The sequence below is a fragment of the Leptinotarsa decemlineata genome, unplaced genomic scaffold, assembly GCF_025532065.1.
Source record: "Leptinotarsa decemlineata unplaced genomic scaffold, Ldec_3_MD MMD2_tig00026330_RagTag_RagTag, whole genome shotgun sequence".
NCBI lineage: Eukaryota > Metazoa > Arthropoda > Insecta > Coleoptera > Chrysomelidae > Leptinotarsa > Leptinotarsa decemlineata.
Window position 1 is genome coordinate 10,816,901 of NW_027412690.1, and position 72,089 is coordinate 10,888,989.

A 72,089-nucleotide genomic window follows, 5' to 3' on the forward strand; every position below is an offset into this window, starting at 1 on the left:
TGGTATTTCTTTGTCCGACGCATGATTTCCACTCAAAAAAATAAAAATCGACAGAAAGCAAATTAAGAAATTAGATCAATTCTAAAATGAATGAGAATCTGAAAATAGCTTCATAACGCATTACCAATTCCCTAATATTATTTGAAAACATAATCTACAAAAAAATTAATTTTTCACAATAACGAGTTTTATTTTCTTTTGTGACAGTAAGTCTAAACGACTAGCACAAATTTGTTAATTAGTAATAATACCAAAACTGATTATAAAAATTGTTGGAAGTGGCCACCTGCACTTAGTATGCATGCTTCCGCCCTTCTACGCATGGAATTACGCACCCGTTCAAATATTCCCGTCGTATTTCGTATAGTTTCACACGAGGCAACTATTCGCTCTCTTAAATCTTCTAAAGTATTAACGAGAGTTTTATACACAAGAGTTTTAAGGTGACCCCGTAAAAAAAATCTAAACTGTTGAGATCGGGGGATCTTGCTGGCCATTGCTGAGGTCCTCCGCGACCTATCCAACGATTAGGATAAACTGTATTCAAATGGTTTCGGACAATTACACTGAAATGAGCAGGGGCGCCATCGTGCATGTACCATATACGATTCCTTAACGCAAGTGGCACATCTTACAATAACCCTGGTAAGTCTTCTTCGAGAAATGAATGAAATATGGTATGGGTAAAACAAAAAATCAACCAAAATACGCCAAACAATTTGATGACAAATATCCAGAGTTCCTCGTACTCGTCTCAGGATGTTCCTCAATTTCTTGCAGCACCGCTTCCTCAATTTCAGGAGTTCTTACTACACGAGGTCTACCTTTCGGAGTCCCTTTCTTGAAACTACCAGTTTCCCCAAGTCGACGATGAATATTTGAAAAGGTTCGGCTATCTTGTAAGGCACGATTAGGATATCTTTCCTGATAAATGCGCCTGGCTTCTGTTGCATTACCATCGGCAAGGCCATATACGTAATGCATTTGCGCCATTTCCGCATTCGTATAATTTACCATATTTACTGATATTCAGAAAAACAGCGGACTACCAAAATAACTTCAATAACACTTCAAAACCAATCAAAACGCGCTGTGACAGTTTTTAACACCAACACCTTACTTTAAACCAACATCAATATTAGGTACTGACGTTTGTACATACAGAGAATTCGTTTTTTATTGCTATGGTGGGTACGCTGTTTTTTCTGCTTTTAATCTTTAAAAGGAATCACATATCGACAAACTTCATATTTCCAAGAGGTGCAGTAAATAAATTCTGCTACACGTCATTTATTCCAGGATAACTGAATTTATGTTTTCAAAAATCATTAAGCGGTGCTGCGTTATGAAGTAATTTTAATTGAGAACAGTGCATCTTACAACAAGCAAATACCTTTTAGATCCTCAATTATTTTGCAACAAATCTGATCTCTTAGTTTGCTTTCAGTCGATGCTTTCGGTAAAGCGATTTTTAATTTTTTGAGCGAAAACCATGCGTCGGACAAAGAAAACCCAGCAAATCAAATGTGCTCAAAATGTATGGAGATTTTAAAAATAATTTTTAATTCAAGATAAAGCAGTGGCGTAGTATTTTTTTTGCCAAAAATATACATTTCAAAACTCGTACGTACGCCACTGGCAGAGAAAATTAAGAAAATTGTACATCAGAAAATGCACCTTGAGACATGGAATATATGCACCAAATATGCCAAAGAAGTCAACAAAATTATCTCAGTTATTATTAAAAAACTGATTATTTATGAAAACTTTGCCACCCTGTATCTCAAAAGTTAAGGCGTTCAGGACATACGTCCATAGGACGTTTTTTCCTTAAAATGGGTCTAAGAATTACCTCCTCAAATATTAGCATGTGTTTAAGGAACACCCTGTATAGCTCCTTTCCAGCCTGCATACGAAGTGGTAGAAGTGACAGTTTAACCATCCGTTGGCATGGGTGGAAAGGAAACTTGCTACATGCCACTGCCACCAATGGAGATAATTAGACCACGTGAGGTGCTCCGCAGAATTAGGCCCTGACTCCACAAGAACTGGCCTGTTTCGATGCAGTGTTCTAACAAAAAAAGCTGATATCTGGCAAATCAACACCGCTGTATACAGCGTCGTCTAATCGCATATTGCAAGAGCCTCCATGTGTTATGGACAATCCGCCGACCGCTGATCAGGTGAAATTGTTCTGGAAGGATATCTACAAACACCCGCAGCCACTCAACTCATACACTTCAGCCCTGGCGTAGTTAGAAGCTTTCATCAGAGAGCTTCGATAGCCTGAGCTCAATGAAATGCGCAACACGATAACCCCGGATGACGTTCGCAGAGCCCTTGTGGATTCTAAGAACTCTGTTGCTCCAGGCCCAGATGGGCTGAACACTGAACGTAAAGAGAACCTTTTCGTCGATAGATGTGTAACACAGGGTACCATACGGTATGAGTGTGATCTCTCTATGGCCTGGATAGATTACCGCAAGGCATTTGATGCAACATCCCATGAGCACAGATGCCTTGCGGTACCCAACGAAATAGTGGGATAGCTTGAACAATTGATTCAACTCTGCCGGACTCGCTTTACCATAACATCTAGTCAGGCTAGAATCCAAACAGGGTGGGCCACTTTGGGAAGAGTGTATTTCAAGGCGATTCCCTCAGTTACCGCATCTTCTGCATCTCACTATCACCATCACCCGATTTGCTCAGAAATACTCGAGGGTATAACTGTGGCACCCCAGGAAACCCATAGGTCACACATTTGTTTTATATGAATGATCTTAAACTGTATGCCTTCGTAAACAAAGGTCCTCATCAATCCTTGAAGGTAGTGAAAGAGTTCACGCGGTATGGAATTCGGGATGAACAAATGTGGAACGGCCCATCTCAGTTCGTATTTGGAAGCACCTGTACCATCTGAATACCGGAGAGACGTATACTCACTCACTAGAGGCAAGGACATGAATTTGCCTTTGCTCCTTGTCCTGGCCGACAGCCTTTCAATTGAGCATCTTCCCTCTATCTACCACTACCACTACCAAGGTGAAAGGAGGTGATAGGACAAGAGGTAAGGACAGTGAAGAACTCCCTTCACAGCAAGTAAATGAACAAACTCCGACAGATCTGGTCATCGGAACTGTTGAGAGAAAGAACAAACAGCATGCTCAGCCTATTGCCATCGACATTACGCGTCCCTAAGAGTACTTTATTAACACTTACGGCACCTACGTAACTCCGGTGTTACCCTACGCTCCGGAGAATATTGAATCCCATGTGGGGGAACGGGAAGTTCCAAATTTATTAGATTCATCCATTGTTCACCCTCGTGGTGTTTCCAGCGCCCGGCCAGCTGGATTGAATATCGAGATTTCTTCTTCAAACTCAGCATACTGTATCCAGATCGCTCTGTCAAGATATTTGTTTCAACTACACAACACAACAAAAAAATATTTTTTGAATGTTTCCTACACTAAATTAGTCAATTTCTACTAATTTTGGGGTGATAAAAACGAAAATAACAATGAAAAATTTTTATAAGCTCTGGTTTTTGAGATACACAGTACTTAATCTTAAAGAGTAGTTATACTATACGTGAAAACAATATTGTTATGTTTCTTTTAGAATATTTTAGGTACAAAATTAATAAAAAAAAACATTATTCTTAGTGTTTTGACAAATAAAAGAAGTTTGTACCACCAAATTTCAATTAAGTCCATCCGATTCATTGTAAGAACGCTGTCGTTTAGCTTGTCTTTTATAAAACACTTCTGGAGCATCCCTACACACAGACCAGCAGTAGTCTGCAAGCATTGCTTCATTCCAACGGCCCTGATATCTCTGTTCCATTAAGGCAATGTCTTGATGGAATCTCTCTCCATGTTCGTCACTCACAGCTCCACAGTTTTGTGGGAAGAAATTAAGATGAGAGTGAAGAAAATGAATTTTTAAGGACATGTTGCATCCAAGTTGGTGGTAAGCTTGAAGAAGCTCTTTAACCAATGCTGTGAAGTTATCATCTCTTTTGTTACCTAAAAACCCATGTAAAACCCCCTTAAAGGCTTCCTAGGCTCTTTTTTCATTTCCTGTTAAAATCATGTCAAAAGCAGGATCATTTACGATTTCACGGATTTGAGGCCCAATAAAGATGCCTTCCTTGACTTTAGCATCACTCAACCTGGGAAACTTTACTCTCAAGTACTTAAAAGCTTGTCCTTCCTGGTCCATGGCCTTCACAAAGTTTTCCATTAGTCCCAACTTAATATGTAATGGAGGAAGGAGAACATCCTTAGGATCTACAAGAGGCTCGTAAACCACATTTTTCTCATTAGGGTTTAGGTCTCGTGTAGGCCAGTTCATTTTTTTATAGTGAGATTTTCTATCCCGACTGTCCCACAGACACAAAAAACAACAGTACTTGGTGAACCCTAATTGCATTCCTAGGAGTATAGCAATGACTTTCAGATCACCACAGATGTGCCACTTGTGTTGTTCATATTTGATTGATTGGAGAAGTGTTTTCATATTTATATACGTTTCCTTCATGTGAACTGCATGACCTATAGGAATAGAGGGTAGCTGATTTCCATTATGCAGAAGTACAGCTTTTAAGCTTAGTTTTGAAGAGTCTATAAACAGTCTCCTATCAGATGGAGTGTGATCCAAATTCAAGCAGTCCATCAAACCATTAACATCAGAACAAACTACGAGGTTTTCTTTTTTCTCAAAAAAAGGAAGCAAATCTTTTTGACGCTGTCTGTACTGAGATATTTTCACATCATGTTTTAGAAGATTCCACTGTTGTAGTCTTGACCCTAACAGCTCAGCCTTTTCCTTAGACAAGCGAAGATCTCTTATAAGGTCACTCAAGTCTGCTTGACTAATTCTGTGCGGATACTATATCTTGAAAACAAGAGCTAATATATAATTTTTATGGTCACTTTCGGTTTTAACACGTGGAAATACATTAAAATCATCTAATTTCAACCCCGAAACAAAAACTTTGTTGTGTTGTGATTAGAGTCCCCGAGTGAAATGATGCCGGCTTGCCGCACTAAGGCGGAAATCTCAGCAAGACAAATGCAGAAGGCTGTCATTCTTGGCTCACTGCGCTTGCTCAAGGCACATGGTTTTTGGATCCATTAATCTCTTACCCCATGGTGTGGAAAATGGTCATTGGTTGATAATGCTAGCACGCCTACGCGACTATGTCGGAACTTTGGGCCTCACCAGCGAAATTTCAGGGATAAAATAGTGAAAATGATAATAATCAGCTTATCCGTCGAAATAATAATAATTATTATTTCAACTTCGTACTTCTTCGACCATCTGGTCTCACACAGACTTTTGATATTGAGAATGATTTTTCTTTTTACTGTCGATTGTAAACAAAATATCACATTTTCAAAATAAATGCTGAAAATGTCGTTCATTACATTCTAAACACTTCAAAATGTTTTTTGTACGCAACATGTGGTTCCTTTTTCAATTTCCTGGGGATCCGGATCTTAAATTCTCCGCACTATTCGCCGTCGCAATTCTTCTTTGGTAGGCACTGAACTACAATATACCCTTTCTTTTGAAACACCCCATAAAAAAGTCAAGTGGCGTGAGATCGGGTGATCTCGGTGGCCAATCCCACGGCCCTAAACGCCTAAACCAGCGATCGTCGAAGAGTTCGTCAAGTTTCCTGGAAAGTTCCTGGGTGGAATGAGCTGGCGCTCCGTCCAGTTGAAACCACGAATTCTTATATTCCTCTAAAGGCAAATTTTCAAGAAAATCGCTTACAGTCTTCCTTAATATTTGGAGATATCTCTCTGTATTCAGTGTGTCTTCATAAATAAAAAAGCTAATTTTATTGTTCTTCAGCATACAGAAAACATTCAGGTCAAATTTTTCTTGAAAACCCATTTCTTTCGTAACATGAGGATTATGATCCGCCCAAAAATGTTTATTCCTTCTATTGAAAATACCATCCCTCGTAAATTTTGATTCGTCGCTCCAAATTATTTTTGACAAAAATTCCCGATCTTCCTTGTGTGAATCAAACTTATTTTATGTACTATTCACAAATTTAATTGAACAACATTCATTTTAGATTATAATAAACTATGTAAATAATTTTTTTAAGATGATGCTCACTTTTAGTGTTGTGAAAATTCTTGTATTTTTCAGCCTGTGATATATAGAATACTATTTGTCAAATTTAATTATGTACTGACTTTAGATTATAGAGTCCCACATTTTTTAATCAATATGGAGAAGAAGAATGCCAAACCCTTTTTTTTCCCAAAAAATATTTAAATTTAATTTGAATCTCAGCAGACATGTTTAAAAAATTCGTTCGAAATATGTTTTTCCATTAACCAGCTTTCGCACCCCTACGAACGACAACCCTCAGAAGTCGAAACTTGTGCGAGCTAAGAACTAACGAAGTCTTACCTTTTAACGTGTGATTCCTAACACGGGACAATAATAGATAATACAACATGACGAACAGGAATCCTCGTGAAAAATCAAATCTACTTCGTTGATCTTCTACCTATCTTCAAGACAGTGTAGCAAACCGAGCCAGAACGAAATGTGTTCAATTGTCGTTTTTTCTTCCGGAAACAAAAATACCCGTTCTATCTATTTAAAACACCCTCATATTTACAGTCATCTGCCTCTGAAATTCTTTGATATTTATAGCCGCGCCCCAGACTCATTTGTTTCTGTTTTATCTATTTTAAAATAGATGCTTCGATGTGGAAATAATTGAATCGGTTGAAGTCTGGAAGCTGGAAATCAAAATACTATCATGATGTGAATGAAATTTTGTAATTGATGAATTTATAAGAAGGAAAATGAAGGATAATTCGCAGTTATGGGATTTATTTTAGGTTTTGTGTGCAACGGGATGAGGAAAAATTTTGGTAGAAAATACTTTATGAGAAATATGGTTCATATAAGGAGAATATCTGTTATTCGAAAATGTCAAAGCTTATATTCAAGATAATTCATATGGAACCCACATTATATTACACATAAATTACGATTAGAAATACTCCAGAACAGATTTGTAAGGTTTTTGCACTTCAAAATAAAGAAGACTTAAGGTATTAGCGAAATTTGATCTCACTACAAAATACAGCTTCTAGAACAACGAAGAATAATACCCAACTCAGCCAATCTAGTATCAATGATTTTTTATCACGTTCCTCAAAGAAAACTAGAAACAAAAAATCACTTGCCAGTCCGAATTTCAACACGAATTTGGGCAAAAACTCTCCAATTACTAGATGGGGGATTCTTTCAACAAATACTGTAGTACCGTAGATGTTTTCTCTAGTACGTAGGAAAACAACTACTTCTCCGGCTAATACCACGCTAGATATTGAATTATATCCGAAAGACATTTATTCAAGATTCCTCACAGAGGCTAGTTTCGCAGATGTTTCATCCAGCAGCTGGACCATGCTGAAATTATTCAAGTAGATCACCTGCTGACCACGGTTTCGAGTCATTACCTCTCTTCAGTACAGGAAAGATCCTACCCAGACAGCAAAGTGTCTGGAACTCCAACGTGGCATTAGCCGGGAAAGTAGTAGTAGTTGTTTTTCGACAGACGGTTACCACACGCCACGGTTTAGGTAGTTGGGAGAGATTAATATTTTGAAATGTATTTCAAAATATGTATTTACTTATATTAATTTTTATTTTTTCTTCTTATAACACTAACTCACTTAAAACTCAGTCATTCATATCTGTTTCTCCGTACTGGTGAGTCCTAGGAAGCCAAAATTTGGTATATAGGTGCTTCATAGGTCTTAGATGCGGACAAAGAAAGGATTTTCAAATATTCCAACTGGGGCGCTCTCATTGGGGAGCTGAAATTTTGTATGTAGGTCCTTAGTATGTAAGGTCCTTAGTATGTAGGTCGTTAGTCCTTAGTTCGCACAAGTTTCTCAACTTTTGAGAGTTGTCGTTCGTATGGGGGCGACACCTGATTAACGGAAAAACAGATTTTGAACGGATAAACAGGTTCGTTATATGTTGTAGATGTGCAATAAGAAAGGATTCTCAAATATTCCAACCGAAGAGCCAGCTGCGGGTGAATAAGGGACGTCCAGAAAAGAAAACTATCTTTTCAACACCGTTTCTCCATGCTCTTGGATTTTCGATGGGTGAATTTATATTTATTATCAGTATTGCACCCGTGCGGAGCCGGAGCGGGTTGCTAGTTCCCTATACAACAATTGGACAAGAAGAAGAAACAAGGACTGTATATTCAATTGGTTTAGCACTTTGGCGACTACGTGAATTGAAGTGGCAGTCATTAGCGTGGTCTTTTGGTTCTCGCTGAACTCTCGGTACTCTAAATTTTATGGACCTTCTCTCATCTCGATACCAGCCTAAAATAAATGGAAATATTATATTGTGCCATCAGTTGAAAATTGCTTACCTTCCAAACTTCTTTTAGATTCAACGAAAGTCATTTTTTGTGGAAGAAAATTAGTTTTTCATCGACCTTTTCTGGGTATTTGTTACCTCCCACAATCTGAAAAAATATAAAAATTATAATGGAGAACTTTATACAAGTGTACCTTGGGTGTACCTTGGGGAGGGCAAACTTTTTAGTTTACCCCGATAAGTTACTGCGTAAAATTCAAAGTATTTTTCACAAATAAAAATCTTCTATTTATCTGTGACTTGTCGTATTTAACAATTTTGCCTATCATGTACTACAAGCGACATGCGAAGTCCATGGTTCGTCTTAGTTCCGAACAAGAAAGTTGGATTATGCTTCGTAGGCTCTTTATACACATGAATTAACATCAACAAGTCTCCAATACAAATTTGACATTTCGCACATATATAACAAAATGCATCGGCATCATATTTATACCTTCTCGGCGATATTTTAACCTTCTCCAGACCTGTGCAAAACACCTGAATATTATTTCATCACTCGAATACCATCTGATGACACTGTGTGAATGTAAAAACCACACTATCATTTGGTGGTATTTTTGACTCAATTACATACAATATTGTCCTTATTCATACCATAGATACCTCTGCTAGGTACCTTAAATTAACTTTACAATATTGCTTTATCCAACAGTCAGGTAAATCTGATAATAACATATTATTTCAACAAGCTATGTAGTATACTATTGGGTATTGGTCCACTATCGTTATTCATATTATTATTATGTTTACTTATTTCTACACTCTCATAGGTATCTAGATGCATGTTGTTGTTGTTAACTTGTCTAAATAATTTTAATGAACAAAAGCGAACCCTATAGGGTGGAAATGCATTCAATTGTCGTTTCCGTGCACAATTATCCAAAAAATCCTATAATAAACTTCAGGACAAGAAACCAATTTTTTTTATACAGGTGTATGATCAGTATATCCTCAACAGGTATTTAATTGATGTTCTTCTCATTGGAAGATTATTTTATTATCCACTCAAAAGGATGAGGTTGCTTTAACAAAAAATAGTCACAACCATGGTTGCCTGGATTTTGGATTTTAGGTTATGAGTGCGAGCTTGAAGAATAACAAGAGAAGTTCGTGGGATAACATGATGAAATTAGATTTTATTATCCACTATAGTCGCCTTCGAAAACGATTATAGTGATATAGTGAACTCGTCTCTAGCCTCAGATGTTTTATATGATTCCTCTTCATCGGCGCTGAATTCCTTCCTAGCTATCCCCTTGGGGTCTGGAAAAATATCACTGCGGGTCAGGTCTGGAGGACATGTTGGATGGGGAAGCAATTCGAAGCCCAATTCATGCAATTCTGACATCGTTTTCATTGATTTGTGACACGATAGTCGATGAATATTATATTGTGCGCATCCTAAAACACTGATACCACAATAACTTCGGACACTGCTCAGAATCATAAATTCGTTATTGTTAGTGGTCCATTGTGAGCTTGCGTTGCACCCAGTTTGAACAGGCATTTCGCATACACAAATATTCATGCACGATATGTTCGAAACGTTCTTTACACATCCTCAAAGTCTCAGCTATCACGACCAATACCACTATGCGGTCACCCAAGTTTATTTGGTGGACTTTTTTTGTTGTTTTGCTTGGTGAAAGCCTCTTTGGGGCGTCCTCTACGTGCATCGTCTTCAGTGCTCATTTCACCTTGTTTAAACTCAGCAAACCACTTCTCAATGGTTGATTTTCCTTGTGATAAGTCCGAATAATGTTCATTAAGCCAAGCTTTACCTTCCACCGGTTTTTCAGCCGCACACAAAAATTATCACACGATATAATAATAATAATAATTATTATAATAATATCGTTTATAATGCATAAAAATACATTTATACATAAAAGGAAAAAGGTTAGCCAAAGGCTATCTTCCACCCCTCCTAAAAATTATACAGTGAGTGTAAGAAAATAATTATAAAAATACTTATTTAATATCATAACAATGATAGAGACGAGAAAAAAATAATAGATTATATAGTTGCTAATAACTCTTAATATTCTTAACATTATTTCGGTCAATTTACCAATTTTATTGCACTACCATACATTGAATTTTGAATATTTTAAATTAATACGGAGCAGTAAGCATCTGTGATTTTATTTCTTTCTTAAATTAATGAACCTTCTGATTTGAAAGGGGTAACATTTAATTCAGATAAGAAGGGGCTATATAAGAAAAACGTCCTTGAAATTCGGAAGTAAGGTACCTAGGTATGTTGAATGACTTAATTCTCAAATTGTCAGAATGCCTGCTTAATAAACTATATGAATAACTAGGTGTTTTAGTTTGAAGCAACGTAAATAAAACCATTCTTATCAAATATTGGACTCCGTACCTAACACTCAGCTCCTTCATTTTCAACAAAAATGGTGTGACATGTTCACCATATGGTATACAAGCATTTTGTATACTTTGTAACTTATGTTTGTTATATTGCGGCAGAAAATTGTAATACACCGAACAACAATACTCGATATGGGGGTAAATAAGAGTTTGAACTAACCTGAGTTTTATTTCTTCTGATAACTGATACTTGAATTTATATAGCGAGTTGAGTTTGAAGAATGATACTTTGAAAATGTTTGTCTCATGTTCGTGGAAAGACAAAGAGCTATCTATGGTTACGCCAAAATTTTTAGCACTGTCTACCCAGTCAATGTCTGCGTTATCGAGAGTGAGCCTAAAGTTGCACTGAGTTTCTACTATATGTCTTTGAGACCCTATGCATAAGGCCAAACTTGTATTTGGATTGATTTGCAGTCCATGATTTTCCGAGTATACAAATGTTTTGTGCAAATCTGTGTTTATATTGGTCACGCAACTTTCTGTATCGGTGTTATAAGAAGACAAATATAAGTGTATATCATCTACGTATAGATGTACTTGGCAATGTGATAAGAAAGTGGGGTAATCAAAAATAAACACTGAAAAAATCAAGGGTCCTGAAATACTTCCTTGCGGTACACCTGAGATTGTTTCTCATTATCATCCAGTTTGACCCTCTTTGATCGGCCTGTGAGATAGCTGGTCATCCATTTAAGAGAAATGTCATCGAATCATATGAACTTGAGCTTGCTGATGAGTAAATCGAAATTTACTAATTCGAAAGTTTCACTTCGATCAAGCAGTACTGAAATGGTGACTTTTGATTGATCTCTTAATCTCGCAAGATCGACGATTACTTTCAAGAGGGCAGTCTGTGTTCCGTGTTTTTTGCGAAACCCAGACTGGTCGTTCGGGAGTATTCGATTTTCTTCAAGAAGAGCTCTTATTTGACGGGAAACATTGTTCTCGAATATTTTAGAGAATGAGGGCAGAATGCTGATAGGGCGTAGATCACTGAACGTGGTAGGTGCATTCTTTTTCGGAATTGGAATTATATTAGCAACCTTCCAAACATCTGGAAAAATACCCTGTTTGAAGGACTCGTTGAAAATATGTTTAACTACATCAATAAAGTGTGGTATCACTAAAGAAATCATCTTCATATTTATATTGTCGAAACCTAAAGCCAGGGCTGCCAGAACTAGTGTTTTCGTACTAGATCTAGTGATTTTGGCCAATGTTCAGTACGTTAGTGTTACATTTAATATTTTACCAAATAATTTATATTTAGTACAATTTTTAGTACAAATCAAAATCGTCAATTGTCAGTGTCAATTGCCATATTTGAATTGTAAACAAATGTAAACCACGGTAAAAAGTGTTTGTCATTTTGATAATTTAAATTATAATAATGGACAAGTGAGTTGTGAATTGTAAATTATAATTAATAATCATAATAATCAATATGTCAATATGTTTTATTTTCAAAGGTTTGTTACGCGAGAAAAAAACAGGTTGCTTTAGAAGTAGAACCGGTCAATAAAAATGAAAGTAATGTTTTAGAAATTGACAGTGATATTAGCCAAGCAGTTTTGGATATTAGAGACCCTCTTATTTTAACCATAACGATAATATGGATCAGTTAGTTTCTATACAAGAGGTATAGTAGTTAGTTTAGTTTTGTTGACATGTGAATAAGTTATTTTTTTGTTACATTTTTATCTATTTGGGAATGTTTAGTTGCTGTACAAGTGATTATAGGCAATATATATTCAAATATGTTTTTTGTTATCATTGTTTTTAGTATTTATATCTGTATGTATTTCAGAAGGTGTTTTTATTTTAATAAATGTATATATTCATTTTTTTATTTATATAGGTATGCAGTAACAATGTGAAGTTTTGTCCCTTTGTTATTATGAATAAATCATTAATTTAAAATTCCCGCCATTTATTTAGTACTTTTTGTGTTTGGTGTTGGTGCTTTTTAGTCCGTTTTAGTACATATTGATATCTATTCTTTTTAGTAAATTTTCTCCGGATTTAGTACTTTTTTTTCATGATTCAGTACTTTTTCTTTCATGATTTAGTACATTATTGTATTTTGATTCTAGCAGGTCTGCCTAAAGCATTAGTTTTTATTTCATTGTTAGCAGTCAAAATATCGTCATCACATATATCGCTGAGAGAAAAGTTCATAGGAGCGTTCAATTTATTATTGTAGAATGAAACAGTGTCATTATTTACTATTGAATGTCCAGCCACGTTTGCAAAATAGTTATTGATTTCTTCAGGTCTACGTAGTTCAATTGGCACGCTATTGGTTTGCGAGGATGATTTTGTAGTAACACCCCAATCTGCAAGATTTCTCCATGTCATTTTTGAATTATTTTTATTTTTGTTCAAAACAAATTGTATATATGCTGTTTCTTCACGTTTTACTGCGTCATTGACGTAGTTGCGTGAAGTTACAGAGTACTGTCTAGCGGCTGCTGTCTTTTCTTTAAGATATTTGCCATGAGCTCTATCACGGGTTTTCATCATCAATTTGATATTATAAGTTATATACGGAGATGCTTTATGTTTTCTGTTTAAAGTGCAAATTGGAGCATGTTTGTCAAAATTCATAATGATGCATTTGTTGAGAAAATTTACTTTGGAATTAATATCTTGCATAGTCACAATATCACCCCATGGTAAGTTAGCAGCATCTTGAGAAAAAAAATCATGATTGAAATTCTTGAAATTTCTATAAAAAATCAAGTTATAAGTATCTTCGCCTTCTAAATCAAAATCGCAAAATACCATTTTCTCCAAACCAACAGAAGGTGTTCCACTCAAGATGATCTATCTCGCAAACTGATAGTCCAAAGCTGTGAAATTTTTACACGTGTCTATTGAAGGTTAGGGTTACCAACCCATATGGATTTGATACTACTATCGCCATCTGTGTTTCAGCCCACCTAATATCATCCTGAATGAAAACAATCATAAGTTGAACAACCGATATCTTCAAAAACCTTCCAGATAATTGCGCAGATTTTCATCTGGTTGACTTCTGTCTACGAGACGTTCAAAGTTGGCGAAACATTAGCAAATCAAGATAGCTACACCCAAAAACATTTCTGAGATGGTACTTAATACCCATCGCAGAATACAGTGCGAGAGGAATAATTAGACGCTATAATAAGTGAGTTTGTGGTTCGAGACGCGACATTTGTTTAGATTTTCTGGTCTACTCGCGACAGCGACGCCAAATTTAACGCCGCGGCGCGGCGTGCGTCGCGCGCCCTTCCCCATCTACTGAAATAGACGAGTGCAAGAACACCCGCCAGAAATAGTGTATTTCAGGGAAGTAAGCTACGAGAGGGGCTCGAAATTGATTCCGGTTGGAACGGGAATGATTGAAAGTTTGTATATCTCAGACAACATCGATTACGCTCACAATGGAGGGTGTACTGGATGGAAATAAAATCGCAACAATCGAAGAGAGGAGGATAATCCCCATTTTGGAATTTCAATTTTATTACTGATATTAACAGAACACAACATTGACAGTACATAGCAATTTGCCACGGAAGCTGCAAATCATGTATTTTATTGTGATAAATTGTTGAATGTAGCCGTTACTACGTAGTGGGAAATCATCATGAAAAAATGAGGAATAAAACTTTCTTTTTTTCACAGTCGAAGCAGAGATAGAGAAACAGAGTAATTACTTAGACCTGACCATCACACTTAATCTTGATAGTCTGGGATCCCGCTGCAGAATCACTACGTCCATAGCGTAGTTAACCAAGCTTAGACTTTTACATACATTTATGAATAGGAGAATACATTTACGACAGGGTGCCAGTCAAAATGTGGCAGCAAATATTTTTAATTAAAAAAAGCGAGTGTGCTTTGAACCACATGACTGAAGTAAACCTTCTTCAGCTCCATCTATATGTATGTATGTACTTACAATGGCTACATCGAGGAAACCAAATAGAGTATGAGAAATTTGAAAACAAATTTCATGATAATTGAGTAAATATAAAATAAAAAAATGGAACTAACGGAGTATTATCTTCAAAATCGGTTTTTCATTGTCAAACATAACTGAAAAAATTCAGATAAATTTCCAGCTAGGTCAGGTTTACCACAAGGATCGACTCTAGGTCCACTTCTGTTCATAATTTTAATCAATGATTCACCGCCAGTTCTGAAATATACAGGGAGTAACTAAATGAGTGCAAAACATTCAAGGAGGTGATTCCTCATCGAAAAAAACATAGGATCTTTCATATGAAGAAATTTCATTGGAGCATCCCTTGTTAAGATACAGCCCCTTGAAGGGGGTACATAAAATTTGTATAACAATTTTTTTCACAAGCACTAAAAAAGTTACAATATTGAAATTAACCTGACGTAGTTTTGTACTACCAAAAAGACACTTAGCCTTAGACTTTTTGTCTTATTATTTGTTTACAATTAAAAAATTTATTTCCCATAGCCTGTTTCATTCTTAACAAAAAATGTCTCGTGAGTTTTTTGCCCAAAATTAACCAGCTCGCAGCAAAAAATCATTTTAGGAACAATTACAAAGATACATCGTCATAAATGCGAAAATACGAAACTAATCTATCTAGTAGGTCGCTATTAACAATAGTGACAATCAAATTGGTATGACGCTGTCAGTTTGTGAATTTACGAAATTGAATTAATACTAATTGTGTGTTGTTGTTCTGTTCTTAGCTTGTTACTTTAATAAATCACTTGTTATTGAAATGGCATAGACAGATGAGGAAATGGCTGATATGCATTACGTTTACAGTCTGTCGCAGGGGAATGGGTTAGAAGCTTCTAAAAGATATGCTGAAATGTATCCGCAACGGCTGCATCCTTCACATAGAATATTTGCTCGACTTCATCAACGATTACGAGAATATGGTTCATTCGACAAAAGAACGCAGGATTGTGGTCGCCATCGAGAAGTACGAACACTACAGCTTGAGGAAGCAGTACTTAATTTGATTGAAGAAAAACCTACTACCAGTACTAGAAAGATTGCTTTCCGGCTAAATGTTGATCATATGACGGTATTTCGAATTTTACAGGAACACCTCTTATACCCTTACCATCTGCAACGAGTACAGGCACTGTTACCGCGAGACTTTCCGAACCGTCTTGAATTTTGCAATTGAATGCTGGAAATGATTAGAAGAAATTGTGACTTTCTGAAGACAATAGAATTCACAGACGAATGTAATTTTTCTCCGGACAAGATTATTAATTTTCATAATCACCACATATGGGCTGATGAAAACCCTCACGCTATTGTCGAAACTAACCATCAAGAACAGTTTTCTCTTAACGTGTGGCACGGAGTTATTGGGGATGATTTAATTGGGGCTCATTTTCTACCTCCTCGATTGAATGGTGAGGCATACGTTCAATTTTTAAGAGAAGTGCATCCAGTACTGCTGGAGGAAGTTCCTTTGGGCGTCAGAAGGAATATGTTTTTTTGTGCATGATGGGGCTCCTGCCCATTTCAGTCAAGTAGCACGTCAGCATTCAACAAATATGCGTATACAAATCAGTGGATAGATCGAGGAGGACCACAGAACTGGCCCGCTCGATCCCCGGATCTCAATCCTCTCGATTTCTCTATTTGGGGCCATTTACAGCATTTGGTTTATCGTACTCCTCATCCGCATCATCGATGCGTGCAAGGGTATCAGAGAGACTCCAGGAATATTTGAGCGAATACGTGGCTCAATGCGCCGACGTCTAGACGCATGCGTAAAGTCTGAAGATAAACATATTGAACATTTACTATGATTTCTACATGTTATGTGTTTTGTTATTATTAAATTAGTTTTGTTTATTATCCTTCAATCGTTTAATGCAAGTACTAACTACAAAATAACAATAAATCCAGTTCGCATTTATGATGATGTATCTCTGTAGTTGTTCGTAAAATAATTTTTTGCTGCGAACTGGTTTATTTTGGGCAAAAAACCCAAGAGACATTTTTTGTTAAGAATGAAACAGGCTATCGGAAATATATTTTTAAATAGTAAACAAATGATAAGACAAAAAGTTACATTGGAAATACATTTTAGGGATTGCGTTTTCCACCGCTCACAACCATGGGGTAAACCAAATAAATTTCTGGCTAAGTGTCTTTTTGGTAGTACAAAACGTCAGGCTGATTTCAATATTGTAAATTTTTCAGTGCTTGTGAAAAAAATTGTAATACAAATTTTATGTACCCCCTTTAAGGGGCTGTATCTTAACAAAGGATGCTCCAATGAAGTTTCTTTATATGAAAGATCGTATCTTTTTTCGATGAGGAATCACCACCTTGAATGTTCCGCACTTATTCAGTTACACCCTTTAGAGATTGTCTTCCTTCTGCCGATGATTTTAAACTTTTCAGATCAATCCAAACAGTCCGAGACTGCACATATCAGCAAAAGGATATTAATAGCATTTCAAATTGGAGTTTGAAGAATAAATGTAAAAGTTTTATTGTAGTGTAGTTGTAGTGTCGCAACTCAGTACTCGCTCTGCTCATCACGAGAGGATTTATCGCTGTTTCAACCAACCCTCTTTTATCCAAATAATGAAAGAACTCATTCAAAGCTCAATAAAATATTTATTATGATGAAAACGAAAACATTACGCTAAGGGTAGTTGATAAAATAGTTAAGAAAGATACAAAGAATCACCAAAAAACTTACATTGCTGCTACTCAGCAGGAACGATGAAAAGGAGATGTACTGCATTCTTAAAATGCTCTGGAACCGTTTCTGAAGAGTGATCAATGAATACTGAATGAATTTTTCATTACTTTCTGTTGATCTTGACCTCCCTCAATATTTATAAAGATGCATATGCTGAGGTTACAACTTTCCTCTGGTCCTCTGGTTAATGCTTAATACGCATCCGTGCAACTTTGCGTATTTGGAGATGATACATTCTTAAGAAACTGCAGCTGCATGAACAGATGTTTGAGTTTGGTGAATAAGTAGAAAACTTTCTATTCCTGGTTCATCGTTGAAAGCCCATCATGGACAATACTTGTAAAATGCTATTCATGTAGCTAATGTTTCCTAAATTTTCGAATCCAATTTGTTTCGCAAGATTCTCATGACAACTGTCTACTGATTAATTAGGGAGAAGATGTTTCACAGAATCTTCTTCAGAACCATTTCTCAAGCTGAAATCGATCCTTCAGAGTGATGAAGAGTTTCGTAAGGGTATTAGCCCGGCTCTTACCCAATGAAGTATTTTAGTAGCTTGAGTTTTTCAAATTGAAATATTAGCGGCCACTTTTCGACTGGCAACTTGTTATAAATCTATTTTCTTATTCATAAATGTATGTAATAATTTGAGTTGGATTAACTTCGCTACGAACGTAGTGATTTTGCGGCAGGATCCTCTACTATAATAAATTTGAGTTCAATATATTCAGGAAACCAAGCTATACAGACATCACAATCCCAAGTGATTCTTTCCATCTTGACAGCTGTAAATTAGCAGTCTACAATTCAATGTAACACAGAGCATTTTCGTTAGCTTTGTTTGCTAACAATCTGCATGAAACCATTATTTTTCTATCTGAGGACACAATCTAGGAGTCAGTCAGAAAACAAAGTCTCAAATACACGTACAGATTAATATACCCTTAGATCGAACAATCAGAAATCAAGAAATTTGTAACTTCAAAATATTTCGGTAAAAAACAGAGGCAATTGCGGAATTTTTCAGAAAAGCAATGTGAAAGTGCCATTCAGGCCACCTGTCAGATCATCTAATTTCCTTTTAAATGCCAAAGATAAAGTTGACGAAATGGAGAAATCTGGAGTTTATTAGGTTTATAAGCTCAAGTGCCCGAAGTGAGATAGTGGTAATGTGGGTCAAAATTACTCAAAACGGTATGCCAAACATGAAAGGTCCTTCAGACTACGTGAAAATTATTTGACATTTTCAGACAATTCCTCATAATGCAAACGATACGGAAATTTTCCAGTTTGCAAGGAAGGGTTGCAAACTCAATTATTTGGAATCACGGAGATTCATAAGCATTGCGGATGGAACCTGCTAAACGACCAAATCGACTTAGCCTATTAGCCGGTTTCCAGATCAGCCTACCCACATTGTCACAGGTAAACAAAATTCAGATACTCAATCAAGTTAAGGACCGTCTGTTATTACCTACAACGGTGTATAGATATTTAAGGGTTGACATTGTTGATTTTTTCAGTTTATTGCGACACTGCAGTAACGGTAGATACAAATGCAAGTGAAACATAAGAAGTTTTATTTCCCTTCTTTCATATTTTATTGTAACATTTTATTTTGCCACTTTTCATTTCAAACCGTTTGCGAGTCAGACTTAACACAAATAAATCGATTTGATAACCCAAGTTATGTCACAACGTTTCGATTGTTAGTATCCACAATCGTCTTCGGGTGATAACTGGACTTATTCCTCCGAGATCTGACTATTTATAGGTCATTCGAGTGCTTTCACCTATCCCCTCTTTCCACTTCATTGGTTTTGGCGGGAGATGACCGTTTGGCAGAACGTTTGGTAGGTCGTTTTTCGCTTGATTATAGGTTTCCATATGTTACGTATCTCTACGCTAACTTGACACAATGCGTTGTTGGACAACATATACGTGGCTTCTTTGAATTTTCTCCTAAACCAGTGTTCCTCTTTGTGGATGAGTCTTGAGAAAATACCAAAATGTTGTTTGTGTTGTCAACCTTGCGAATTGGCCACTCCATTTTCTCGCTTTCGTTTCAACCAGTTCAAAAACAAAACAATTCCAAGACGCCGGTGAAATATTTCGCCGTTTCACCAGGCAATTCGTCGCTTTCATCGTCTTTTTAAGCTCGACGCTGGCTCGTCTTCCACATACTCATCCAAGTGATTGTTTCAACTACAATTTCTATAAACGTTTCTTGATTGGCACGCCACCGACGAAATATTTTTAGCATATCGTGAGCGTTGCTGTCGCTGCTTGATTTAATTTTATACAATGCCAGTGGCGTACAAAGACTAATTGTAGTCTGATTAATAGCATTTTACCGGGTGCAAATATTTTGATACACCGTGGCCGAATTGAATGTATAGAAATGTGGGATTCTTTATTCGGAGAATCACGTCAGAAAGAGTAAATCAAAAACATAATACAGTGAAATGTATGATATATATTCGAATAAACTTTCATTGACACATTCGAACTGTAAATGCATCTGAGAAATATAGTCCGTATTGAAAATTGAACAGTACCTTATCAAAGATAAGAAATGAAATCTTCAAATATTCATGGACACTGAATTATAATATTCAGCATATATTTATGTCTGATTTTTCAGATAACTTTTTTTGAAACTAAGCACTTCAGACTTGTCATTCTACATAATACAAGTACATGAATGAAGTGGATTGTCTCGTGGTAACAAATATTTCCAAGTGAGGTGGTAATTAGGAGATGTTTCCACATTTTTTGTCGCCGAAAAAATAGACGCAAACATTGTTTTTGTGATTACTGGTTAGTTTTGATGCTAGGGCCATTATAAGAAACAAAAATTGAAATGTCTTCGAACAATTCAAAAAAGGTTCTAGAAGTTTCCCTTAAGAGGAAAGCAGATGCCATAAAAATCATGTGAATGAGAGAGAGTGAACTCAAATCCAAACAAGTAAAATTATTTTGATTTATGATTTTATCGTTGTTGATATCAGCAGCGTTCTCAAAATCAATACATATAAAAGAAGTGTGGGTGATCACAGTCTAGCAGAATTGAGAAACACTTTCATATGGGGGTCTTTATTATAGAAACCAAAACGATGAATTTTTCGCTTTTTGTAGACGCTGATCTCAAAAAATGAGCTTCACTTAACATTTTGATGTAATACTATGCAAATACCATTCAGTTTGATTTGGCTGAAACTTTGGTTAATTATACATATTTATCATGAAAGCGAATCTCGAAATTTTGAATTTGAACTAGAAATTGCAACTTTAATCTCGTAATTTCGAGTTTGAAGTCAAAATTTCGACTTTATTCTCAAAATTATGACTTCAAACTATAATTTTTAACTTTAATCTCGAAATTTTGACTTCAAACTGGAAATTACCACTCTGTACTCAAATTTCTGACTCCAATCTTGAAATTTTGACTTTGAACTCGGAATTAGAAAATTGGAGTTGAACATTAGAGTTAAGACTTGTAATATCGAGTTTAAAGTCGAAATTTTGAGATTAAAGTCGAAAATTTCAGTTTGAAGTCGTTATTTTGAGATTTAAGTCGAAATTACGACTCTAAGCTCCAATTTTCGACTTCAGTCTCGTAATTTCCAGTTTAGGCTCGAAATTTTGACATTAAACTAGAAATTTCGAAATTAAAGTCGACTTTCAACTCGAAATTTCGACTACAATTTAAAATTTTATACTGTATCTCGAAATTTGTAATTTAATATAGAAATGTTGAGTTTGAAGTCGAAATTTTGAGATTAAAGTCGGAAATTTCAATTTGAAGTCGTAAATTCGAGATTAAAGTTGAAATTTTTACTTTAAACTCGAAGTTATGGGATTAAAGTAAAATTTTTTACTTCAATTTCGAAATTCAACCTAGAAATTTCAAGATTGAAGTTGAAAATTTCAGTTTGAAATAGTAATTTCGAAAATAAAGTCGAAATTTTGACTTTATTGTGAAATTACGTAATTAAAGTCTAGTTTAGACTGGAAATTTCAAGATTGAAGTTAAAAATCTAAGTATAAGAGTAGTAATTTTGAGTTTGAAGTCAAAATTTTGAGATTGAAGTCAAATATTTCAGTTTGGAGTGGTAATTTCGCGATTGAAATCAAAATTTTGACTTCAAACTCAAAATTACAACTCTCAACTCAAATTTTTGACTTCAATCTCAAAATTTTCACTTTGAATCACGACTTCAAATTGAAATTTTCGATTTTGAACTCGAAATTTTGACTTTAAAGTCAAAATTACGACCCTCAACTTGAAATTTTGACTCAAATCTCGTAATTTCCAGTTCAAAGTCAAAATTTTGACTTCAAATTCAAAATTACAACTCTCAACTCAAATTTTCGACTTCAATCTCGAAATTTTGACTTTAAATCACGACTTCAAATCGAAATTTTCGATTTTGAACTCGAAATTTCGACTTTAAAGTCAAAATTACGACTCTCAACTTGGAATTTTGACTCAAATCTTGTAATTTCCAGTTTAAAGTCAAAATTTTGACTTCAAATTCAAAATTACAACTCTCAACTCAAATTTTCGACTTCAATCTCGAAATTTTGACTTTAAATCACGACTTCAAATTGAAATTTTCGATTTTTAACTCGAAAATTCGACTTTAAACTCAAAATTACGACTCTAAACTTGGAATTTTGACTAAAATCTCGAAATTTCCGGTTTAAAGTTAAAATTCAGGGATGGAAGTCGAAATTCCAAAAATTATACAAAATTTCGAGACTTAAGTCGAAATTACGAAATTAAAGTCGAAATTTCGAGTTTCAAAATCGTAATTTTCAAGTAAGGAATAACAAAAATTGGATATTTTTGTTATTCCCTTCTGTTATTCCCTGATTTATAGTTTGTGAAATGATTCTACAAAACATAGAAAGCTATATACATGAGAGAATTTTGCTGTTAAAAATCTGGGATAACACAAAAACTGCAGTCCACTCATATGTAATCACTGGCAACAAGCACAAGAATATGTTCTCGTGCCCTAAGTAAGTATATAATAAAGTATGAATTACTCATCAAAAAAATATTTTTGTCGCCCCAGTTATGCCTTTGGAAAGTCGAACTTCCTCTCTTCCACAAACCCGTTAAATGTAGTAATGATCGGTCCAAAACAGCGTAACGGAATGAAGAAAGCATACTTAATGCATTGGCGAAGAATCTCGTCGATACGGAGATTTCGGTGCATCAACTAAAAGAGCAGGTGCTCTTGAAATTCCTGTATTTTCTTTTGTTCTCTGTTAATAACAGGCACAGCTTTGCGTAATTATTTGGATACTTTTTTTTGTACATCTGTCAAAAAAACTTGACATTTCTGCATCTCTATTGATGCTTAAAGGTTAACTTATTTTCACCGTGAAAAAATAATTATTTTTGTATTAAGTGCTTGAAATGACTGTTTATTTTGTGAATTATTTTGGCAGTGAAAAAAAGTTTATTTTTTGCCGTTTTTAAAACCCAAAATTCACTCGAAAACTTTTGCCTCAATTATAAAAAGCTATATTTCCTTTGATATACGTATGTCGAATGTTCCAGAACTCAAACAACAGCATTGGCATACGTCATATTTCAAAACACTCTTGACGTCTGTCGAAGAAGTTTGGAAAATAAAGCGAACCAAAGAAATAACTGCAAATAATCATCTTTTTTTCAATTCTGAAAACGGAGGTAGATTTTAGGCTCCGAAACGTTGAAATAAATATGTGTGCAATTCCTCAGCTCTATTTTTAGAGGCCAAATTCTATAATACGACAAGTTACTGTGGAAATGGTTATATTTTGACCAAAATTACACAAAACCTTTCACATTAATAATATTAGTATAGATATTATTTTCAAAATTTCAAGACAGATCGTTTTCTAACACCACTCGGGTTAACCTTCTCCTCCCCCAAACAATTTGTGAGTTATTCAGTAGACATTTTAATGGTTTAATATCCTACAAAAGTACACCGATACCGAGAACAAAAAAAAATCAAACTATTACGGCATCACGAGGACCGACAGGACACTCAACTCTACTTTGTTACTTGATGCAAAGCACGTGCGACATATTCCACATTTTGTGAGCACACTCCGGCAATCGACATGCGACCATCTCTAGTCATGTAAACGTGATGATCATTAATCATTTTGTCAACCTGTGCTGGTGTTAAGCCAGTGTAGCTGAACATCCCAATCTGCTTCACTATGGGATCCCAATTACGTTTCGAACCTTCCTTTGCCAAATTATCGCGAAGGGTCTTCCTCACAGAGACTATCCTCCTCACCATCCCTTTCATCTCTTGCAGGCATTGGCTTCTCAGTTGCGGGTCTGATAGCACTGTGGTGACAATCCTAGCGCCGTAAACTGGAGGATTCGCGTATGTCGTTCTTATGATAAACTGCAGTTGCGACAGGATTCTGTCTCGTTCCTCTCTGGAGCCAGCCAAAACCGTGAGAGTACCGATTCTTTCACCGTAAAGACCCAGATTCTTCGAGAAACTCTGGGCCAACGCTAACTTTATGCCGACCTTCGCAAAATGACGCACTGGGAAAGCATCGTCGTCAGGGTTTTCGCTCGCGAAACCTTGATAAGCCATATCAAAGACGGGGAAGAATTTCTTCTGCTTCACGAGCTCTGAAATCTCCATCCACTCTTCCTTGGTAGGGTCTACTCCGGTGGGGTTGTGTGCAGAGGCATGAAACAGAACCACCGACCCATCTGGTATGCTGCAGAAGGCTTCAAACATTCCCTTGAAGTCCACTCTAAAAGTTTTGTAGTCGAAATACTTGTAATACTGAATATCTAGCCCGGCGTGCCTGAAAATACCTGCGTGATTTCCCCAAGTAGGTTGAGGTAGGTATATAGCTTTCGCTTGTGGAAAATGCACCTTTATATACTTTGCTACAAGGCTCAATGCTCCAGTGCCAGAAAGAGTTTGCACAGTAGCATTCAAACCATTTTCAGCTATCTCGTTGCATGGCCCAAATGCGAACTCGAAACTCTTTGAGCGAAATTCTTCGGATCCTATTCCTAATTCTTCCTCCTCACTCGGATATCCTGATTTCATTTTCTCCTCTGCTTTCCGTACGGAAGGAAGTACATACGGATTTCCGTTGTCGTCTCGATATGCTCCAACAGTCAAGTTTTGTTTATTGGGATGCTTGTCTTCTAAGAACACTGCTACCATCCCAAAAATGCTGTCAGGAGGAGCCATTGGCACTTCTGACCACCATGATGTGTGGTGATTTCTTTTCTTGAATTTTCCAACATTGTTTCTCCTGAGAGGAAGTTTGTTCACTTTTTTGGGAATACAGTTCCGCATTGATTGCATTTTAGAGTTATGTGGGTGTCCACAGGTTTAATCGACGCATTTGACTTTTTCACAGGAATTTTCTGAATACTCGACAATGAATTTTTGTATTGACAAGAAACGTCAAAGCTTCATTTGTCCATAAAATATAATCTTTCAGTATTTCCCTTATTTTTATTCCAGGATCGCCATTCTTGAGTTTCAGTAAGAGGTCTATACTGTACGTTAAGGAGGTTAATGACCATGTTACGGTTGTGCACGGCTGTTGTGAACCTTGAAGTAGAAATGGGTCAATTGAGGCTAAGCCTACGGCAAGAAGCGCTTATTGCGCAACCTCTGCTGCAATTGAGCCCAGATTTGTGTTTAATAAACCCTAGAAAATACAAATAAAATAGAACACTACACAACAATTGAATATCCACAATAGAATATCCAACTCACCAAAAACCCTAGTTATCGTAATTTGGGAAACGAAAACATGAATAAAATTTGTTTGGAATTAATTGACAATAATTATTTACTAAACTGTGTTGACATTCAAATATTTTATGAGGATTTTATTAATAAGACTGTAAATGCTGTCAACACAATTGACAGAATATTATTATAATGAAATTGATTCAAGCTCTAAGAACCAACAACTTATGTGGAAAACCATTAAATCTCTAATTAATACTGAGTCTAATACAGTTGACACAAACAATATTGAATTTGAAGGAGAAGGACAAGTAAAAATCCTTAGAGTTGAAGCTGAAATAGCAGAAACTTTCAACAAATATTTTGAATCCAGCTTAGAAGAAATTGTTAAATAAATTAAGACTACTACTTCATGGAAAGGTGAAATTACGGCGGTCTCTAGTTTCGAAAGTTTTAATCAACTTGAATTGAAAGATCTTACAGGAATTGTTAATAGATTGGAAAATAAATGTGGAACAGAAATCTTAGATATCAAGTTTATTAAAGCTACGTTTGGAGTCATTGGTCATGTTTTGTTACATTTTATAAATATCTCTCTACTACAATATGGGCAATTTCCTGAGCAACTGAAAACTAGCATAACAGTACCTGTTCCCAAAGTCAAAAATACTAATAAAGCGGGAGAATTTCGTCCAGTAAACACCTTACCAGGAATGGAGAAGCTACTAGAAATGGCTGTATACGATCAGCTCCTAAGTTATGTTGAGGCCAATAATATTCTCATAAGTAATCAATCCGGTTTTAGGAAAAATCGTTCTTGTGAAACGGCTTTACAACTTACGATTAATGAATGGACTCAATCTATTGACAACGGAGATTATGTTGTAACAGTATTCTTAGACTTAAGAAGAGCTTTTGAGACAATTGACCGTAATGTATTAATGAAAAAATTGGAAGCTATAGGTCTTAAAGGAACAGTGCTGGGATGGTTTAAGGACTACTCAAGCGATCGAAGACAAATCACTAAAGTGGGTAATGTTCTCTCATCTCCTATTAACACAAAATTTGGGGTACCTCAAGGAAGTGTCTTGGGCCCTTTACTATTTCTTATATATATTAATGACATCATTTCATGTCAAAATTGTGACTTTATGAATTTATTTGCTGATGATATAATGTTAACACCATCTCATAAAGATTTAGAGATAGCTTTGACAAAAATGAATATCTGCTTGGAGGAGATTCATAAATACTTGAACGTCAACAAATTAAAACTTAATGTGTCTAAAACGAAAGCCATGATTCTGACCACAGCATATAAATATAAATATATAAACATAAATTACTATTCTTTGGAAATCAATAAAGAAAAAATAGAATTTGTAACCGAAATTAAATACCTGGGATTCATGTTAGACAACTGTTTATCTTATGATGCACACTTCAAATACATTACTGAAAAAATATCAAAGAAACTTTACTTTTTTACTCGAATCTCTTATCATTTGTCAGTTTCTTCCAAGGTCACAATATATAACACAATCATTCAGCCTCATTTCGAATATTGTAGTACATTACTATATGGGTGTAATCAAAACAAAATTTCGACTTTACAAAAACTACAAAATCGTGGAATGAGAGTCATATTAAAATGTAATCATTATACAAGCATAAAGTTTATGCATTACAATGGTTATCAATACAAGAAAGGTTCTATAGATCAGCAATGATATTTATTTTTAAAACTATTAATTATATGTTACCATCTTATTTTGATGAATTCATTACTTATCGTGATAGTACCCACAACTACGAGATGCAGATTAACCAGCTCAATGAAAATATTGTTTTATAAAGATTTAAACCATTTTAATAAGCTGCCAAGAGACATAAAACAAAGCGAAATTATTTATATATTTAAATCTAAACTAAGCAACCATATTAAAACAAACTCAATTTTGTAGGAAAAGACTCAATGATGCAGAACATCAGTAGTCTTAAACCTTAATATTTATTATCATGTATCAGTATGTTTTAAATTGTTAGTATAGTCTTATCTAAGTTAGTTAACTTTGAATTTTGTTTCCTTTCCTATTTTTCAACATAGGTGAATTGTGATGACGCTGACATGAAATATCATTTCAGGTTATGTTGTTATCAATGTCGAAGCATGAAATTTTCTCGGTGTTTTTGAATCACTTTCGTGAATCTATCGAATCTTGAATTATCAACGGTGTTTGTCATCAAGTCTATGTTCATCAGCGTGTGTGTAGGATGTGAACAATTTAAATTTTTGTGTAATTTTTGTGGGTTTTGTTTGCACTGATCCATTCCAGATTTTCCGTCCTGCCAAAAGTTATTGGCTCTCTGCTTGATCGAGATATTTCGAGCAGAAACTGCAACAAGTTTCGTATCACGAACCCTGAGACAGCGAATGATTTTTGACGGGAATGAATGAATCTGAAACAAGATTGTTGTGAACCTATCTTAATGGATTCTACCGATAGTTTAGTGTTCTATGCATGGTAAGTTTGACGTTGCCGTTAGGAGTCAAGATATTAAATAAAAAGTATTTCCTGAAGAATGTGTTTCGTGTCAGTGAGTCCAGTCCTCATAGTCATTACTCGTCAAGTCATTAGTCAACTAGTCAAGTCAAAGTCTAGTTGGAGATGTCTTTCATCAGGAGTATTGAGCGTTTCAACACTAGTGAGTCAGATATTTCGTCGTATATAGACAAAATAGGGCAACTCTTTGTATGTAACAGTGTTACTGATAAAAACAATGTTCCTAACCTTAATTGGTGCGGAATCATACGGTACTTCAAGAGGTCTACCGTCCTTGGATTTACCCACCTCTGAGTCGTTCGATTAATTGAAAACAACATTAGTTAGCCATTTCAACCCAAGAAGGTTAGTCATTGCAGAATTATATAAAATACATGAAAAAGGACATATCTGCTTGGAAACAATTTCAATGTTGAAAGAGATTATTGCATAATTAGGCTGCCATGCGAATTATTATCAGATAATGGCCCAACCTATAACGCGAATGAATTTGTAAGTTTTTGGCATTAATAGTATCAAAACCCCTCCTCACCACCCTCAGAGTGATGGCTCTGCAGAAAAGTCAGTTCAGACAGTAAAGAAACATTTGAACGAATCTTCATTTCCTCTAAAGACGGGAGAAATTTCTGGTAATAGAGGAGCCCAAGCGGGGATTTCGGGATTTACTATAACGCGGCAAATCAATATACAGGGGGATACCTTGTACCCTGTTAAGTACCTCCACCAAATATGAGCCCCATATATAAGGCAGATTAGTAAAAAAAATTGATCATCAGAAGTTCTCCAGCGCGTCAGATTAAGGTAGGGTGAATTAATTACCTGCTAAAAAGTGTATATTCTAGTAATCTGACAATTTGAGAGTGGCGTAAAGATAGAGGCGATCAGCAAAGTTGAAAAAAAATAAAGTCATTTCGACATTCTCGAGCGTAGCTAATTTTTTTTATTTTTTTTATTTTAAAGGAAATAATTCAAGGATGACGAAAAATATATAATCTGACGATTTCCGCAAGCCGAAATCACAAAAATTCATCAATAAAGTTCAATGCGTGCATCTGTGTGATACCTATATTTCCTCTCCGAGTTTCTATTCCTCTATTCTCTATTCACTTTTTCTCTATCTATTACTCTCTCACTCCGTCCCCACTCTGAATTCTGTTGCCATGACGCCATCGCAGCTGATCACAGAGACTCGTTCGTGATGAAGATGATGAATAAATAATCAATTAATTGATGAATGTAGCCGTTACTACGTGGTAGGAAATCATAATGAAGAAAAGAGAAATTGAACTTTCTATGTTCTTACCACTTTTATTTGTAACTAACGTTACTGCAGTTTCGTCCAATAAGGACATTTTCAAACTCATACAATATATAGGACGAAACTGCAGTAACGCTAGTTACAAATAAAAGTGGTAAAAACCATTGAAAGTTGAATTTCTCTTCTCTTCATTAATTTATCGATTGATTATAAATACAGGTATTCTACTTAAAAAACCTACTCTTATTTATTTGCATGCTATTTCCTGAGCTTTTCAATTGATTAAGTACAACGAATCAATTTTTTTTCAATTGTTTTTGTCAGATTAAGCGAATCCCTCTAGATAATCGTCAGATTATGAGACAGCACGGCTAAAACATGAAGATGAACCATATATATCTTAATCTGACGCGTGTGAGTATTTCAAAATGACGATTTTTTTCATTCATTCATTCATAATAATAATGGCCGCGAGTTTGCGTCAGATCGAAATCGTCAGATTATTGAATGAGAGCTTTTTTTTTGTTGCACTCAACACCCCCTTAGGAAATCTGACGCGCTCGATTAATTTTTTTTCCTTTCACTTTTAACCCTTACGTACAACCACCCACATCATGCACACGATCAGATTACCATACCAACATTATTGAAAATATGTACGACATTGATGCTATCAATATCTGACGCGCTCGAGTATGTCCATACAACAGTATTTTTTTACATATTTGAAAATCTATAGCCGCTTCCCCCACCGATGAAAAGGTATATATTATATAACCTTTTTTTCATCTCATCATCTAAGCTTTGCAACCTAATATGTCTCAATGACGCTCGAGTTCATAGTTACATCGTAGGCTCCCCTGCTATGGTAGTCACAACAAATTCAATATCATTCAAATATTAACAGATATGTCTGACATAGATGACATAGAACGAAATAATACAATATTACAATGGAATGTGCGCCGAAGAATGCGCAAAAAATGGAAAATTATTTCAACATTTCACATTACATGAGCTACTCTCGATGTAATGTGAAATAAGTTAATGCTCTATCAAATTGAATAAGCGAAAGCAATATTTTAACTTTTTAATGATAATGTTGATGCTAAGGCTAATGGTGATTTAGGCTGCATGTTTCTACCCTTACTCTTACTGTAATCTTTTGACATTACTTGTCAAAATCAGTAATCTAAACAGACAGCAAAATTTCTAGTGTAGAAGCAAACGGAGCTATTGATTTCTTGAATTTAAATTAATCGGAATAACATGCAGCATTTGCAGAATTATTTCCCAACTCTAGTAGTAGAAACTCTATTAGGAAGAAACTCACCAAAAATATCCAGGCATGAGAGAAAAACCTCAACATGGTGGTCCGGAGTTCCAAAGGCTTCTCCAGACAGCATATTTGGAATTGTAGAAGCCTTCAAGAAAGACGAAACTCCTCATAAGATCAATCTTTCCGTAGGGGCGTACAGAGACGACAATGGAAAACCGTATGTTCTACCTAGTGTTTTGAAGGCGGAAGAAATATTGAAATCAAAAAATCTCAATAAGGAATACGCGTTAGCAGAAGGATTAAGTGAATTCAACTCTCTTAGTTTCGATTACGCTTTTGGCACGTGCAATGAGGTAGGCAAGAAGGGTTTGAACGCTACTGTCCAAACCCTCTCAGGAACGGGAGCCCTGAGTTTATTTGCGTCTTTCGCGAAAAAATTTTTTCCACATGCAAAAACCATGTACTTGCCGAAACCGACCTGGGGAAATCACGCACCAGTTTTCAAAAACGCAGGCTTGGAAACCAAGGACTATAAATATTACGACTTTAAAACGTTTGGGCTAGACTACGATGGGATGCTGGAAGATCTCTGCAAAGTACCAGAGCATTCCATGGTTCTGTTCCACGCCTGCGCTCACAACCCCACTGGAATGGACCCCAGCAAGGAGCAGTGGGAAGAACTTTGTGAGCTTGTCAAGCAGAAGAAACTGTTCGCCTTTTTTGACATGGCCTACCAAGGTTTCGCCACTGAGAACCCGGACAACGATGCATTCGCGGTTCGCCATTTCTCGAAGAACAATCTGAAATTTGCTGTGGCGCAAAGTTACTCGAAGAACCTAGGCCTCTACGGGGAGAGAACCGGCACTCTAACGGTTATTGCCGACTCCCAAGAAGAGCGAGCGAAAATAATTTCGCAACTGAAAACTTTGATCAGAACAACTTATTCCAATCCTCCCATTCACGGAGCCAGAATAGTCACCGAAATTTTATCAAACTCCCAGCTGAAGAAAGAGTGGATGGCAGAGTTGAAAGGGATGGTTCAGAGGTTAGTTTCTATCAGGAAAGCTCTTCGTGATGCTTTGGTGAAGGAAGGTTCCAAGCACAACTGGGATCACATTGTCAAGCAGGTCGGAATGTTCAGCTATACAGGAATGAAGCCGGAACAGGTCGATAAGATAACCAAGGAGCATCACATTTATCTAACCAAAGATGGGCGCATTTCCATTGCTGGGGTGACAACGAAAAATGTGGAATATATTGCGTGTGCTATGCATCAAGTCACTAAATGATGTGTTGAAATGATTGTTCTTTCGAAATTTTGGAAAGTCGCTTTTTGTGTATTGTAATGTAGATACATTATTCAGAATAAAAATGTTTGTACGTTGGTTCCGCCTGTTTATTTATTTATTTATTTACATCCAACAGGCCGAGGCTCAATAAAAATAATAAAGCAGGTAAGTATTTGTAGATAAATGTAAGTATAAGCGAACAATTTGATATTCAGCTAGGAACTAATCTATACTATTTCATTCAGGGTAGAAAAAAATAAATCTATAGAGTATTTATTGACAGTTTGGTACATAGAGGTTAACGGGCTATGAAAATGGTGCTGAGAATTGGGTACATTAATGCGGGATGTGATATTTGATCTGGACGTATACAGGGCTTTTCACGATGAGCGTTAATTAGCCGTTTCTGGCAAACTATTCAACGGATCAAACGGAAAATTCCACAGTATGCATAAGTCAATATGACCTACACGCTTAAACTATTTCAGACGAAGCGGCGTTGTGGCTTCTACTATAAAGTAGCGGCTTCTTTGATTTTTCAAAAGGAACACCCCGTATATAATATCATATTATGATTCATTATCACTTTATCAACAAATTTATATATTATTTCCCTATGCCTATCTATTACCGTTTAGAAGATATAAATTAATTTCGATATTTTTTTACCAAACATGAACTTTTATAAATGCTGATAATCTTGAACTCTCTTGCAGTAAAACGATCAAATTTGAAATGGAGTGGAGTGATACTATGAGGATCTTCACTCCGTGTCATATTTTCATTTGCCTCATACAGGGTCTTCAAAAAATGCAGATACTTTGATCTCATGAAAAAATGAGTGAAACTCAATTTTTTCAAATTGAACACCCTGTATATTTCAACATTTTTGAGCTCTACATCCAATTTTGGATTAACTTTGTTCAGATAATACTATTTCTATTTTGAACCGTTTTCGAGATAAACTGTTTCAAACGGAAATTGACATGGTTTCCTTGTTCATCACTCATTTTTGTAAAACAGATTTCGTTTGATGTTTCTCAATTAATCACAGATAAAACAATAAAAAGATAATTATTAAAATACTCCTCAACCATCGAATGAAACTTCTCTTCAAACAATAGTTTTATTAACGCTGAAACACGAACTGAAAATAATAAACCCATAAATTAATGAGTTAATTTAATCGTCAGTGTATTTCAGAATATGTTCAAACACATCTCCACCTCTACTTAAACAAACATGTAATCTCTTCAAATGATTGTCATGTGTAGCGCTTCTGATCTAGTCAAACTATTGAAAGCAGTTGTAACTCTCGATTTCATATCTTCCATTGTTGTTATTGGAGTAGAGTAAACCATATTTTTAATGAAACCCCACACCCCCACACGAAATAATCTAATGGATTGCCATCTGGTGTTCTAGGAGGCCAACGAAAAAGTCCATTATTACCAATCCATCTGTCTTCGAAGATTTCGGTTAAAGCTTCGCTGACTGAATAAGAATTATGAGGTGGAGCACCATCCTTTTGGTACCATATACGTTCTCTTCCTGGTCTATTATTTAAAATCATTTGAATTCCATTCCTCACTAAATTTTCATATTTTGATGCATTCAAATTATCATCATGAAACTCGATATAAAGAATTGACTCATTCTTTATGGCACAAAATACATTGAATTGCCATCTTTCTTGAAAACCCCTTTGGCGGACAAAATGGGGATTTTCTGGCGCCCAATAATGACTGTTGTGTCTATTGAAAACTCCATTTTTTGTGAACTTGGCCTCATCTATCCATATGATATTGTCAAGGAAATGTTCATCCTCTTGAGTCTTGACAAGTAACCATTCAAAGAATTCCACTCTACGAGGTAAATCAGTCTCTTTCAAATGTTGGACACAGTAGAACTTATAGGGATGCTTATAGGGATGCTTATTAAGAATTCGACAAATTGTCACGTAGGGTATACCTATCTCCCTTACAGCCTCGTGCAGAGAAGCATTTGGAAATGCATGAAAGTATCCCAAAACTGTTATACCATTGTCATCATCATCCACTTTAGTCTTCTTACGAATGATTTATGAACGGAAGGTTTCATTCAACCTACAGTTTTTTAGTAGTCGATTTATCACATTATTATTCGGCTTCAGAAGTTGTGGATATCTTTCATGAAATACTCGGCATGTTCTACTTGCAATTCTATAGCACTCACCATAAATTATTAATAAATTCAAGAAATCTGCATTACTGTAACCTAATCTTGACATTATTCTATTATAATTGGTAGCTATCACAATTAGTCAAAACCACCAACGAAAGTCTGACGTTAAATAATTGGTTTATTTATTTTTCCAAAGCACACTTTCAAAAAATATCAATGTGTACTGTTGTACGTTAGAGACCAATACCTCAATGTATACAAATTGTAACTTTTTCTAAGGTAGGTACATACCAATTTCGAATTGACTGATCTGAGACAGTTAAAAAACTGGATCAAGAAGAAATATTACTAAGTATAAAAAAAATGTTGAATATCCAAAATAAGTGATGAATTAAAAAAAAAGGGGGAAGAAAACCACGTCAGTTTCCGTTTGAAACAATTTATCTCGAAAACGGTTCAAAATAGAAATAGTATTATCTGAACCAAGTTAATTTAAAATTGGATGTAGAGCTCAAAAATGTTGAAATATACAGGGTGTTCCATTCATTTTTTCATAAGATCAAAGTATCTGCATTTTTTGAAGACCCTGTATGAGGAAAATGAAAATATGACTCGGAGTGAAGATCCTCATAGTATCACTCCACTTCATTTCAAATTTTATTGTTTTAGTGCAGGAGAGTTCAAGATTATCGGAATTTATAAAAGTTCATGTTAGGTAAAAAAAATATCGAAATTAATTTATATCTTCTAAACGGTAATAGATAGGTATAGAGAAATAGTAGGTTTATTGAAAATGAGAAAATATATCAAGAACTACTATTTGCCAAAAATTTAGAGACGGATACAAAAGGAGAAACAGTATATAATGCACTGGAAAAATGTTGTGATTAGAAATAAATTCTACTGAGGAATATTATATCAGCTGCCACAGATGGCGCTGCGGCTATGACAAGACGTCACTAAGACTTCATAGCGTACTTAAAAAATAAAATTCCATGTGTGCTCGCTGTACATTGCGTCATACATAGGCAACATTTGGTTGCGAAAAATTTTAGTGAGCGCTTCTCTCGAACACTGCAATATATTATCAAAGCAGTCAATAAAATCCGAAACAGCTATTCCACACAGAAGTGCTTTGGTTATCAGGACGTAACTGCCTGACTAGATTTTACAATCTATTTGACTCTGTAATGCAGTTCTTGGAAAACAAAGACAAAGAATTGCACGACAACCTCATCACTTCAAAGAATGATATTGCATACTTGACAGACCTGTATAAATCATTTAATGATGTGAATCTCCAACTTCAAGGTGACGACTTGAATTTGATTAAAACAAAAAATGTCATTGCTGCTTTTGTAGCCAAATTGCTCTCATACAAGAATAATATCGGCAGACGTGAGTTTCGCAATTTCCCTAATTTGTCAACAGTATCTTTCAACAACGACGGCTTGCTTGTTTACTGCCAACATTTGGAGAACCTTCAAGGTGATTTCGCATAGAATTGATAACGAACGAGGAAATAAAAATAAAATTAAAAAATGGATACCAAGAATTCTTCTAATTCTACAAACAATATGATGGATCAAATGGATCAAATTGTAACGGCGTTAATAAATCACCACTTTTCACTTTTCCCAACAATAAATATAATTCTGATTGATTGGGATTATCAAAATTACACTTTTTGACATTCGCATAAATAAAATTCATCATTACGGTTACCGCAGATTAACTTACACTTAATATCTGCTCAAAAATACAAGTGATGAATGAACCGAAAAATAATGTTAAACAATGTTGTAAACTGTCAAGTAAAATTAGGTGTAACCGCCGTAAGATGAATGCTCATTTTAAACAGATAATGTACCGAATAATCATTCTTAAAACTAACAAAAGCGTCCGAATCTTGATAGCTGACAAGCATCAGCTAATTGTTATTTTGTAATCATCCGCGAGCGCCAAATGAAAGTCAAGTTCATTTCACACCATAGTCAGTGAGCAAGGATGCTAAATAGTGAACTGCTGTTCAGCCAAGCAACTTCATTCGAGAATTTTTTCATTAAAAAATCACACATTATTTTCAATGAGAACTAGCACATACAAAATATACAATAACAATGATAATAATAGATCAAAAGAGGGAACAGCACCCGCCGCAAGTATCAGCACAAACTCCAACAGTCGGGGAATAACAAATTTGCTGCTATGAATATGCTTGTTGTTCCGATCTCAATCTACTCGTTTGTGGTAGTGAAGTGGACTTGGGAGGAGCTGTTTCAACTCGAATTAAAGACCCGAAAAGTGATGCACCTCCATAGGAGTTTGCATCCCAAATCGTCCGTTTCACGGTTATATTTACCCCAGACAGCAAGGATATCGGGGACTTGCGAGTTTGGAGTGTCTTCATGACTGGATGTATCGTGTAAAGTCATCAAGAGTTCGGATCCCCTTCCCTGCTTAGTCCCCGACAATGAAAAAGCAGGAATTGGTTCAGTTTTCGATACTGAACGAGGTGATCACAACTCTGTCACCGAGTTAGGACTCGTCCAGCAAGAGGCCCAAATAAAAACCGCAGATATCACTTCAGCCCCGCGGCGACACAAGGATAAGCCAATGCATGGAGCCGTGTATACAACTATTCAGTCGTTTCCCGAATCTGAAGGGCGGAATACCGGCCTGGTAGTTCTGAAGATTGAACGGTGGGTACAGAAGGAAAAATTGGCAGGACAAAACACATCTGGCATCCATGGTTGATGACTAACATGCCTTTTGAGCTCGCAGTGCTGCGAATGGCCGCCAATTTACGACGTATCCCTCACACTTTGAGCCAAAGCGTGCTGCTGACCACCAAACAGCAAAACCTTAAGTTCTGCGAGAAACCTTCTCGCTTATTCCAACTGCCTTCGATCGCTGAACAGATGAAAACCTTCTGGAAAGACATTCATGACCACCCGCAGCCACTCAACTGAGAAGCTCCAGCCCCAATGCATTTCAAAGCTTTCAGCAAGCTTCGACAACCTGAGCTTAAACCCCGGATGGCGTTTGGAGAGGTCAGAATTTCCAACCCTTGAAACGGATATTTGTGTTATAAAATTCGTTTTATGGGTTGATCACGAGCATGTTATAACCACGAATACTCACCGCAGTTTTCGAACGAATACAAACCCCAAAATACTAACAGTATTCATTTTCGAAATATATCACTACGTATAGCACACACCGAAATGTAATTCGAGAGTTATCTGTTTTATATTGGCTACTCAAGGTCTATTTAAAATTGGATTTCGGCATAGATACAGTTCAGCAAACGTAATGTGTCTTGGAATATTATACGCGCAGTGGATCAGCCGCCAGAGTGGAGCGAAAGCTCATTAACATCGAAGAACTCGAGTAGGGAACGTCGTGTTACTACAGTACGTAGAGAAATTATTCTGTGGGAGGTTAAAGTGATCATACCACGGAAAAAGATGGTAATCTCACCGGAAACGAAACCCTTCCTGACGAAAATCAAGTATCAACAGCATGAAAAAAATGATATTATTACGTTTTCCCCGTGGGTTGACCAATAATTGACTACACTGAGTAATCAAACTTGACTTTATTTCACTTCAGATGCAACAAACACTTCAACTATTATTTGAATGTCTATCGTCTTACTAAATCACTTCGCGTACCGCACTGTAGCTTCCACTTGACTGTGTCGATATGCTCGCCGCTAGCGTTTAAATATCGTAATCGAATGCTGTAGAAATGTCGCCGAAGTTACGTCGAAATCGGTAGCATTATTCTCGCTGCTTCTAGAGTGGCGGGGAATCATCGTACATTCGCGCGCTCTTAGCTACGTCACGTTTGGCTTATGGCTAACAGTGGCGGCCGGCATTATTTTTTTTCGGGCATGATTTCACAAATGGTCCACTTGTGATCAGAGTAGCTGAGCTTATCAAGAACAAATTCAAGATTTTCGTAGCATTCTTTCAAATGGACTGAGTGTCCAACAGGCACAGAAGCATATTGGTTTCCATTATGAAGTACAGCTTTCAAACTTCTTTTTGATGAATCGATGGAAAGTCTCCATTCGTCTGGTTCATACGTTATGCTGAACATTTCCATGACGCCGGGTACATTGTTGCAGAAAACTAGGTCATCCCCTTGTGTAAAAAAAAGGAATGAATTTCCTTTTTCTAAATTGGTACCATCAAATGAAACACCGGAGGCTAACACAAGTCTTTCTTTAAGTCTAGACCCTAAACCTTCTGCTGAGTCCTTTGGGATGCCCAGATCTCGTACTAAATCGTTCAAGTCTGGTTGAGAGAAAAGTTCAGGGTCATAGGTACCTGGATCGTAGCTGTCATTACTGTCGCTACTCCTACTATGTGAATTTGCGTTTAAATCGTCTAAAATGTTGTCCAAGGTATCCGGAGGTGGAAGAATAGGTAAGTTAGGTCCATGTGGAACAGAGCGAACAGTCATACCGAACCTAAAAACCCATTTAATAAGAGAATATCAGTTGAAATTTGTGACTTATCTATAGGTGATAGAATTTTGTTACAATTTTTTCTGTAATCTGCACACAAAATACTGTTAAAATCACTTGTTGAATACCCTACAAGTTTTTCATCGCAAACCTGTGTTATCAATATTGCAAGGAATGTTTTGTAGATTATCTACCTGCTACGTTTTATAATCATTTCTAGTTCCTATGCTTTGAATTATCTATGAATTATCGTGTGTGGATTTATCCAATTTCCCCTCAATTCGTTTATCCCTGATGAGAATGTACGGATCTCTTATTTGCAATTATACATCACTCATTTCCTTTCAATTTTCCACTTGTAGCAAAGGTTCTTTACTCGTACATGGTTCTGGTATATGTGTAGTTGTTGACACTCGCCGAATTTAGACAAAAGAATTCTGATTGTACTTCTCATAAAAGTTGGTAGTGGACAGTTACATCTCTCTTTATCGGTTTCGTATCTCAGAGGCTAGATATGCTAAGCTGTACCTAAAATATTTTTGAATAAAGGCATTTCAAACATGGTTTACGGTATGAAACCACATTGTATCAGAAGAAGATAGGCGTTAGTATCATTACAATGAACACAATCAAATATTTTCTGTCTATCAAATCAAATACTAATCCTTGGTGCATTTCCTATATTTGGAGGTTAACCAATAACAATCCGTTAAAACAATGGCAAAGAATACCCTCGAGGCTCGAAGTAGTTTAATGTTTATTCATGAGAACGACACATACGAAGCATTCTGTACACTCCTTGAATCGATGAGCACTTTGTTGCTTGATCATTATTTTCACGTTGTGCTGCATTTATGTCAGCACAGAAATATATTGTGACCATGGTAAGGGTGAAGAACTTCAAAAATATAAAGTTGAAAAAAACTTACTGGAACAAAAACGCATGATATTTGGTGCCAAATATCTAAAACATGATTATAAGTATGTCTGTTAGGTGATCACAAAACAGACACACAAAATTTGTTTAGGTAATAACCGACAAAATCAACTTCATAACAAAAACAACGCTTTATTTTCGGCGTCATTATAATCTATAACAATACCCTTCATAACTAAGTGCAAATAAATATATTTTATTTTTCATGCGAAACCCGTATATCAAACAAAAAACAGACCAGATTTTGGACTGGAAAGTATGCCTTGCTGTGATGTATTTGATTATTCGTTGAAGTTTATTCATGTATTCCAAAATATTCATTCTTTTTATTCTATCGTCATGTTGTACTGCCTATGGGACAACCTGACGATGAATTTTATTATTTGAAATTTCAAGATTACTTTGAGAAAGAAACATTTACTTCAATTTAATATTTGAAATGATTAAAGTTTGAATCATCTAAAAAACAATTTGTTCAGGCCAATCTCAACTCCCTACAGTGTAGGTTGATGTACTGACACCTATCAGAAAACAACTACTCGCCTGGCTAATACCACGAAGGGCGTTGGATTATATACAACAGGTGTCAGTGCAGGATTCTTCACTGAAGTTATTCCTGCATGTGCTGTTGGTGATACAACTGCTGCAATAGATTTTCAATTATTGGAACACACTTGCAGACCGGTTTCGAGGTATGTGGCCACTCGTCAGTGCAAGGTATCGTCTATCATCGAAATAAAGTCGATGATTTCCGATAATTGAAAATCGAATTCCTTCAGAGTATCATTTCACGAACTAGACTGACACGAACAACAGGTTTGGAACATCCCTTGTTAATATACAGCGCCTAAAAGGGGGTACATAGTTCGTAAAATAATTTTTTGCTGCGAACTGGTTTATTCTGGGCAAAAAACCCAAGAGACATTTTTTGTTTAGAATGAAACAGGCTATCGGAAATGAATTTTTAAATGGTAAACAAATAATGAGACAAAAAGTTACATTGGAAATAAATTTTAGGGGTTGCGTTTTCCACCCCTTACAACCATGGGGTGAACCAAATAAATTTCTGGCTGAGTGTCTCTTCGGTAGTACAAAACGTCAGGTCAATTTCAATATTGTTACTTTTTCAGTGCTTGTGAAAAAAATTATTATTTTTTTTATGTACCCCCTTTAAGGGGCTGTATCTTAACAAGGGATGATCCAATGAACTTACTTCATATGGTAGATAACCTTCTTGAATGGTTTACACTTATTCAGTTACATCCTGTATATTTATGTATATTTAAATATATTTTATTCGGACTGATACAAAACACGTGTTGTAGGTTCATAAAAGCTTGAATGAATATTGAATATCGTTAATACAGTTGCTTGTTCTCACGCAAGCATACGTAGATGTCTTCACTTTTACTCTGTTGGTAACTTTTTTTGAAAAACTAAAATGTTGACTAGCTAACTACAGGTAATTCTTCTCCGATCGCGACAGAGGACAGTTGTGCCGATAACGACCGCTCTCAAAGATGACACGTGATGTCGTGGTCGAAGTGGAGTCCAAAAGTGAGGTGTTTTTTAAAAAATAAAGTCAAGTTTGGATAGATTTCGAAGTGAAACATATTTTGAGAGGACTGACAGCTCCCTACGCCAGCAACCAGGCTGAAGAAGATGTGTTATTTGTGAAAATCATACTGAGATGACTGGCGGCCCCCTAGTTTTTATAAACAAAATTAATGAGAAAACTTATGGTGGCAACATTGCCACCAATAATAATACAGCTGCGCCCCCAGACGAAGCTTCTATTCACTATGAGCAGGAGAAGTCGGGCCAAATGCCCTCGACCGAGAAGAAGAAGAAACTAACTTCAGGGTGTCGGTTTTTTGTGATGATGTGCATCGTGAAAATTTACTCTCATCATTTTTCCCTAACGCTTCACTATGAGAAAAATCACGGGGTTATCAGTTTTCTTCCAATGAAATCCTGTACGGCGCAATTGTCGAACATAAGATTTGAGTTGTACAGCAAAAAAGAATATTTTCTTGCAAATTGCGTCTCAAAACAGATCGAGAAAACTGTTTTTCTAAACAAAGTGCAAATTTAAGGTAACCTCATTTGGAATTGACTTGTTATTATTGAGTCAAAAAAATATTATGCCACATCTCAATTAATTCAGAAGGACACTTCCAAAATAACGTAAATAATTGAAATATTTTGATGTTTACACACTTCATTTGTGGAAAAAATGCTTTCTGCTCTCTGAGATATTTGAACAAACACAAATTTTTATATTCCTGTTATTGTTTTGTCTGCTCTCTTCTGTTGTCCATTTTTTCAGCCCAGTCACGATGTTTTTTAGTAGGTGTTTGCTCTCGATACACATTTTGCGATTTACATTCTCTGCAAAATAAAAATAAATTCCCAATTCATAAGACAGTAAACGAATAATTACTTATATGTGAAGTGAATTTCATACCCACTGACAATTTTCAATGATAAACTCTAAACGAGAACTTAGCAAGACAATATGTTGCTTTCAAACTGACTGAATCCTTTTATCACAATATTTTTGAAGAATTAACTGTTTAATTTGGATCTCTGCAAATTTCACGATGAATCAATAGAAGAATGTATCATGTTCATTAAAAGAATATAATATTTTCTCAAACAACACCTGAAACTATTTAATCTCTACAAACTTGTAGTGTAGTGAATAACATACTGAGAACTAATTCTTTAGTTCATATAGGGACGTGTAATCGAAAATTTCAAAAGTCTCATCAATTTTTATTTTTAGGCGTGCTAATGCTGATATGGAAATCATACCCGAAACTTCTCCCCACTGGAGTCAGCAACTGCCCCCCCCCTATTTTTTCAATGGCAGTGGGGGTCGAGTCATACATCATTTGAAAGGTATTTTGTCCCTCTATTACTTCTGTAATTTTTCTCGAAAATGGTTCATCCGTTATTGAGAAATTAGATGTTGAACGCTTCATTTAAGAAAAAACAGAAAATTCACTGTCGCTCATTTTATTGAGAAAACCAACAAAATTAATATCAATGGCAACACAATCAACGGATAAAGTACCGACCTCCATCTACTTCCATACAATAATGCAGTCTAGTTTCGAAAGCGTTCCTTACCTTATTGAAGATATCCGTAGTCAGAAATCAGCATTCCCGGGCAAAACTAAAAAATAACTCATTTTCACAGCGCCACCTATGGAAATTATTAAGATCTATTTGTAACTTGACCCAGTTACTGACATCTTGTATATTTTTGAAAATTTTCAAATAATCTGCAAACAGCAAGCAATCTTTGAAATGAAGTACCAAAGGCAAATCATTGACAAACATAATTACAAGGAGGGGTCCAAGATTGGACCCCTCCTTGAGGTACACCTGAGTTTGCATAAAACTTTTGAGAATAATAATAATAATAATGATGATGAGGTTTATTTGAAATGGGATGAATTAGGAGTATTGAAATTCAAATGAAGAGGTGAACACTTGGTCCCAAGTTTCCAGGGTTTCCAGGGGCACAACTCAGTTATATCGCAAAGTCATAAGATGGCTTTGTGAAATTATTTTTACCTATAGAGTCATAACAAAGTATATGATTATTATTGGAGAAAACATGTTCAAAATCGTAATCAAAAATAGAAATGTTTCACAAAATTTTCAAAAATATAATTTGTTTGGCTTTTAGTGAATAAATGCTTCACTTTATGGATGCGCTGTATACCGGGTGTCCCACATTTTATGTGACGGGCAATATCTGGTTTGTTGAAGGAGATACACAAAAATGTTTCATACAAAAGTTCTAGGAGTTCATGAGAGCTATATTTTGATATAATTTTTAAATATACAGGGTGTTTGGTGTAGGTGCTACAGACCAAAATTCCATTTTTTAAAATAGAACGCCCTGTATATCATTACATATTCAGATGCTACGTTAAATTCTGATATCATTTCATGTTTGTTTTTGAAATTCGGTTACGGCGTTGTTGAGTTATTGCTTAAAATGTAAAGTCTTGAGAACGACTATTATTTTTAAAAATATCTCATACAATAATTCTCTCTGCATCAGATCGCATGAAAATTAGTCAAAATTTTGGGTGCTCGAAGTAATGGTTTCAATTTTGAGTTGTGGAATTCAGTCAGGAATCATTTTGAATATAAAACAATTGCGAAATTGAAAGTGGTGTATTCGAAAACAAATCTTTAATTAATAACAATGTAAATAATATAACTTGATAAATCATTTTATGAGAATGGTAGGTACCTAGAAATAAGTCATAAAAATTGTTCAAAGTGATGCCCATTAGATATTATACAGGCTTCGAAACGTCGAATCACTTCTCTCGTACAAGTCGCTCTTATAATATCAGACGTAATATCACTGCACGCTAGTCGAATTTTCATTTTCAGATCATCCACATTCAAAGGGGGAGTAGTGAAAACAATATCTTTTAAATAACCCCATAGGAAAAAATCAAGCGGTGATAAATCTGGGGAACGAGCCGGCCACCGAATTGGACCCTTATTACCAATCCATCTATTTGGGTACGTTCTATCCAGATATTCAGTAACAACCTGTGAATTGTGAGGAGGAGCACCATCTTGTTGCCACCAAATTCCTTGTCGTTCTGCTATGGGAATATCTTCCAACAACTGGATCAAATCATTTTCTAGAAAATGTAAATATCGCAATCCTTTGAGATTTTCATTGAAAAAGTAAGGTCCTATGATGCGGCCATTGAACAATCCACACCATACATTAATACCCCAAGTAGTTTGAAAATTACTTTCGCGGACCCAGTGGGGATTTTCTTGAGACCAATAGTGACTGTTATGTCGATTCACAACTCCATTATTGTGGAATCGCGATTCATCACTCTACAAAATTTGTCTGAATATGTTAGGACTTTCATGTAATATTACCTGAATACAAGCAATGAATTCAAGTCGTCGTTCAAAGTCCGTGGGTTTCAGACCTTGTACCAACTGAATTTTGAATGGGTGGTATTTATTTTCTTTCAGAATTCTCTGTACACTAGATTTACTCACACCGACTTCTTCTGCAAGAGTACGGATAGAAACATGTGGATGAATAATAATATAAGCCAACACATTGATCCCTAAATCTTCAGTTCTAACAGATCTCGTATGATGACGATGCTTTATAGTAGAAGGAAATGACCCAGTTCGCAATTTTTCTACAACTCTCGAAAAAGTCATTCGTGACGGAATGGGTCTGTCTGGAAAACGTTCTTGGTATAGACGTTGTGCTTGACGGCAGTTTTCCTGACATTCCCCAAAAATTAATAACATATCAATGCAATCACTTGGACTAAACGCGAAAGGCATACTGGAGTTTTCGCACAAAGAACACAGTTACTGTTTTGCAAAGAATCACTGAATCGAACTGACAAGTAGATACAATTCAACAACATTTGTTACTATGGCATCAACAAGCATAAGCTACTTGATGAAATTGTGCAATATAAAGCAATTCACCCTCAAGTTAGTCACATTCTCAAGAATTTAAATATCATATTCAACTGATATCGATATCGTATCGTAGAGGTGAGAATAATGGTTTGTATTCAGTAGTAGTCTAGTTCAATTTAATAAAAGATATAGACTGGATTCGTGTACGAGTAAATAAGTTTTTTTGAAACTTTATATTTAAGGAAAAATGCAATGACTCAACAACGCCGAAACCAAATTTCAAAAACCAAACATGAAATGATATCAGAATTTAACGTAGCATCTGAATATGTAATGATATACAGGGCGTTCTATTTCAAAAAATGGAATTTTGTTTTGTAGCACCTACACCAAACACCCTGTATATTTAAAAATTATATCAAAATATAGCTCTCATGAACTCCTAAAACTTTTTTATGAAACATTTTTGTGTATCTCCTTCAACAAATCAGATATTGCCTGTCACATAAAATGTGGGACACCCTATGACAAGAATTCACACTTCAACACAAACAAATTTATTTCGGTCTGCCCCTGTCGAATACCTCGACGTACGCCCACAGCTATGTTTAGCGTACGCGAGGTCAAATTGAATTTAGATTAGTATTTTTGATATCGCGCGACCTCTTCTATAAGGATATGCAGCGTTTTGGCACACTGCCTCATTGCAACCAGTTTATTTTCAATCAATGATGAATCTGCGGTCCCGTCTTTATTTTGTCCCACACAAAATTGCAAAACACCGATAATTACTGGAGAAAATGGAGCAGCTAACTCATAAGTGAGGTCAGGAAGAAAAGATGAGCCCCTGAAGCCATGGATTTCAAACTTTCATTATGGAAATACATGGGCATATCAGGAGATGCTTTGAAGCATGAAAACGGTACCTTCATCAGCAGACATGTACAGAAAAAGAACTTTTGCTTGTTCGTTTCAATGGAGAGAAAACTGAGGTAGCCATTTTATTTCACTCTCCACAATCGATTTTCTGGGAAAGGCATCACCCACAATTCCCACACTAGAATTCACAATGCCGGAAATTAGTTTTTGACAACGTCTAGTTAGGCAAGTTTTGAAACAGCTCAATATCGAAAAAACGTCTGGTCCTGATGAAGTAACCGTCATTATACTTGAAAAGTGCGCGAAGGAACTCACACCAGTATGTTGCAGACTTCTCAACCTGTCTTATAAGGAGGAGGTTTTTCCTTCTTGTTGAAAGGTTGCTCCCCTTCAGCATATTCCAAAAAAAAGCTAGGAAAATCTTCCAAATAACTATAGACCAATCGCTTGGCTATAAGTGATATCAACAATCATGGATAAAGCTGTAAACTACAATATCCTCATATATTTGGAGGGCTTCAACATCTTGAGCTATCATCAATATGGCTTTCGGAAACAAAGATCAACAGGCGACCAACTGTTGTATGTAACTCGTATTTGGGATAACGCAATCGAAAAACATGGAAATTCTAAAGCTATTGCACTTGATATTTGTGAGGCCTTCGACCTTGATTGGCATAAGGGACAATGTGGTCTTACGGATGGGGTCGCTGGACTCCTGATCTGTGGCAGAAATGAGTAGGCTGAGGTTAACTAAAACTCCCCAAAAACCTTTGCGAAACATGCCACCGTGGACCAGCCTACCCAAGATAAGGTGTAAGGAATCGTGCCGACAGCTGAATGGCCGCAGGGTGCGGTCACGAACGATCCCCTTGGGGAATTGGTCGAAACCTCATTGTAATTAGCCTACCTTTGGTAATGCGGGGCTCTGCCAGAGGTGACCAACTCTTTCCTGGCTACTCATGGGAACACACATGAATGAAACAAACACAAAAACAGAAACAACAAAAACCAATCCCGAGGCTGGATAAAAGTGCTCACCTCAATCTAAGGCGGTGGCTGGGGATAAACAGAAATGACCACCTCAAGGGAACTTCCTGCGGCGGGCCCCAAAAGCTCCGCCTTGAATGAAGGCAAGTAACCAGCTGCCCCTACAGGAAAGCTCCCTCACTCGTGCGCCTCTACGGAGGGAACCCCAAAAAAGGTTGAAGAAGCCGCGCAACGACACCAATATCGCTGCACCTTCCAAAACCGTCGCGGAGGCCACCATTAGACACCATAAAGTTGCCAAAGAGAGTATGTATTTGATATCGGTACACTTTGTCTTTTACGCTAATCAATTTGGACGAATTGTTCAAAAGTAACTTGAGATAAGATAATTCGTCGCAATGCAGTGAGCAATTACACGTCGCGACTACTGTAAGACGACAAGGACGAAGCGCGCTAGTAGAGAGGCGGTCTAAGAAATGAAGTGCCATCGCCGAGAATTCGACCCGAACGCGAGCGAACGCGTAATGTTAGCTACGAGTTTACGAATTTCTTTATAGGTAACAATTCGATTCTCGGAGCAGTTGGCATGATTTTTCAGCTACTATATTTTTAAAGTAAAAACATAAATCACCAGCTGTTGCCTGCTCTTATATTAACGTACAGCCAAAGCTATTGAACCCAGAATTTCGAAATATGCAGGTAGGTCCTTTGTATAGTGTAAATAAGCATCATGAAGGGGAATCAGGATTTTCCACCCCCAAGGGGATAAATAGACTACAATTGTTCTAAGAGCATATGACTTTCTCGCAAAACATTATCGAACTTTGCCAAAAATCTGAATATCATATGTCCAAAAAAATTTGAGGTTATGTACTATGTGGCGAAAGTAGCTTAGAAGCCTGCATACTTTGTGAAACAACTTATGTTCTCACCATTTTGTAAATTAGAAAGATTTTAAATTCAATCATGTCTTCCCGCTCTGAACTATCCAGCTCAAAAATCGAGTTGATCAGCCTCATAAAGTACAGGTATGCACATCCTAAGCAGACATCTTAAACAAAATGCATCTTGCAGTAATCTAAATTTGGCACGTGTCCCTCTTTCAGTTAGCGCTATAAATTAATACATCGTTTGTTTACGATCGTTCTGGTCCATACATAGAGACGCTCACGTGGATACAGATGCTGCACCGAAGCGGAGATGGAAACGAAGAAGACCGATGTGATCGCTTCTCGGTACAATTTCAACTTCTATGCAAGTGGCGATGAGGGTCGTACAGTTTATCGGACACTGTCCACTGGTTTCGTTTCTGTTCGGGAACGGGTCTCTATTCACGACATCGCAAGATCGTTAACCTGTTCGACAGCTAGGATTTTTGTAATTTCATCAGAGATCGTTCAATAATGGGTCTTATACATATGCTGAAGAGATTGATCACCGGAGTCTTACCGGTTTTATAAACAATAATTGAGTCAAGGTCATTAACTCCTTATTGGGAAAGTCATAACCTTTCGTCTGCTTGGCCGCTTCATAACTGGATGGTATGGGAATCGATGAATTGTTTCGAGTCGTAATATTTTTCTGAAAAAAAAAAGTACCTATCTTGGTATTTCGTCTTCAATCGAGGACCACCTGCCGGTACTGACGATGCCCAACAGGCCGAAACAACTGTCCAGCATCTTGACTGCATTTACCTCTCTTGTTGTTCATATGTAGTAATTATTTAAAGTATTTGACCACTGGTCAAGCAACTAATGGTTCTACAGGAGTAATCTATGAATGCTCGAAGGATTTTTGCGAATTGAGGAAAGGCAGGAGCACAGTAAATGCTGACTAGATCAGGTACAACTGAACTTTCTTGCAACTGTTTCATAGCATAGTACGCTTTACTTAGATCTGAATAAATACAACCAATATGCTCTTCCTAATTTATATTTTCATCCAGATGTATATCATTTTCAGGTTGAAGTTCAACAATTATACAAATGAATTTTGTAACATTCCTTCCGAAATGAAATTTCACTGAAAATGATTCGGAAATGCTGGAAATACGCCTATTTCTTTGATACCTGGCACCAAACCCATCGGATGCCTTTTCCAATTTGATAACCAGTTATGGTAGTATCAACAGCGAACATGTCCATATGACTGTCAGCTACCTGTGAAGGTAGATCAATAACATACCTATACCTAATAAAACAGTAAAGGTCCAAGAAGTGAGCCTTGGGGCACACCAAGCTTCATCATATATGATTCAATCCAGTTTCTAGGCAAACCTAACTCAGTTAATTTAATTACTAACATCTCAGAACAAACTGAGGCCCCTTTATATAAGATAATGAAGAAAGGACACATTTATTACTGTCAATTTCTTCATATATGTGAACTAGGAGAAAATGAGAAGCCGTCTCTAGGTTCCATAGGGGGACAGGTGATATTTTTTCAATGTATTTACGGACAGGTCATAATAAACAGCTGACTTTTTCTACAGCTGTGTAGAATTTCGCGGCCAGCGTCCAACAAATTGTTAGATGTTTTTGTGTCCATCAGCCGTGCTCTGCAGGCAATCTCTTCAATGGAAAACAATCCCTAGAGGAAACCAGGATTTTGGGTTAGGGGAAAAATTTCGTTCTTAAACCACCCTAAATTCTAAAAGAGGATATTATCGCCAATGTAAAAGCAGGGATTCACAGTTGACCGATCGGTGTTGTGGAGGAAATCCGCATCGAGACAATGAGGATGTAGAAACGAGCAAAATCTCCTAAGCCCAGCTCAGCACGTATGGAAAGAATAGCTTCAAGAGTTCTCAACAATGATCTGATCTGGTACTGATGAAGGGCCCATCGTCGTGCACAAATGAACTAAAACCAGTTTTTTGCAGACTTTTCAACCTGTCTTACAGGAAAAGGGTTTTTCCTTCTTGTTAGAAGATTGTTCACGTTCACACTTTTCCTAAGAAGGGCAAGCAAAATCTTCCAAATAACTATAGACCAGTTGCTTTGCTATCAGTGATATCAAGACCTGTTGCGTTTGATATTTCTAAGCCCTTTGACCGAGTGTGTCATGAGGGTTTGCTGGCCAAACTTCGATGCTATGACTTGTCGTATCATTTCTGTGTATGACTCTCCAGCTTCCTGAAATAACGTTTCCTGCGAGTGGCCCATCTTGAATTATTATTTTAATTTTCGTATCCAACCGTTAGTTTGCCTTTTCTTGTCACTGCCAGAAAATTTCCATTTGCTACTATGATTTTTATTTCCCTTTATAGACTCTACAGATCTGTCATATATTTTTCCATTTCTTTCGTCACTAGATGTTCCGTTGCTCCACTATCAAGTATGAAATCTATTCTTGAACCATTACTCAACATACATGTTTCAGGATTGAAAACCTCAGTTGTAAATACAATTTCCTCCTCTCTTTTACTTGTTTCTCCATCGGTTACATAATTGGCTTGCCTAGTTGAACCTTTATGGAAATAACGCCCTTGACTCCTTCTGTAATTGTCACGAAAAGTTTCTCTTCTCATGTCATCTTTCTTGGGACAGTCTCTCGGGAAATAACAGCCTCCATATCCATAACATCTCACACTTTCTTGGAACTCCTTACTATAGAACCTCTTGGTTGTTAGTATTCTTGCAATCTGGTTGTGTGTCTTCATACTTCAATTCTGCATCTATTGTAACTGTCTCAATGACTGTGATGACAGTATCATATTTTTCAGGCATTGTTAGCAGTAGATAGCATACTTTGTCACTTTCATCCAATTTTGCCCCTGCCACTTCAAGTTCTCTCAATAAAATTTCTACCTGCATGAAGTGTTCTTGTAGTTCATTGCTGGTACACTTGACATATTCTAAATGCTTATCAGTCATACATTGCAAAATCAAGCATTTTGCCTTGGTCTCATTTTTGTCGTGATCCGCCTTTTTAGTTGCATCTAGTTTGTCATAATCTTCCTTTTCCACTGTCAATATATTCTTGACTCCTTCTTTCTCAAGTAAAATTTCTACACGAAATTTCCAAATGGACTAATTTGTACTACTCAATTGGAGAAATGGTAAAATCGACGACATATTCTGTAAGAAGACTTCAACACTTTACTAATCTTTCTTGACCTCAAAGTCTGTTTCTCTTTTCTTCCTTCTGGTTTAATAATTCTTCTATATTTCGGCGTGAATATATTTCTAACAGCTTAAATTAGGATCTGGAAGTTCTGGGCCCATAACCTCTTGTGAATTATTATTTTAATTACTATACTGGGACAGATTAAAAGACATGCTTTTTGTACATGAATTGATGAACGCTTAAGCGCCATTTTTTATTCTCATATGTTGACAGCTCAAGTAAGAAAAACGTTGTTGCCAGTTCTTTGGCACAGAACACAGAAAACAAAATAAAGATTATATTAAGTTCAACACCCCATGGATCCGTATCGTCTACAACCCTCTTTTTATTGTATATTAACGTTATTGGAAAAAACCAAGAATCCAATATATTGCTTTGCTGACGACAGCACACTTGTCTCGTCATTTCATTTGGATTCCAGGACATTGGCTGCGGATATACATCTTTACCAGCAGCAGGAGGTTTCATATCTTATTGAGGATCTAGAAGTGATTTCAAATTATAGTGAAACTAACCAGGATCAATTCAATGCCACAAAAACCCAGGCATCGGTTTCCTCCAAAAAGATTAATATCTCCAAACCGGACATAACAATGTCAGGAGAGTGTGTTGTCCGTGGGTTCTAGCCTAATTGGAATGTTTCGTGGTTCATTCAATGAAATACCGACTAATACGAAGCACCGTTTATTATTAAAAATTCTTTTACATAAGTTGAACATGTGGTCTGTACACCATTTTATTTCTCTATATCAAGTGTCAACTGTCTCAATTGACACTTGTCACTAGAGTGCGTTCTAATATACCACAGAGAGACAATTCCGCTTTCTGCTTGGGGGTTGAAATGGACACCAATATATTTTGCCACAATCATGTCGCTGGAGTTGCAAAGGCTGCTTCTCAAAAGCTTGAAACACTGTTCCAAACCAGAAAACTGTACACACCTCAGCTACTTTTGATGCTTTATGAAGCTGAGATCAGACCTTCTGTGGAGTATTGTTCTCATGTATGGGGCTCCGCCCCCAAACATACCCTGAAGCTGGTGAATTCCATCCAGAAAAAGCCATCCGCTTGATTGGAGACTTAAACATCACCTGCAACCTTGATAGTCGGGAATATCGAAGAAAGATTGGAGATTTGTCTCTCTTATATAGATATTTTCACGCGCGGTGTTCAAGTTCTGTCATTACAAAAAAGAAATGGAATTGAAGGATTAAATGCAATATGTATTTCTATTGCAGTAAAAATATATTTATGGGGGAGAAGGATAGGTGAGTCTACGGAATATTAGTATTTATCTATCATTAGCCAATAGTATCTCTATCATTATGATTATTATGTTTTCTAGTAGAAACTTATATTAATGTTTACTTAAGACTTTTCTACAACATGTAAATATATCCGGTATGGTCTAGTGGCTAGGATACCTGGCTTTCACCCAGGAGGCTCGGGTTCGATTCCCGGTACCGGAATCTTTTATTTTTTTTATTATTTATTCAATTGCTGCGAATAAAGGAAGATTATAGGATTCAAAAATAATTATTCTCTAGAAGTGGATTTCGTGAATGTATCAATATTTCCTAATGCCTTTCCAACCATACACAATTATAAAAATAAATAAAACCTAGATCTGCACTATTATAATAAATAGCAAATTGAAAATCTCTACCCCAAGTTCTACTGCGTAGAATAAACTTCAGGAAAAAACATGGGATGATATACTGCGGCATCAATCTTCAACCTGATTTGCTAATGATGTTTTCAAATACTCTCAAATGTTTCTTTTTTAGAAAATCACACGGGACGAGAATGTCAGGGAATATTCAGCTTTTCATCCATTCATTTAGTGCGTGATTAAAATGGTTTCATATGCAATTGCTGTCTGAGATAATCTCTCAGAACAAATAGTTGAATCAAGTTGATTTACTGATATTATAAAATTACAACTGGCAATGCAAATCTTAGATAAATCACTGTTGAACAACGAAGTCAGATTATTTGAAGGGATGTCTGTTGTTTTTTCATATATTCATATTCTAGTGTCTGTGTGAACGTGCAAAATCTTGATATTGTTCACTAGTCGAGAAATAGTCGACTCTAGTCACTAACTAAAAACATATAAAACCATTGCAGCAAACAATTCATAATTGTTTGATCAGTCATTCTCGTTAACTTTTGATCAGTATCAAAGGCATTGGTACAGTTTTGGAAATGGGATGTTTCTAATACTTTTGATAGGCATATCGAAAGTTGACAGCTTGTTCACTGTTACTATTTAACCAGCATTTACTATCTACAGACCGAAAGAAAAGACAGGAAAGATATTCCTGAACATTTTTCTAATCCAAATAAAATAAACAATCACTTTATTACTTCGGTCACTCAAATTGCGACTGAACCTCCGGATACTCCTTTCAACTTCTACAACAACACAATTTCCAGAAAATTTGACTTTTAAATTCCATCAAATCAATATGGATGATGCTAACATGATAGTCAACTCCATAGAAACGAATGCTACCGGATCAGATAAGATAGGTATCTATCAAAATGATCAAAATCTGTATCCCTTACTCAACTCAAGTTCTAACATATTTAGTCAAATGCCTAGGAACTAGTATCTTTCCTGAAAACAGTCTATTATTTTTCCTATAAACAAAATTTCTAAACTTTTGACACCAAATGATTTGAGGTCCATAAATATAGTACTGGCAATATCAAAAATTGTAGAAAAGGCAGCCTATAGGCAGATATACTCTTATGTCTCTGATAATAACATCCTCCCTGAACATCAATCTGGTTTCCGGAAAAATCACAGTACATCTAGTGCTCTGTTGAAAATGACCGACGATATCTTTTAGCCACCGATAATGAAAAGGTCACTCTTTTCTTGTCTCTCGATAACAGTAAGGCTTTCGATACCATGAATCACAGTCTGACGTGCGCTAAACTTGTTTTTTTTTGTTTCAGTATGGAGGCATGTTACATTTTTGAAAAATAGAAAGCAACCTGTTGTTATAAAGGGTAGTTAGTCTGATGATATGAGTTTATGTCATGGAGCCCCGCAAGGTTCAATTCTCGCCCCGCTGCTCTTTATTATGTACACATCTGATTTCTTCAATGTTCTTGAGTTATTCAGACGAAACTAACTTGTACTACTTCGATAAAGTGAATCATCGTATTGATCACGAAACATCGCTCAATAATGATATAAAAAAGTCTTGTTCAGATTTCGCAGCAACACTGTCTAAACCTTGATCATAGTAAATCATCTTTAATAATTTATGGAACAGACAAAGATCGTGGGAGGGCGATGGATATTATCGATTTACATATTGTTGGGCATTCTGTGGAATTGACTGACAAAATAAAATGCTAAGGACTTCATATAGACTACAACCGCAGATTTGTTCATCAAGTCAATACTCTCATTCAATACAATACAATACTTTATTTTTCCTGAGACTTTTTTACAAGCATGGAAATCGTCATATACACAGTAAAGATTGGAGTTGAAAAATATCAAGTGATAAAATATGGAACATACATAAAAAAAAATCAAATCAATAGTAGATGTAGGAGATAATTATATAAAACAATAAAAAAAATACATAGTATAAACAGTAAAATATTAACCAGCAAACAATCGTGATGTCAAGCAGCCAGATCATTTTGAAAATATTCATCAAGTGAATAAAAGGCATTTTTGTAGAGAATATTTTTAACGCTATTTTTGAAATTAATGGGATTTGAAATTTTCTTAATGAATGTTGGAAGTTTATAAAATATTTTTATAGACATAACATGAGGTCCATTTGATACAGATCTTAATTTGTGTACAGGAACTATCAAATTATAATTTTGCCTGAGAGTATAACCAGCACCTATGCGGATAGTATCCCTTTGCTGAAACTCATGGTAATGATTCTCAATGTGAGTGACACAATTTAAAATATACATGGATATCACAGTTGAAATTTGTAACTCAGTAAATAACTGCTCACAAGAATCACCATATTTTTTGAAACACATGGTTCTTAGTATATTTTTTTGAGCAATCAATAAATCATTCAATTTGCTGCTGTTACCGTAGCAGCCCAAGCAATAATTTAGACTTGAGTGAACATAGACAGAGTAGTAAATTAATAAAATATTTATAAGGACAGAATTTCTGAGATTCCAAATGACGAAACAATGCTTGGATATTTTTATAGAAATACAGTCAATATGATCATTCCAGGGTAATTGCGAGTAAATGTTCAACCCTAAAAATTTGACTGATTTTTTCTGCACAATAGATTTAGTATTAGCTCTAACTAATATACTGCAGTACATTTTTCAAAGCGAGAAAACAATGGTAATAGATTTATTGCTATTTAGTACGAGGCCGTTTCTAGCGCAGTAATTAAGCAAATTAGCAACTGCAATATCAGCCTGGTCAGATAACCCTCCACAAAAAGAAGAACGTATTATCAGCAAACTGTACAGTACAATGTTGTTGATTAATATTAGAGATGTTGTTGACGAATAAGAGAAAGAGGGTAGGACCCAGGACACTACCTTGGGGAACACCTGTTAATATGTTACGATTTTCAGAATGATATATTCCAGATTTGAGCCTAACCTTAACAGAATGTGATCTGCCAGTCCACTTTAGACTTTGTCGCGAATTCCAGTACCATTGAGTTTATCGAGGAGAAGTTGATGGCTGATGATATCAAATGCACGTGACAAATCAAATAGAATACTGATCGATATTTCGCCATTTTCAAATTTGGATAAAACATGATTGACCAGAGAAAGAGTAGCATCTTGGGTGGATAAACCAGATTGGAATCCATATTGGCTCTTTGCGAGTAGGTTATACTTTTTACACGTCTGATTTTTCGAAAATTTTTGAAAATGAAGACAGCAATGCAAAACCTCTGTAGTTGGAGATAAAGCGCTTATCATTTTTCTTGTGAACAGAAACAACAATAGCATGTTTAAGACACGAAGGAAATGAACCCTGGAAGAAAGAGAGATTAAGTAGGTATATAAGTGGTTCAATGATTAGTTCAGCAACATACAACAATACTCTACCTGGTAATTCATTCATCAATACCACTAGAGTTCTTAGACGATGGACTTGATGATATCAAGAAGTTCAGTTTGGTCTAAAGGATGAAGAAAAAAATAGTTTGTTTTCATATCGTGATGATGTTCACCAGCAGGTTCAGAATCAGTTCAAAGGTCGTACATACACTATCTTAGTAGGTCTCTCAAAATTACCCTTTCAGACGTACTGATTCTATCTATATTCAATTATTGCAAAGTCGTCTACGGCCCTTGTATTGATTCCATGACTTCTGTAAGAATTCAGAAAGAACAGAACGCCTGCATTAGACTAGTATCCAGCTTGAATTACAGAGATCATGTGACCCCTTCCATCAATCAATTAAATTGGTTGAAAATGCAGAGCAGAAGATAACTGCATTTCGCCTGCTTTATTCACAAACTGTTAAAAACCAACAACCCACTCATTTGGTAAAGAAACTCCTTCCCAGACATCAGATACCTTCAAAAAACCTTAGATTTAATAATAATTTTGACATTCTGACAGCACTGTCAATGAACGGTCATTCACGTATCATGCTGTAAAAATGTATAATTCATTCAGTGCATCTTTGAAAAATTCATCACTACCGCTATTCAAAAGTAAACTTAAAACTGAATTGCACAGTCAACAGTGATCCAAACATAAACATTTGTATTTCATTTTACTATTGTCCTGAAATTGACATTTATTTTTTGTTATGTTTTTTTTTTCAAACGTTGTTGAGTGGAAGAATAGCGCTTTGCTAAACTCCGCCACGTAAAATGAAGACCATTTATTATTATTATTGTTGGTAAATTTATTCACTAGGTCACCTTTACACCTTATTCCTCCTTCTTTAACACTTTTACTTCAATAATCAATATTTTTCTTATAAAAATGTTAAAAAATGTACGGAGCTGCTTTTTGGTTACATATCACTGTATTTTACGTTTTTAAGGTTAATGATATGGTTGGTACGACTGATGCAGTCCATATTCCTGAAGTAATTCAAATGTTTTTTACTTTCATTCTTTAGATCGTAAATTGGTTTTTGGTGGTGTATTACGAATTTGAAATAGTAGGCGACGGCAAATACCAACCGCTTTTTTCTGAAATGTCACTAGAAACTAACCTAAAAATAGAATAATGTCACCAGGAGAAGCATTCGTTTTTAAATTAAGTTTTTTATAAGAAAAATGTTGATTATTGAAGTGAAAAGTGTTAAAGAAGGAGGAATAAGGTGTAAAGGTGACCTAGTGAATAAATGCTTGTGTTTTCAAATAGTTTATTTAGTGAAAAAGAAGGTTGCAAAGTTGCCCTTTTCTGAACTTTGAAGGGCCGTAACTTTTTAAATAAGGGAGAGTGGCGCTTTTTCCTTTCGGATTCGTAATCTACGCATCAAGATACGTAAGTACAGTCAAAAATTTTTTCAAAATCGCCGGGTGTCCACATAACGAAAATTTACCTTATTGTTAAAAAATTCAGCAATTTCAGAACGAATTTCGCTGTCACGCGCTTCATGCCTAAAATTTCCGAAAAAATTGCATGACAAGAGCAAACCGATATGCCGACATTCTCATCAACTTCTCTAATAGTGATTCGAGGATTCACCAAAACAATTTTCTTCACTTTCCCAACATTTTCATTGGTTCTTGATGCATAGTGGTGGGGCGTCCATGGCGAGCGTCGTCATTCACATCTTCTCGACTTCTGTGAAGAGCTTGTACAACTTGTAAACAGTTTTTTGACTCAGAGTACAATCATCGTACGCCACCGTGTACATTTCAAGTATTTGTACGTAGCCCGCGAAATTTGAACATCAACAGACCTCTATTTATCATTTTCCCCTCGTATATCGTAGATACACCACACATTTCCGTTATGTAACACCAAATACATGTGAGAATGAGAAGTCCGTTTTGAGGTATACAATTAAAACATTTAATGCCCTGCATCTCACTTACAATGCAGGAGAAATTGCTAGAAATCGACCAGGAAAGTGCAGGTGAAATTGTACCAGCGCATGGCATCTGTAAAAGGAAAGCGGCGTCCGATTTTGATATGGATTTCGAAGAATATTAATAACTTTATGCTCCTTTTCACGCGAATCACCTAAATATGAGTATTATGGTAATAAACGCGCTCGAGTCTGCTCCGAGGTTGTATTCTCGACAACGGATTATTAAAAGTGAATTTTCGAGTTTGCGTGAGATGCTACTGAATATTCAGTAAGTTTGCTTCCGTCTGCCTTCTGGAATGCTCTAAAAACTCTGTGATTGGAAATCATGAACAGCCAAGAGATGTAATAAGGCCAGTCTGCTGCACTCGTTTCTTCATACTTCACGATTCTCGAATTTTCAATAAATGCGACCTATTAAAGATATCGTTTGAGGTTCTGATTTCCAATGTGGAAAAAACGGATTTGATGCCTGAGACGTCGAAAATTCATAGTCTACTCAACAAGTTCAAAAACATGAAAAATAGAGATAAAGGTCCTAAAAATATGAGCGATAGCTCATTCGATTCATCTCTAGAAAAATGTTTTTGAAGGATTTTGGTACAGGTAAAAAATTGCAATTGTTATTAACAAAATAAGATTTAAAAAAATGGTATTTAGTTTATCGTTAATGTTAATATTAATATTTGAGTAGTTTTTAAAAAAGCTCGTTAAAGAGGAGGAAATTTCCGATAAAAAATTCTGGACTCTCGAAACTCTATCTCCATTATTTATAATTTTAATTTGACGTTGAAAATAGGGTTCCGCGCGGCTGTTACGGTATGCCCGCGCTGCCGCTAAGGAGAGTTTTTCAAAAGAAATATTTTTTTTATAACATAAAATGTTAAAAATTCGAAAAACATCTAGTATCTTCTTAACACTTGAATGAATCAAGTCCAGTAGAAAAAAAAGTCTTATCACCATTTTTCAAAAAGTTATTCAATTGTTAACTGATAATTTTTTCCCAATCTCCGTTGGCATAAATAATGGGATAAAAGGTATAAATAATTGGCCTATAAATTTTAAACTTCCTGATGCCCTTTTATTATATATACTTCATAGGATCCTGCGATAAAAGTTCATGAAAATTTATTAATTTGTTAATTATGATTTTTTATAACTAATGCAAAATGAAATATCTAAAAATTGTTAATGTATTTCCACGTGTTAAAACCGAAAGTGACCATAAAAATTATATATTAGCTCTTGTTTTCAAGATATAGTATCATTATATTATATATATATATGTATATTGAGTTTTCAACAAATGAAATATTTCATCACCAACAGTTGGTACACATGTTTGTTTACATAACACCCCTCTCATCAGCTGTTCTTAAGTAGTAAACATAACCTATGTGAGTTTGTCAATTGTACGCACGTGGTTGCTATTGAAATTATCGTGTGAAGTTGATTTTTAAATTAATTTAAGTGCTGATCTGAAATGCCTCGAAAGTGTGTGAATTCTGTCGATAGCTTTTGCTATATATGTGGTGAATAACATTTAAGGCTCAGAAACGTAAAATGACACCTATCGTTAAGACAGCCTATGAACATTATTTTGGTGTGAAAGTTGGGGACCAAGATAAATCATGGGCTCCTCATATATGTTGTAATTCTTGTTCCGTCATATTGCGAGAGTGGCTGAAAAATAAAAACCGGGCAATGGCTTTTGCAGTACCTATGGTTTGGCGTGAGCCTACCAATCATACAGACGACTGTTATTTCTGCTTAACTCCTCCCATTAAGCAAGGTTTATCTATGAAGAAAAGAGGAACGGTTAAATACCCTAATTTCCCATCTGCTCTTCGGCCTGTACCACACTCAGACAATTTGCCAGTCCCTTCTCCACCCCAAAACTATGAAATTTTAGAGGAAGGTGATGAAGACTGTTTAGAAGGAGCAACCCATCCTTCTACATCCTATGACCCTGATTTTGAGGTAAGCGATAGGTCTAGTGATCCGCACAGAATTAGTCAAGCAGAGTTGAGTGACCTTATAAGAGATCTTCGCTTGTCTAAGGAAAAGGCTGAGCTGTTAGGGTCAAGAATACAACAGTGGAATCTTCTAAAACATGATGTGAAAATATCTCAGTACAGACAGCGCCAAAAAGATTTGCTTCCTTTTTTTTGAGAAAAAAGAAAACCTCGTAGTTTGTTCTGATGTTAATGGTTTGATGGACTGCTTGAATTTGGATCACACTCCATCTGAATGGAGACTGTTTATAGACTCTTCAAAACTAAGCTTAAAAGCTGTGCTTCTGCATAATGGAAATCAGCTACCCTCTATTCCTATAGGTCATGCAGTTCACATGAAGGAAACGTATATAAATATGAAAACACTTCTCCAATCAATCAAATATGAACAACACAAGTGGCACATCTGTGGTGATCTGAAAGTCATTGCTATACTCCTAGGAATGCAATTAGGGTTCACCAAGTACTGTTGTTTTTTGTGTCTGTGGGACAGTCGGGATAGAAAATCTCACTATAAAAAAATGAACTGGCCTACACGAGACCTAAACCCTAATGAGAAAAATGTAGTTTACGAGCCTCTTGTAGATCCTAAGGATGTTCTCCTTCCCCCATTAAATATTAAGTTGGGACTAATGAAAAGCTTTGTGAAGGCCATGGACCAGGAAGGACAAGCTTTTAAGTACTTGAGAGCAAAGTTTCCCAGGTTGAGTGATGCTAAAGTCAAGGAAGGCATCTTTATTGGGCCTCAAATCCGTGAAATCGTAAATGATCCTGCTTTTGACATGATTTTAACAGGAAATGAAAAAAGAGCCTGGGAAGCCTTTAAGGGGGTTGTACATGGGTTTTTAGGTAACAAAAGAGATGATAACTTCACAGCATTGGTTAAAGAGCTTCTTCAAGCTTACCACCAACTTGGATGCAACATGTCCTTAAAAATTCATTTTCTTCACTCTCATCTTAATTTTTTCCCACAAAACTGTGGAGCTGTGAGTGACGAACATGGAGAAAGATTCCATCAAGACATTGCCTTAATGGAACAGAGATATCAGGGCCGTTGGAATGAAGCAATGCTTGCAGACTACTGCTGGTCTGTGTGTAGGGATGCTCCAGAAATGTTTTATAAAAGACAAGCTAAACGACAGTGATCTTACAATGAATCGGATGGACTTAATTGAAATTTGGTGGTACAAACTTTTTTTATTTGTCAAAACACTAAGAATAATGTTTTTTTTATTAATTTTGTACTTAAAATATTCTAAAAGAAACATAACAATATTGTTTTATGTACCTTCACTTTTCACGTATAGTATAACTACTCTTTAAGATTAAGTACTGTGTATCTCAAAAACCAGAGCTAATAAAAATTTTTCATTGTTATTTTTGTTTTTATCACCCCAAAATTAGTAGAAATTGATTAATTTAGTGTAGGAAACATTCAAAAAATATTTTTTTGTTGTGTTGTGATTTAGCTTTGTCTGTTTTCACGTTAAACAATGGCAATTATTAACATAGCATATGAATTTTTGACCTAATTTGTTTATTAAATAGTTTTGAACATATAGAGAAATTCAATATTTTTGAATTTTTTTTTGCTATATTGTTGTCTAGAGATAATTATGATTTAAAAAATAATTTACTCAATTTTGATTTTTAATTGTTTGAAATCGATTTTTTTTATATTTCTATTGTTTAAATAATTAGTTGAGAAATAATTTTTCTTTTAAAAATCATAATTTACACTTTTAGATAGTTTGACAAAAAAAATGTATTTATTATTTAATTGTTTATTAGTTTAACAATTTGATATAAATTAATATTGACCAACGTTATATTTTTTCTGAAGCAGAAAAAAATTATAAAAACAGGTAGGTATATATAAAAAAGTGCCATAATTTTTTTTAATTTATTATAAAACTCAATTTTAACAAATAAAAAAGTATATAATAAAGTATGAAGTATATATCAAAAGGGATCCACGAAGTTTAAAATTTATAGGCCAATCATTTATACCTTTTATCCCATAATTTATGTCAACGGAGATTGGGAAAAATTTGTTAATTAACAATTGAATAATTTTTGGAAAAATGGTGATAAATTTTTTTTTTCTACGGAACTTTTTCAAATTATTTCTTTTGATAAACTCTCTTTAGCGACAGCGCGCGCATGCCGTAACAGCCGCGCGGAACCCTATTTTTAACGTCAAATTAAAATTATATATAATGGAGATACACTTTCGAGAGTCGTGACTTTTTTATCTGAAATTTCCTCCTTTTCAACGAGCTTTTTTCAAAATTGCCTGAATAATAATATTTTTTGAGTTATTAACGAAAAACTAAATACCATTTTTTTTCTTATTTTGTTAATAACAATTGCAATTTTTTACCTGTACCAAAATCCTTCAAAAACATTTTTCTAGAGGTGATTCCGAATCGAATGAGCTATCGCTCATATTTTTAGGATCTCTATCTCTATTTTACATGTTTTTGAACTTGTTGATTAGACTATTAGACCATTCAAATGATTTTTTCAAGTATTCCGATGATTGAACATAATAACAATGGATGTCACAGGTCGGGTAAAACAGCAAGATCTGGCATTATTAACAATCGAACTCAGTCATTTGACAGTACCACAATTCAGTAATGTATTCAGTGTTTGTTAATGGTTTGTTGATTCTCGCAACAGCTGCAAACTTGCGATGAATGAAAGTACAAAACTTAACAATCAATGAACTTGGGATAAACTGCTTGCCAATCTCAACGAGTCTAGATCCTTCTGGTCGGTAGCTAAAGCTATTTTCTCTGTATCTGTATAGTAGGTAGGATGAGTGTAGTCCTGCATCCCTTAGGCCACATGTGATCCATTGTACAGCCTCCCAAGGAGTTGTCCTCGGGAGGTGGACAGGTCACTAGGAAACATCTCCTTTATATCGGCAGGTGAAGGCCAAGACTCGCCGAACACGCACTCTCTTTGGCAACCTTGAGGTATCTCACGATGGCCTCCGCGAAGGTTTTTGAAGATGTAGCGACATTACTGTCGTTGCGCGGTTTCTTCAACCTTGTTGGGGCTCCCTTCGTGTAGGTGCACAAGTGAGAGAGCTTTCCTGCAGGGGCAGCCGGTTCCTTGCCTTTATTCAAGGCGGAGCTCTTGGCACCCGCCACAGGAAGTACGTTGCTGTTGGAGGGGTGGACTGGGGGAGGAGTGTGCACTTATACTTGCCTCTTTCGCTCTCTTTCTCCTTTTGGCCTCGGCACCGCAAATGCGATTACGCCTTTGCCTTTGTATCACATCACGAGGTGATCTATTATGTCCAGCTCCATTCCAAGCGGTAGATTGGGGTGGACATTTCTGTTCATCCCCAGCCACCGCCTTAGATTGAGATGAACACTTCTGTCCAGCCTCGGCATTGGTTTTTGTTGCTTCTATCTTTTTGTTTATTTCTTTCATGTTTGTTCCCACGAGTAGCAAAAGAAGAGTTGGTCACCTCTGGCAGAGCCCCGCGTTTCTAGAGGTAGGCTGATTACAATGAGGTTTTGCCCAGTTCCCCAAGGGGATTGTTCGTAACCGCATATCACCCTACGGTCATTCAGCTGTCGGCACGATTCCTTACACCTCAGCTTGGGTAGGCTGGTCCACAATGGCATGGTTTGCAAAGGCTTCCCTGACCAGGAGTCAGGCCACATTGGCTTTCCGGACAGAACCTCCAGTCCCCTGGAAGTTCCTCCATTCGCTACCTGGGGACGCGCCCGTTAGGTAGCCCAACCTACGGGCTAAAGCTATCAATCAGGACTATATAGAATTCACAATTCCACCACTAACACAAGCGTGTGTTTCAATTGCAACAACAGCCATAAAAAAAGCAAATATACTAGCTGAACAATTTGCGACCAACTCTACAGTCGATTTCCTAGGAAAAGTACCCCCACTATCCCCACACTAGAATCCACAATGCCGGAAATTACTTTTCGACAACGTCTACCCATGCGAATTTTGAAACAGCTCAATATCAACAAGGGGTCTGGTCCTGATGAAGTACTCATCGTACTTAGAAAGTGCGTAAATGAACTCGCACCAGTATTTTGCAGACTTTTCAACCTGTCTTACAAGAGAAGGGTTTTCCTTCTTGTTGGAAGATTGCTAGCGTTGAGCCTATTTCCAAGAGGGCAAGAAAACTCTTTCAAATAACTATAGATCAGTCGCTTTGCTATCAGTGAGGAAGATTAAAACTTGAAGATGATCACTTGGTGATCGAAACACGTGTCGAGGTGTTGAAAATAACGATTTGGTGTTAGTTAAAAACTCCAGTAATATTTAACAATTCCAAATGTCAAAATAAACACTGAATTTTTCACTTTCAACCGACTAAATTATGGACGCCTATGGCACAGCAACTTGATAATGATTTGTTTCTCTGCTGCTTGAGGAAATGGACTAAAAAATGTTATTTTCCTTCGACTATTTGGTTAATATAATTCAAAATGTCCGAATCGTTCAAGATATAATAAATTCATTATCGTGATTCGCTAAAAAAAAGAGATCATCGCCAGCAGACGGGCGGTCAACTGTAAAAGCAATATTATGACTTGAGGAATCAGTGCGGAGATAGTACCTAGTGAAATGACACGATTGTTTGAACTCCGTTATGAGGAACATAAAGAACGGCGGGTGCCGTTAACTACAAAGCCATTGACCAACCTCGCAAACTCATCCGGATGATATTCATATTCCATTTTACGCCTATAGTCAGTCTATCAGTTGCAGATTGCGATCCGCGAAGGTGATACTGATCTACTGGGTGTTTGACCGTACCTTTATGTAACTTTAAGGGTCTTCCAACAGAGAATGTTGACAATTGATTTCTGAGAAATCGATAATAAAAAAGTTTCCCATTTGTTGCAGACTTAGTGGACCACACTGTGAATGTGGGGATAATGAGTGGATAATGGGTAGTGAACGGATCCCCGGATAGGGGCAGTGTGAAGAAGGCAGAGATGATTGCGATCGAAAGACTGGTTAGTATAAGGAGTGGCTGTAGAGGAATCAAGCAAGGCGGGTGAAGAATAAAAGGGTAGCGAAGATTCAACGGATGATTGAGGAAAAGAGCGACAGGGAGGCACGTACCCTGATAGTCTGGCGAAGAGGACATCAGGAAGATAATATAGATAACAAGAAATCTTACGAGAAGCCGACAGAAGGGATGGATAGAGAGAGCTTGACGTGGAATGTGGAGAGAATGGATAGGAAAAATGAGGAAAGAAAGAGGATTAAAGAAAAAGTCGTAGGAGAATGGCAACGTGAGTGGAAGAATGGTATGACTGGACGGCTGTTCTACAGTTGCTGTAGAACAGTTGGATATGAATCGTTGGATCTGGCTGTTCAACTGCTCACGGGGCATGGCAATTTTCTGGAATACCTGGCTAGTTTCAACCTGGGTCCTGAGGTACCGTATCCCTGTGACTATGGAGAGCCTGGAACGGCAGAGCACGTGATTGAGAGATGTATGGACGGAAATAGGACTTGATGACGGGAGTAGAAAGAAAACATGGAGCGTACGAATGGAGAAATGCCATTGAGGGATATGAATGGGAAACGGAATGAATTGATAAGGTTTGTTGATGAATGGGCATGGAACATGGTGAAGGATAAGAGAGACGAATGAATGGTAAGCTGCTGGTTTACTGAGGTGTTGGTAGTAGACCAAGTTGGCACTGAGCCGTCACTGACAGGTACAGACTCAAGTAGTGGCAGACTCAACCCGGGCAGGGCCCGAAAGCACAACAATCGGCTGGAAATGTATTTTGGGATGTACGTGGTGTAATATTTATCGATTATCATAAGAATGGAAATGAGTTTCTGTCAAAAACTGATATCTCAAATTGTACAGTGTGTGTGTAAAGTGGGAAGCAAATCCACTTCAAACGAAACACGACCTGTTTTAAAATTATTCTTATCAGAGAGTTTGATTTACCTAAAAATTTGTTTACGAGGCAAAAAACTGTATTATCTCCGCCGCGGATTTAGATTATCGCATTGCACATCGATAGCTTGTTTCAACAGTTCAAAATATTCGGAAGATAATGTTTTTACGTCACACAAACAAACAGAGATGTTTTGCTTTATTATCTAGCCGCAATTAGTTTCACCTTCGTTCTCCGTCATAAAATAAATTATCTACAAAGTTATAGATATTTGTTTTATGTGGAGCAATCTGTTCACGTAAACCGACTGAATATATTTGATAGGAACAAACTCGATATTTTTCGCTTTCAGTGGATTTGTTGAAAGTTCGAGCATAACTCTTTTTGGGGGTATTGTTTTGTTGAACGAATCATAATTTTAAATATAATCAGTTCTGACTTCCATTGTCTGATATTATATAAAATGAAATGAAAATGAAATCGCTGAAAGAACTGAAAAAAGAATAATTAAAAAAGAATAGCTGAAAATTACAATCAAATTGAGCAAAAAACCTGAAATGAAATAACAGTGAAATAAAATACAAGTAATCCCCCGAAGACGATTTTAGATACTAACAATCGAAACGTCGCGTGAAGTAACTTGGCTTAGAATCTCTTAATTTTTCATTTTCATTTTTTGTTCAATTGTCCATGACAAATAAATATATTTATAAATATATTGACGAAACAGGTACCTACATGTAAGAACTTAACAAAAAATAAATGATAATTGCACAAAGAAACTTTCCCCCAGTTATCTTGAAGGTGCAACTTTGTTCTATCCTTTTCTTAAAAGAGGACATATGCTTCTTCACTCACAAGCGATTTTGGTAAATTCACTGACACGTGTGAATCGTTGTATTTGTGCCACGCGTCAGTATACGCGTGTCTGCAGTATGCTGTATAATGCCTTCTATAAGTAGTCCCACTGTGATTTAAAAGTGCATATAGATCATAACAACAAGCAGCCACATTTTCTGTTGCTAAATTTTCCATGTCAAATCCTTCTAAAATAAATTCGATGACATCATTCAATTCGCCTCTTAATATTTCCTTTGGAGAGAATCTTTTCGAATGAATGAGGGTTAGAATACGATATATTTAGAAAAGAAACAAGCACGTACAGGTATATTCCTGACAGTTCACATCACAAACGGACAGCACAAACGTGCTGGGTTGAATTTTTAGTGCATCGTCTTTTGACTTTTCCTCTAACACATGATAGGTTCAAAAAAAGAAAGACGTACAATACAGGAAATAGCAGCCACTAACGGTTTCCCGAGGGTTATTGTAGTAACATGATAAGGAAGAAGAAGTTCAGGTTAAGAATGAACAAAATCTCGACTTTCAGAAAGGACAAAAACCAACATAAATACATCTCACTTCCATACCACCAATATACGAGGAACTTTGGAAGGATTTTCACTAGGTATGAAGGTGGTTTTCACACACTACAGAGCATTTTGGGAAGTCCAAAAGACAAAGTCGAGAATTCGGAAAAGTCTGGAATTTACAAAATTGAATGCAAAATATTATGGACAGACAAAAAGATCTATTGAAGTAAGATATAAGGAACACAGCACACTTAAAATATGGAAGACCTGAAAAATCAGCAGTCGCCCATCATGTTTTGCAACAAAACCATTCCATAGACTTCAGTTCATTAAGATTAGTTAGACAAGTTAACAACAGGCAACTAGATGCCTATGAGAGTGTAGAAATAAGTGAACACAATGATATTATGAATAAAGATGACGGACCTATACCAACGAGCATACTATATAGCTTGTTAAAATAATGTTGTTGGGTTTACTGATTACTACATAAGGACACATTGCAGAAATAAATTTGGATAGTCAATATTGTGAAATTAATTTTTATATAGCTGAAAATTGTTTTATATAAACATATATTGTAAAATAATAGATAAGGCAAAATTATAAAATCAATTTAGGGTGGTATACCTGTATGGTTGGTACGCTTGGATGGTTTACCTATATGGGTTACCTATATAGCATAAATAGGGTTATCTCGCATCAGTTTCTAGTTTTAATCTTCCTCTTTGAAGATGATCACTTGGTGATCGAAACACGTGTCGAGGTGTTGAAAATAACGATTTGGTGTTGGGAAAAAACTCCAAAGGTTCCAAACAGTGCATCATAAGTGAGTATAGTCACAAAAGAATATTCATTTGATTTGAATTGTATTCATATTGAAGTTGGGAGTTTATCTGTGGCATTCGGATACATATTATCCATATTAATCCAGGTTGGCTGATAAAGCAACGACCTTGGAATGAATCGATCAGACAAATAAGATAATTCTGCTGAAAGTTCAGAATCTCGGTAGCCCAAAAATAACGAAAAACCTATCGAGGATAAGAGTTTGACTCGATTAGTGCCAAAAGAGAAAATACACAATATGAAAATATAAGAATAGAGAACACAAAAAAGGCTAGTTGAAGAAATATACTATGCAGTGAATTAAGGAAATTAGACAGAAGTGTTTAATGAAATGAATGAAAAGTGATCACGAATTTTCACAAAATAAACAAGTCATCAATTACATAAATACCTACTGAACAGAGATGGAAACGAGTAGAAATCACAGCCAATTGAGTATAGGAATAAAACAACTTCCAATGACACTTTTTCATGACACTACTGACACAAGCGGATGATTCAATTGCAACAACAGCCATAGAAATGGTAAATCTACTAGCTAAACATCTTGTCACAAGGGCGTCGCCAACGGGGGCAAGGGAGGCAGTTGCCCCCCCACCCTCTAGTCACAGAGTGACTATGACAGTCACAGAGTGACTATCGTCAAAGTAGGTACTGTCACTATATATCTTTATTTGTACATTTTTATTTTTACATTTATATATTTATCTACTTTGTTTTGTGCTTGTATCATATACAATGTTTATGTACTACGTACTCCTTTTCGGTAATTTTAATTGTAATTTACATTCATTTTATACATCATTGACTTATCATTGCACTTAGGTGAACTAACTTGACCAATGGAAAATCTAATCTAATCTGACATGCAGTTTTCACCAATAACTTTGTCAGACACAGTCATCAATTTGCATCTATCTAGTTTGAAAAAAGTAGTTTCCCTTTAAAAGTTCCCAATTTGACCCACTCTGTACAACATCAATTCGTGCACGTGTATGATAGATAACGAAATATATTCACCTAATTATTATCATCCGTGCATAAATCTACAAAAAAGTGAAGCTATTACACGATCAATATAATCATAAAATTAAAATTGCTGTCTACGTAAACGAAATGAGAAATCCTTGAAGCAAATGCGATCGCCGGTGTAATTGCTCAAAACATGACCCAATTATGTTAGCGACACATTTATTCGCGAAATTGGTGCAGATGCTTTTAAAATCATTGCGATTTTTGATGTGTAGGTTTCGAAAATGATCCATCGACGATGCCTTTTGTTGTACTACCGATCGTACCATAATTGTTTATTGCATATCTTTATCAATAATTTAAACACAACTAGCACTTTTTCGCAATTCTGAAATGGAACATAACAGATCACAATGCAACTACAGTTCATCTGGAATTCAATCCAAATCCTTCAAATCATCCGTACCTTGGTCCAAACGTAAAAAAAATATTAAGTATGAAAACCTTAGAAAAGATCTATTAAATTACAACTGACAACTTTTTCATACTTTTAATGATCCCGATGAAATGGCAGATTCATTAATCAATGTATTGAAAGACGTTACTGCCAAAAATACAGTCATAAAGATATACACAGAAAACCCTGGATCACTCAAGGTTTGGTAAGGTCTGCAAATAAAAGAGACAAATTATTTCACATTCTCAAAAACAACCCAGGAAATCCAAACCTGAAAGAAGAATATTTCAGGATCCGAAACATCCTTGACTTACTATTAAAAAATGCCAAGCAAAAATATTATCAAAAGATCATAGACGATAATAAACAAAATAGCCAAGGTATATGGAAAATTGTTGAATAAAATGATAGAAATAAAAAAAATTTGAGATATAACAAATAATTAATGAAAATAAAGACATTATTATAGATAATAAAGCAATGGCTGACACTTTCAATAGATATTATCCTTGTGTAGGAAACAAATATGCAGTTAAGGACTAACGAGGTCTTACCTTTTATCGTGTGCTTCCTAACACGGGTTGAACGATGGTAAGTAAAAATCGATCTTCTGGCCTTGCGGCTCGAAACGCCGGCTCACACAGCGGTCGATTGAATGAATGGAGCAAGCCACGCACGTCAACCCACCAGGCTACCGTCCCACAATACAATCAATCAATCAATATACTTTATTGTTCAAGAATAGATATTCTTAGTGACAAAGCTTTCTATAATCTAAAGTCAGTACATAATTAAATTTGACGAATAGTATTCTTTATACCACAGGTCAACAAATACAAAAATTTTCACAACAAAATAAGTGAGGATCATCGTAAAAAAATTATTTACATAGCTTATTACAATCTAAAATGACCATATTTTCAATTAAATTTGTAAATAGTACATAAAATAAGTTGACAAAGGCAAACATTTTACTAATGATGCACTCTTTGGAACCTTTGGTGTAGTAGTGAATATTACTGGAGTTTTTTCCCAACACCAAATCGTTATTTTTAACACCTCGACACGTGTTTCGATCACCAAGTGATCATCTTCAAGGAGGAAGATTGAAACTAGAAACTAATGCGAGCTAACCCTATTAATGCTATATAGGTAACCCATACAGGTAAACCATCCAGGCGTACCAACCATACAGGTATACCACCCTAAATTGATTTTATAATTTTGCCTTATCTATTATTTTACAATATATGTTTATATAAATCAATTTTCAGCTATATAAAAATCAATTTCACAATATTGCCTAACCAAATTTATTTTTGCGATGTGTCTTTATGTAGTAATCAGTAAACCCAACTACATTATTCTAACAAGCTACAGTATGCTCTTTGGTATAGGTCCGTCATCGTTATTCATAATATTATTGTGTTTACTCATTTCTACACTCTCATAGGCATCTAGTTGCCTGTTGTTGCTAACTTGTCTAACTAATCCTAATGAACTGAAGTCTATGGAATGGTTTTGTTGCAAAATATGATGGGCGACTGCTGATTTTTCAGGTCTTCCATATTTTAAGTGTGCTGTGTGTTCCTTATATCTTACTTCAATAGATCTTTTTGTCTGTCCATAATATTTTGCATCGCAGTCCTTACATTCATTTTCGTAAATTCCAGACTTTTCCGAACTCGCGACTTTGTCTTTTGGACTTCCCAAAAGGCTCTGTAGTGTATGACTTGTTTTAAAAGCCACCTTCATACCTAGTTCCTTGAAAATCTTTCCAAAGTTCCTCGTATATTGGTGGCATGGAACTGAGATGTATTTATATTGGTTTTTGTCCTTTCTGAAAGTCGAGATTTCGATCATTCCTAACCTAAACTTCTTCTTCCTTGTTATACCCCTCGAAAAACCGTTAGTGGCTGCTATTTTCTGTATTATACGTCTTTCTTTTGTGAACCTATCATGTGTTAGAGGAAAAGTCAAAAGACGATGTCAGTAGACGTAGTCTAGTATGGAGGTCCAATTTTCGATGACTTTTTCCAACATTTGTGGCCGCATATAGGCAATAACGCGGCAAATGTTGTCCTCTAAATGGTCAATCGTTTCGGGCTCATCGGCGTAGACTAGCGACTCAACATATCCCCACATGAAACAGTCTTGTTGAAACCACAGCTTCTGCACATCATGATGAACAATTAATGAACAAAAAAGTTAGTAATCAAAGCTCTGTAGCGGTCAACATTGACTGTAACTTTCTGACCAGAATCGTTACAAAATAAGTACTGACCAATGATTCCACCAGCCCATAAAGCACAGCAAACAGTCATTTTTTCTGGATGCAACGGTGTCTGAAGATACACTTGAGGATTATCGTAACTCCAAATATAGCAGTTTTGTTTGTTGACGTATCCATTCAAGTAAAAGTGAGCTTCATCGCTAAACAAAATTCGCTTATGAAAATCAGGATCAACGGCAATCTTGTTTTGCACAATTTGGAAGCATTGTTCAGGCGTAGGTCTATGCATGTTGAAATGCCAAACCAAACTAAACATGACAAAATGGCTGCCAGTTAAAAAAGTGTTGCCAACGTTGGTTCTATACCTCTATAAAAACATCCTATACAGGTTGTTTCAAATTCAATCCTCACCATTGGGATATCGGAAACTATGAGAGACACGAAGATGGTTAAATTGGGGCGGCAAAGTTGCGCATTTACCTGAATAACAGTATGCCATCCGACGTTTCCTCTTCCGGCCACC

At 36.0% G+C, this 72,089-nt stretch overlaps 2 protein-coding genes and 1 non-coding gene across 3 annotated transcripts; 2 read left to right on the forward strand and 1 right to left on the reverse strand.

Moving 5' to 3' along the window:
• Positions 1-23,614: 23,614 nt before the first annotated feature.
• LOC111513477 (aspartate aminotransferase, mitochondrial) lies at positions 23,615-24,913 on the reverse strand. The gene has a single exon (XM_023169698.2). The coding sequence runs from the start codon at positions 24,911-24,913 to the stop codon at positions 23,615-23,617; it is 1,299 nt and encodes a 432-aa protein (XP_023025466.2).
• A 5,375-nt stretch (positions 24,914-30,288) lies between these two features.
• On the forward strand, positions 30,289-31,799 carry LOC111513476 (aspartate aminotransferase, mitochondrial-like). The gene has a single exon (XM_023169697.2). It carries the CDS (start codon positions 30,401-30,403, stop codon positions 31,697-31,699), a length of 1,299 nt encoding a protein of 432 aa, XP_023025465.2. The 5' UTR covers positions 30,289-30,400; the 3' UTR covers positions 31,700-31,799.
• Positions 31,800-52,115: 20,316 nt separating this feature from the next.
• On the forward strand, positions 52,116-52,187 carry TRNAE-UUC (transfer RNA glutamic acid (anticodon UUC)). The gene has a single exon. It is a non-coding gene; the product is annotated as a tRNA-Glu (tRNA).
• Positions 52,188-72,089: the final 19,902 nt, after the last annotated feature.

Excerpts from the sequence above, each read along its gene's own strand:
- LOC111513477 (XM_023169698.2), bottom strand. The coding sequence starts at position 24,913 with ATGCAATCAATGCGGAACTGTATTCCCAAAAAAGTGAACAAACTTCCT.
- LOC111513476 (XM_023169697.2), top strand. The coding sequence starts at position 30,401 with ATGCAGCATTTGCAGAATTATTTCCCAACTCTAGTAGTAGAAACTCTA.